This window comes from Aethalodelphis obliquidens, unplaced genomic scaffold (genome assembly GCF_003676395.1).
Source record: "Aethalodelphis obliquidens isolate GAN/ISIS:26980383/991018 unplaced genomic scaffold, ASM367639v1 scaffold4, whole genome shotgun sequence".
NCBI classification, from domain to species: domain Eukaryota; kingdom Metazoa; phylum Chordata; class Mammalia; order Artiodactyla; family Delphinidae; genus Aethalodelphis; species Aethalodelphis obliquidens.
This window is the reverse complement of record NW_020837948.1, coordinates 54,160,337-54,232,425: the sequence shown is the minus strand read 5'-3', so window position 1 is coordinate 54,232,425 and position 72,089 is coordinate 54,160,337. Positions and strand designations below refer to the sequence as shown.

The following is a 72,089-nucleotide window of genomic DNA, read 5'->3' as shown; positions in this document are numbered from 1 at the left end:
CTGGGGGTTGGGGACCCCTGGTCTAGAACATATAAACAGCCCATACAAATTCCTTCTCCCCAAAAGATTTTTCTCCCCATAAAATGAAAAATAAAAAAATATGAACAATTTATATAAGAGAAAGTACAAGTAAACTTAAGAAAATATACTCAATCTCGCTGATAGTTAGGGAAATTTTTGAACAATCATATACTGTACCCATCAGATTGGCAATAATGAAAATATTTGATAGTATTCAGATTTGGCAAGGGTGTGGGAAAGCAGGTATAGTCACACAATCCCAGTGGAACTATAATTAGTACAACACTTTGGAGAGCAATCTAATAGTATCTACTAAAAAAAAAAATTCACATGCCATCTGACTCAGCAATTTCACTTCTCAGTAACTCTCCTCAAGAAACACTTATCCTTATGCACAAGGAGGCATTCCCAAAATGTTCAATGCTTGTAATGAAAGGCTGGAAACAATCTAAATATCCAACCATGAGGAATTACTAAATACACTTTAGAATACTATATAGCACTTAAAGAGCTATGGAATGGGTAGACCTTCAAGACGTATTATTGAGTAAAAAAAGAAAGTTGCAGTGCCTGAAAATATGATACTATTTATGAAAAAAGAAAAGAAAAAAAACAAAAACACATGATTATATAGCATCCATGAGTGCATTTAAGTCAGTACATAACAGAAACACCTGGAAGAAAACACACCAACTGATAATAGTAATTTAACTCTGGGGATGGAGGGAGAAGACCAGGGGTAATTTTATTTTTACAAGGAGAATTAATTCACATATTGCTTGAGTATTTCAGAACCAATTATACAAATATATGAATCAATTATAAAAATTGTGAAGAGATCGATACAAGAATATGAGAAAGTTTCAGCCTCAGGACATTGCTGAGCTTCATGAGAGGGAGGGATATAACTGGGGCCTTGTCAGGAGTGTTCTGTGAAGGGGCGGGTCTTGGGATGGGGGATGGGAGGGGTCACTGAGAATAAGTGCACATGTGAGTGGTCCCAGCAGGGCAAGTAGGAACAAGATGTGGAGCGGGCTGCCTTAAGCAGGATGTGTTTGGGGAACACACAGGAGCCCTGCTTTACTGGATCTTTCTAAAAATGGCTGTATAATTTTTCTGATCATAAAATAATCCATGCTGATTGCCCTCAAGTCCAATTAATACAGAAAAATATAAAGAATAAGTAAATATCACCCATTGTTCCGCCTCTCAGAGATAATCATCATAAATATTTGTGTGTACACACTTCCCTTGACTGCCCCTCAGTACCCAAGCACAGACAGTGCCCATCAGCTGATGACTCTCACCCTGCACAGCCCTAGGAACTCACCACAGGGCTCACCCAGGTTGGGGTGCAGGCAAACATGTCTTCATCCACATCCCTAATTAGGCCCCGCTGATGAAGGAGTTACCTGAAAATTCACAGGGCTGGTGATGAAAGTGAAGTGGGTACAAATATCTTCTAGACAAGGATAAATATTATTTCTTAAAAAAAAAAAAAAAGAGTAAAAGAAATACCTATTCCTCAAAACTATATTCTACCCCCCATTAAATGTCCAGCTCATATTGCCAGTCAGCAAAAGACCACCTGAAAAGTCCCCTGTCGGCACTTTTCCCAGGAGTAGAAGAGCCCAGGGCTCCTTGTTCTCAAAGTCATCCCCAAGGTCCTGGACCAATAGAACAAGGGCAGCTGAGTTTGAAATGCTAGGATGAGGAAGTGCTTTTCTTCGTTCTCATTGATAACTCCTATGCCTCTTTTGGCCTGATGCTTGTCAACAAGAGATAAAAGTGCTCAGTAGCTTAGGAGGAGGATGGGCGGTCGCTGGGATGTTCAGGATTGTAGTAGGCACTGGAGACGCACAACTAGCCTACGCTTAGGGAAGGCGCCTCTCCCTCCTCCTCGGAAGGACAGAGGGCCACCCAGATGGTCACAGATCCAAGGTAGTGTATTCAGATGGAGCCACATTTCTGAGGACCTGTAGGATTGGGGAACTGGGTAAGGAGTTGGCTGTAATTAACACCAGGTTGTCATTATGGATTTTTTACGTTCTAAATCAGCGCAAGTGGATAACACAATGTCTTTTGCAAGCAGACCCGTGTCCATGCTGCTTTCCACTGAAGACAACCACATTGACTGAGGTCTGATGACATGTGAAGGACTGTGCCAGATTCTGGGATGCCAAGATCAATGAGATGCCATCCTTGACCTCAAGGAACTTACAACATAGTGGCCCACATATGTGAAACAGACTGACTCCAATGCAGATGGAATGACATAAGTGAACAATAACTACACACACACACCAGCAGAAAAAAGAAAGAAAGAAAAAAGCCTTCCAGTGAGCCTAGCACTTTGTAAAATGCTCTCCCAGGCACAGACTTCAGGCCTCACCTATTTTATTCTCTCTCTTCATCCTGACTGATCCTAGTCACCCAAAGACCATTCTCAGGTGTTGGGTCAAGTTGTAGTGTCTGTAGACCAAGTTGGATCGCTTGTTGGACAAAGAAGTGGATAAGGATTATCAGTTGAGGGCAGAGAAGATCTACCTCTTCCCTGATGAAAAGAATTTGCAAATGGAACCTTTCTGCTGTGGTGTCATCACATGGCAGCTTCATATTTAGCTCCTCTGGCAAGTAGGGATAGCCCAGGGTGGACGCACTGGAACACTCCAGTCCAATCCTTGCCCCCCTCCTTCCTAGCTACGCTTGGAGTCACCACCCACTATGGGCCTTCTTCCCCACACTTCCCAACTCATGATTTCGCTTGAGTCTGTTTTAAGGTTTGAGTTGTACTGGACCACTTATAGCCTTCAGAGGGCCCCTCAGAAACAGAGTTTGTGGGATTCAGGTTATGAAGCTGCCCTGCCTCCTGACGTTGGATCAAGTGACATATAATGATTAAAATGACCCTCTCCATGTCCCTAGCCACCCCTGGCACCAGACCCTACATTTCAGTCCTGGGCTTGAAGCTTCTTTGGAAACCTACAAAGGCTTTTCCCTTCACTGTGAATAATTCCTGATTTCATGGTTGTCCTCACAAGAACTCAGCTTCCATTTGCTCTTGGCCCTCCACCTCTGCCCAAGGGCATCTGTCGTGGAAGTGCAGCTGCCCTGATATCAGGGGGCATTTCCAGGGAGCAATACCTTCAGGGTGATTGTGACACCTCCACTTGTCTCGCCTCCACAGGGTCCTCGCTCATGCCCTGCCTCTCTATCCCCACAACCACTCTCTGAACACAGGCTTGTGTCATTTCTTGCATTTCTTGCCTGGACATGTGTCAACAGCCTTCTACCAGGCTCCTGCCTCCTGTTCTTACTCATTCCTCCCTCCCTTCTTCCCCCCTTCCCTCCCATTTTGGGAGATAATTATGAGGACAGGTCTTATCGCACTGACCTTTTCAACCTTCCAAGATTTCCAGGCTTCAGTAGCTCCCCATGCCTGTGGAAGGAAGTCCAAGCTAGAAAGGCAGCCAGAGGCTTCCCAACTCCTTACATCTGGCCTCAATTTCTACTCGACGATGCTACACACAAACACACACACACACACACACACACACACACACACACACACACACACATGCTCCAGGTGTGCTTTCCCCCCTCTCCTCAGTACGTTGTACCCTTTCCACTGGGCTGGGCTGCACTCGATCCCCTGAAGATTCCTCCTGTTGAATCCCTTCCTCACTTCTCCTCCTTTAGGGGTGTTTTGTGTCTCGGGAGCTGAGTTTCCACTTCTTGCTTGAAGAATTCTCCCTTCCCTTCCTCCTCTATCCAGACTGATGGTCCCTCCCCTGCTGCTCCCACAGCAATGTGCTCAGGCTGGTATTGTGCTCTTTCCATCCTGCTTTGCAGGAGCATCAGTTTTGGCGTAAACTCTCCCTCACTGATTGTAAGTGCCTTCAAGGCAGGAACTGTCTCATCATAGCTCTGGACCCCATCACCCACAGGGCCCAGCACAATAAGAAGTTGCTGAATTCCTCCGTTCAATGTAGAATATAGAATAGTAAGCATATCAACCTAGATTGGGTGCCAGTTCTGACCATTCTCTTCTCCCTCAAAAATAGATTTTTCTCATTTTCTACCAAGAAGCTCAGTCCTCCATCCACCTCTATCCACCAACTTCCTTTCACCCTATAGATTTATACATGCCCTCTCTCAGCTTAATCAAAGCATAACGTTTTGTCACATTGGTTTCCTATGTTATGAAGAGATAAATCATTATAGACACATTATAGCCACGAGGATGTCTTCTTGACCCCTTCTTTTCTGTTACCCAACCCCATCCCAGGGGTAACTACTTTCCTGAATTTGGTATTTCTATACTTTATATGGATTTAGCCATATATGGTCAGTCCATTGAAATGGAACCTGGGAGAGGTTGATGATTCAGCAAATAAATAAAATGTGGGTGTTTATAACTGTGCTGTAGCAAGAAATTCCCATATGACAATGCATTGACTCCCAGACTAAAAGGGTATGACAGGCAGTGAGCCCACAGTTAAGGTGTCTCTCTCCAGGGGGTTTCTTCACTGCATGAGGGTCATTGAGACCTAGAGCTTCAGGCCTGGGCAACAGTCCCCTCTCCCCTCTACACAGCCTTGATCTCTTCACACAGCCTTGGTGGTAAACCAACGCGGGGTTCATCTCAGCCTAGCTCTCCACCCACCAGCCTAGATCAGCATTTGTAAACTGATCTAGCTCAATATGTATCCTTCACCCACAAGAGCAGATTGCGTTTTCATATTTTCAAATTTTATATAAATAGCATTGCTACTGTTGTGTGTATCATTCTGCAAATTGCTTTTGTTTTGTTTTGTTTTGTTTGCTCAACTTGATGTTTTGAAGGTTTATAATCCTTTTAAAATCTCAAAAAAGTATTCCACTGTATGAATATAGCAAAATTCTTATCTTTATTTTTTTCCTGGTGAAAAATCACCCAGTTTAAGAATTCTGACCAACAAGCCACAGAAAACATACTTGTGCGTGTCTCTTTGTTAATAGGTGTGTTTCTCACTTTTCTCACTTCAGGCTTTATGACAATCTGATGAGTGCATGAACTGGTATCTCCTTGTGGTTACAATTTGTGCTGTTTTATTACTAGAAAGAGGTGAACCATGGAAGCAGGGCCTTTTCTGTAAAGGGCCAGAGAGTAAATATTTTAGACCGGTCATTCTCCGTCGCGTAATTGACCCTGACCTAGAAGTACAGAAAGCAGCCACAGACGTTCATTCATAAGTTAATGGTCATCTTTTTTTTTTTAATTTATTTTATTGAACTATAGCTGATTTACAATGTTGTGTTAATTTCTACTGTACAGCAAAGTGATTCACTTATACATATATATATATATATTCTTTTTCATATTCTTTTTCATCATGGTTTATCAGAGGATATTGAATATAGTTCCCTATGCTATACAGTAGGACCTTGTTGTTTATCTATTCTATATATAATAGTTTGCATCTGCTAATCCCAAACTCCCAATCCATCCCTTCCCCACATCCCCTACCCCTTGGCAACCACAAGTCTGTTTCTGTGTTGTAGATAAGTTCATTTGTGTCATATTTTAGATTCCACATATAAGTGATATCATATGGTATTTGTCTTTCTCTGTCTGGCTTACTTTACTTAGTATGAAAATCTTGAGGCCCATCTATGTCACTGCAAATGGTATTATTTCACTCTTTTTATGGCTGAGTAGTATTCCATTGTATATATGTACCACATCTTCTTTATCCATTCATCTGTCAATGGACATTTAGGTTGTTTCCATGTCTTGGCTATTGTAAATAGTGCTGCTTTGAACATAGGGGTACATGTATCTTTTTGAATTATAGTTTTGTCTGGATTTATGCCCAGGAATGGGATTGCTGGATCATATGGCAACTCTACTTTTAGTTTTTGAAGGAACCTCCATACTGTTTTCCATAGTGGCTGCAGCAATTTACATTCCCACCAACAATGTAGGAGGGTTCTTAACAGGCATCTTTTGATCCAACATTATTTACAAAAATAGGCAGCCAGTCAGCAGGCTGTAGTTTTCTGACCCCTTGTTCAAGATACACTCTCTGAAAAACACAAACCAGTCAAAAAATAGGCAAGATCTGAACAAGCACTATGTAGAAGATAATGTGCCATTAGCCAGTAAGTATACAAACAGTTCAATCTCTCGAGTCACCAGGGAGTTTGTGATCAAATTCCCTCCCTGACAGCCCGGAAGGTCTTCGGGTACTTCTCCTAACCAGGCAGGTGGAAGCCATGCAAATGACATCAGTGTTGAGAGCATCTTGGGGCAGCTCTACCCACCCAGAACGAGGGGGCCATCCCTGTCTACTCTTTATTTACATTGAGAGTGTTCAGGACCCTCCTTGGAGCCTTCAGACGCATGTAAAAACTGTATATCCTGCCGTTTAGCAAGTAAGGGAGGCAAAACTGCATCTGGTGAAATCACTGATACGATGCAGAGAAAATTTCCAGACCATCTTTCCTGAAGGTTAAATTCTTTCTTCATGAGAGGAGAATTGGACAATGGGATCACAGAGCAGAGGCAAAGAAATTTCCAAAGTCCTTTCTGCTTGGTCAGCTGTAATATGCTTCCTCGGAACATTGCTGACCTCAAACATTTTAATGACTCAAGCTTAAAGAGAGGTTACCCTTAGAAAATCATCCCACTACCCTGAAGTGGGATCAGCAGGGAAACTAATAGCTGCAGAGTTTTCAAAACACTCCATCCTCCCTGCGTTCAGTTGGCAACCTGGGAAAACACTGAGAACAGATGGTTTGTGATCAGGGTTTAACAAGCAGACCTGGGAGGAACTGAACTTCTGCCTGTGACCAGCTGAAAGAAGAAGCCCATGTACGCCCCCTGGGCAGCAGGGAGGCCCTGATCATGTTGGTGCTAAAGTCAGGGAAGGACCACAAGTAACGGCAGGGCGAAATGCAGGCCTATCTCTCAGTTAAGACAATGCCAGTCCTGCTCTGACCCGTCCAGAATGCTTTGAAGACATCCTTATCTCAGGTGTCAAACAGCTCTTAGCTGGGTGACGTGGCAGATGCTGTGGGCCATACCCAACTCGGGCACACGAGATTTAAACATAGGTCACCCATAGTCCCCCAAGGAACCCCAAACTATATTCCTTTTCAAAAGTCACCTCTATAGAATGATCCGTTCACCTTCACCCCATCCCCTTGCTGCAAACCAAGTGAGAGAACGAACCGCCTACAAAGCATAAATCTGCTGACACCACAGCAGAGGCCTTGGAGAGGCTTGTGACAGGCCCAGGACTCCAGTTCTCTGTGTCAGGCCATAATTAGCTACTTTAGTCAAAATGTCCCCAGTACAGGACATCTTCTATATGATATGAACTCAGTTCTCTCAGAAAGGGCAATGGAAGGATATGTTTTAGCCCTGATGACTATTTCTCAGGAACTGTTTTCTTAAAGCCTGTATGACCCAGGACAACCTCAGCTTTCATCAAAACATAGGAATAAATTGTGGCAAAGTAATAGTACTAACTGGGATTATACAGGCTCTTGTCCATTCCTGACCTGCTGCAAATGGGTGTCCCACAAATAGTGCTGGCATTCCCCGGAGGCTCCCTCATGCTCCCAAATAAGACCTCTCCCACTACTGGGGCAACTGCTGTGTCTGCTGGGAACTGACCCCACTCTGCTGTGGGCGCACCACTCACACACATCCTCCTGGGACCACTGGGCATCAGTGACCCCCTGCTGAATCTTCCGGGGGTACCCATCCAACCCAGACCCTGCCCAGGACCCCGCAGTGCTGGTTCCTCTCAGGTGTGGATGATTAGCCTGTCCCCTGACTCTGTGTTTCACTTTGCTACTTGTACTGAAGTATCTCCACTTGTACTCCCATGTCTCACGGAGCCTTTAATGAAATCAATTCTTTTAAAAAAATTTTATTGAAGTATAGTTGATTTACAATGTTGTGTTAACTTCTGCTATATAGAAAAGTGATTCCGTTATACATATATGTATTCTTTTTTATATTCCTTTCCATTATGGTTTATCACAGGATATTGAATATAGTTCCCTATGCTATACAGTAGGGCCTTGTTGTTTATCCATCCTACAGATAATAGTTTGCATCTGCTAATCCCAAACCCCCAATCCTTCCCTCCCCCACTCTCCCCTCCCCCATGGCAACCACCAGTCTGTCCTCTATGTCTGTGAGTCTGTTTCTGTTTCATAGATAAATTCACTTGTGTTGTATTTTAGATTCCACATATAAGTGATGTCATATGATATTTGTCTTTCTCTTTCTGACTTATTATGATAATCTCTAGGTCTATCCATATTGCTGCAGATGGCATTATTTTATTCTTTTTATGGCTGAGTAATATTCCACCGTATATATGTACCACATCTTCTTTATCCATTCATCTGTCAATGGACATTTAGGTTGTTTCCATGTCTTGGCTATTGTAAATAGTGCTGCTGTGAACATAGGGGTGCATGTATCTTTTCTAATTATAGTTTTATCTGGATATATGCCCAGGAGTGGGATTGCTGGATCATATGGCAACTCTACTTTTAGTTTTTTAAGGAACCTCCAAACTGTTCTCCATAGTGGCTGCACCAATTTACATTCCCACCAACAGTATAAGAGGGTTCCCTTTTCTGCACACCCTCTCCAGCATTTATTATTTGCAGACGTTTTGATGATGGCCATTCTGATGGGTGAGAGGTGATACCTCATTGTAGTTTTGGTTTGCATTTCCCTAATAATTAGTGATGTTGAGCATCTTTCCTGTGCCTCTTGGCCATCTGTAAGTCTTCTTTGGAGAAATGTCTATCTAGGTCTTCTGCCCATTTTCCAATTGGGTTGTTTGTTTTTTTGTTGTTAAGTTATATGAGCTGTTTGTGTATTTTGGAGATTAAGCCCTGGTCAGTCACATCATTTGCAAATATAAAATCAACTCTTATTGCTTCTATCTGGAGCCTTTTTCTCAGTAAGGGTCAGATACTGCTGACACCATAGGGTCAAGACATCACACACAATAAGGACACAATTGAAAGTTTCTGAAAAGTATAGTGATAAGATCAGATCTGAGTTTTAGAAAAGTAGTTCTACTACCAGGATGGACGGTCCATGGTAGAGTCAAGAGACTACAGCCAGGAGGCCCAATTAGGAAATTAAGTTGGTAGACTAGGCCATGGTTTTCAATTAATATATATTGGATGAATGAATGACGGAGGCAGGGGTAAGAGTGTAGGGAGCCAGCCCTCGCCCTGCTCCAAGCAAAGCAGCTTTCTGTTGTTTTGAAACTAGACTTCTATATAGACTTTGTTTGAGGAAAGTGTCCTGTGATTTTAAAAAGGAAGTGTGAAAACCAGGCTTTGGGCAGGAAGTGATGAGAGGCTGAATTAAGGCAGTGTGCGTGAGAGAAGAGAGAAGAGAAGTAAAGGGCAGTTCAGGAGCGAATTCCAAGGGCACAGAAAGAACAACAGGATGTGAATACGATTTTTGTTGGTTTGTTTGTTTGTTTAATTAATTAATTAATTTATTTATTTTTGGCTGCGTTGGGTCTTCGTTGCTGCATGTGGGCTTTCTCTAGTTGCGGCGAGCAGGGGCTACTCTTCGTTGCAGTGTGCGGGCTTCTCATTGCGGTGGCTTCTCTTGTTGCGGAGCATAGGCTCTAGGCATGCGGGCTTCAGTAGTTGCGGCACACAGGCTCAGTAGTTGTGGCTCGCAGGCTCTAGAGCGCAGACTCAGTAGTTGTGGTGCACGGGCTTAGTAGCTCCATGGCACATTGGATCTTCCCAGACCAGGGATCGAAACTGCACCCCCTTCATTGGCAGGTGGATTCTTAACCACTGCACCACCAGGGAAGCCCATGATCTTTGTTTTTATTTTGTTTTGCTTTGCTTTCAAAATAAAATAACTTTTGTTGGAATTTTTTGTTGGAATAACTCCAACAAAAGAATGCTTAGCAAGGTCTACCAAATCTGTCTCAAAAATATTTGATAGGGACTTCCCTGGTGATCCAGTGGTTAAGACTTTGCCTTCCAATTCAGGGGGTGCGGTTTCGATCCCTGGTCGGGGAGGTAAGATCCCACAGGTCTCGCGGCCAAAACACCAAAAAAAACATGAAACAGAAGCAATATTGTAACAGATTCAATAAAGACTTTAAAAATGGTCCACATCAAAATAAAATCTTTAAAAATAAATAAAAGACAAAATTTTAAAAAATTGATAACAAGTTTTTAATTAATATTTTAATGCAAATTGATACTTTAACATTATTTTAAAGATCACATTCCCAGGTACATTCAATGTTTCCCTGTAAATATGTGGTTTGATTTGCTTAGTCATCAACTCATACACTCCTTATTAGGTAGTATCTCCTAACTGAATGATTAGCCTCTACCTGAAATATACATTTCTAATCAGTCTCAATTAATGAAGTTGAAGAGAGGTACCTTTGGCCCACCCAGAATTTGTCTTCTAAGCCATTAGATAAAGTTAATCCCAATCAGACCCTCCTTTGGGCCATTTAATTCATGAGAGACCCATATTGTCCCATGTACCAGTGGTAAAGGATGAGACCCATATTTTCCCCCAGTTCCAGCAGCTCACTTCACCTTGGTTCACCCCTCCCAGAGCCCTGAAGGATGGACACTACAGCAAAAACCTTCCCCAACTCACCCAAGAAATGGGGAGGTGTTGAGCAGTGGTTCTCAGAATTGGAGTTCTCAAATTTTGGAATGCAGTTCTGGGGACCATCAACATAGGATTGCCCATGTTATTTTTCCAAGAAAGAATATTAAGAAAACAAGTACACTGACTACAATCATTTCCAAAAAGACACCTCAACACCCCGAACTGAGAAGAGTCATCTCAAGAATAAAGGGTGGTTCTTTAAATTGAATACACTTTGCTTTGTGACAAACTTTCTGCACTGGAACTTCAATGGTGTATTTTAGCTTAGACCACTGAGACCTTTGCTGGTGACCAGCACCTCCCAAGGGTCGGCTTTGAGAGCCAGCAGTGTGAGAGCAAGTTCCCAGAGCCTGGAGAAGAGTTCCTGCCTCTTCCTTTGTTCCCAATACCCTAGAGTCCCAGGCAACTGCAAGGGAAACCACTCCCACTGGAGGAAAATGGGAGCTATGTTGCTGCCTTCCAAGCTGGGGCCTGGAATTTGTTTTTCTATTCATGAAACAGATATAAATGGTGGCTTGTTACAGCTGGAATATCAGGAATAGTCAGTAAAGTTACAGGTAAAGTGATATATTAAAAAAGCTTCTCTAGACTGACCTGGGAAGTTACCCATTGTTTCTATCTGGAAGTATGTTGTGGTGTCCAAACAAATGACATGGAAATGAACTTGGAGCACAGTCTTATCAGAAGCTGGAGGCAACCTGTGTTCTTGTTGGCCTCCTGGTCCCTTCAGACCCAACATGCAGTGTTATTCTTGTCCCTGATCCCCTGATGCAAGTAGGAATAGCTGTTTAATTGGCACCTCTTCATTAATGCGCTTGGAGTACTTTCTGAAAATGTGTGCTCTTGCCACCTCTAGGACAGCTGCCTGGGTGGTGGAAAGGGCCCCTGGCTGGGAGTTAGAAGCCCTGGGTTCTAGTTCTGCAGCTGCCTCACATTAGCTGTAAGCCTCTGGGCATGGGTGAGTGACTGCTCTATACCTTTGAAGTCCTTCCATTGTCATCTTTCTCTGCTTTATGATTTTATGGCAAGTAGATCACAGATGGTGATAGAATCTTTCCATGGCTCCCTTTTCTGGGCAAAATGCAGTGAGAATAGTCCAACTGCTCTATTAGGATGTCTTTATTTTTATGAATTTTCCACCAAATGCATTGCTTTCTTTAGTTGGCTTGGGTTTTGGGGACATAGGCTAGGCTATCATGTCCACAAATGCTCTTGACAACAGGCAACAGAGGATGTGGGAGCCAGAAACTTTGGAAGTTCTCTAACTTACAGTTCCTGCTGGGATTTTGATTCGATTAACCTGTTTCCCCTTGATAAATTACTGAGGCTTCTCTTTCCCCTGAATCTCTTCTTGTGCCTTTGTAGCAAAACAGGCCAAAGAATGTGCTCTAGAAATTGGTCACTGCCCTGTTTTGAAGGTGAAAGATTGCTGGGTATCACCCTGAAAAAGGGACTCTCCTATTAGATGTTTCTGTTGTTCTAAGCCCACTGTGAGCTGTGCCTTTGACTTGGCAAAGAAAGTCATCACTTCGGAAACTATTTCTGGCCCAGCACAGCTGTTCTTGACTTAGGTTCAGCAAATGCCATCATTTTTGCAGACTCAGTCCCCATACCCCCAGAGAATTACTATGACCCAAGTGTGTGACTTATTAATGAGTGAACAGAGTGAGTCTAGGGTCTCAACAGATGTTACCCATTGGACATTTGATTATATGCTCTGGTCTCTTAGCTGGCCTAATGCAGTCTCTTAAATGCAAAAGCCCAAAGATAGTCTAAAACCCTGTAGGCTCCAGCTCTGGTTTTTCACTAGTGAAATCAAGGGATCAGATGATAATAGTGATAGTAATAACAATAGTAGCAACTCTCATTTATTTGGTCCTAATTATATGCCAGGTAATATGCTAGGTGTACTTTATAAAACTATTATGCCCATTTACAGATGAGGGAAAAGAGATCCTGCAATTTGCCAAAAAACTCGATAGCTAAGAAATGACAGGCCTGGAATTTAAACCCCGGTCCACCCGGGGGAAAGGTTCACCTTATTCCGCTATGGTGCATGGATTAAAATACTGATGTAGAGACACGGAGGCAGATATCTGTAACTCTGGCTCCGTCCAGCTTACAGATCCTTGTTAAGGTTCTTTAACAGCTTGTCCTTAATCCTACTAAAACAGCAGCCACCTCCCCGGCCCATTCCCACCTGCATAACGACAGAACTTCCTCTGTAGCCTTTCTTGTGTCTCTGGGAATATGCGAGTCGTGGCACAGGAAGTTGCGGCCCCAGAACTCAGGCCACCACTTGCACTTCTCTTGTTCCTCTTTGCTGGCCTTCTGATCAGCCGTATGGTGCGTAGTCTGTAACTTTCCACAACCTGCCAAAGCTCCTGGTGGTGTGAAACCACCTGGGACCTCTAAGAAACCTTGAGCTGTCTACCTTCCTTCTCCAGCTGCTTCCAGGGCCCTTGATGGCTCTGCTCACCCCTGAGCATCTCGCTGGCTGGAGGGGAAAGGACTCTGCCTTCTGTGTCCTGTTCTTTTGTGTTTCATTTGACGTGTGTATGGCAGGGGTGGGAAGATGCAGACCAGGTGCAGTCTTACCTGGACCCACTCTGGGATTACAGTTCTTTCTGTTTCTCCATGTGGTCCTTCCATTCAGGGCATGGAAGCATCCAGGACTGGATCAGAATTGTTCACAGAGCAGGTGCTGTGCTCAGTGGACTGGGCCAGACCTCCTTCCTCTGCTGAAGGAAAGTGTTTCTCCCAGGCCTGTCCTTCCCTGCCATTTGGTGTGCACATCTGTGTACGAATCCATAGGCTCCTGGGCCCGTGGACACCCGGAAATGTGGCTAGAAGGAGTTCGGTGGTATCTTCTAACAAACACTGGGAGTCCAGGTGTCAGGAGAGGAAGTCAGGGGAGGTGTGCGTTTGGGTGGGATAAGATGCTGAGCTATCTATCTACCGTGATTGTATCCCTGTTTTTCCTCTTTCTCTTCCTTCCCGTTCAAGCAGATAGCTGCTGACTCTGTGCTCCTGCCTCACAGGAGGTTTGTGGCAGGGCACAAGGCAGACTTTCCTTCCAAGCTTTGGAAACAAAAGCCTAAGCCCTTAGCAGAAGACGATTCAATTGAAAAAGAAAAGGGGGGGGGGGCAGATTGTACTGAAGAAACAGGGAAAGAAATAAGCGATTCCCCCAGCCTAGAAAGATATTCTATTCGACTAGGAGGAAGTAAAGAGGGAAGTAATAGGGAGAAGGATTTGTAAGCCCTGCTTCCTGGGTGAGTGCCATCAGCAGGGTACAGAGGCAACCTGGCAGAGATGCTTGGGGGCAGAGTGAAAGGCGGGGAGGGAGTTGCACGCAGCCAGCAGCACAGAGAGAGGCTGGGCCTGAGGGCCCATGCAGGCTGGGCAAGGGCGAGGCTGTCTCAGAGATAAATTGTGTAGATGGGGACCAGGTGGGCCCCACCCCAGAGGCTTTCGCACTGCATAAGCTCCAGAAACACTGGCATAAATAGTTGTAGGGAGGGGACCCCTGGAAGGACTGAGGTTGTGCATTTTCTGTTTCTTTTTCTTTTTTTTTTTTCTGCTAGCCAGGAGAAATAAGAGCTTGGCATTAGAAATTAAGTCGTTAATTAAGAAAATGAAGAAAGTTATTCTTAAACCTTGAGTTGGCGGACTGGGATTGGAGCCCTCTTACCCATGTTTGCACCTCTTGTATTGACCCAGGAAAGAAAAGGCTGTGCTCGTGGTCTGGCCTGGTATTTGGCAAGACTCAGACCTTCTGTTCTGGACCTGAGAATAGTAGCCTTGACCACAACTGCCTTCATATTGTGCTTTCTTTTCCATTTCATTAACCATTCAGTGAAACAGTTTTAAATGGAAAGCACTCAGTAAACAGCATTGCGCTTTTCCAGGACCTCAAACTTCAGAGGGATGTCACAAAATCACCTTCAGAGAAGTTGAGTGCCTGTGAGGCCAAGAAAATACTTAAAGAAAAGTATTTAAACATTGCAGAGTGCTGTATTTCCTGCCTTATAATTGTGATAGATGGTATGGCTTTGTTTTTAAACACCTAATCTTTAAAATGGCTCTGCTGAGAAGCCTAGTGGGTTTTTTTTCCCAGAATATGTCCACCGTGTATATTAAATTGACTAAACATTCAGAAGAAAGAGCACAAATCAGACCCAGGAGACACTATTGCTCAGTGTAAGTAGGAGGGAGGGAGATGTTACCGATACTGAAAATACACTAAAATTCTGATTAAAATACCAGATTCAATCCCATGCAAGCCTCTTAGGAACACTCTCACTGTTGAAAATAAACTGGAAAAGAGTGATTACCAACTGACATCAGCATCTAATTGTTTAATGAACATTACATGGCCTGGATCCTGTTACTAATGTTTCTGTCCTTTGAGAAATGTCCACTGATGAAGGAAAGTTCTTTTTTGGTGGCAAAGTGACCTTCAGAAGTTGGACGCTCTGAGAGATGACAAACAGGCAACATCTTTTTCTTCTTTATCCCAAGTCAAGTTCTGGCAGTTTCTGACAGGTCATAAACACACATGAAATGCTAAACTTAGCGGGTTGTTAGATGCTTTGCTTCAAGTTGAAAAACATTTTTAAAATAAATTTTCCTTATGTCTCCTTTTTTCCACATTCTCAACTCTGACATTCAAGCATACTTCACAAACCAACATGTAATAACATTTGAAAACCAAATTCAGAAAAACGCTCATGAATCCAGACTCCACTTTTTTTTTTAAACATCTTTATTTGAGTATATTTGCTTTACAATGGTGTGTTACTTTCTGCTTTATTAACAAAGTGAATCAGCTATACATATACATATATCCCCATATCTCCTCCCCCTTGCGTCTCCCTCCCACCCTCCCTATCTCACCCCTCTAGGTGGTCACAAAGCAGCAAGCTGATCTCCCTGTGCTATGCGGCTGCTTCCCACTAGCTATCGATTTTACGTTTGGTAGTGTATATATGTCCATGCCACTCTCTCACTTCGTCCCAGCTTTCCCTTCCCCCTCCCCATGTCTTCAAGTCCATTCTCTACGTCTGTGTCTTTATTCCTGTCCTGTTCCTAGGTTCATCAGAACCTTTTTTATTTTTTAGATTCCATATACATGTCTTAGCACACGGTATTTCTTTTTCTTTTTCTGACTTACTTTGTATGACACTCTAGGTCCATCCAGCTCACTACAAATAATTCAATTTCGTTTCTTTTTATGGCTGAGTAATATTCCATTGTATATATGTGCCACATCTTCTTTATGCATTCATCTGTCGATGGACACTTAGGTTGCTTCCATGTCCTGGCTATTGTAAATAGAGCTGCAATGAACACTGTGGTACACGATTCTTTTTGAATTATGGTTTTCTCAGGGTATATGCCCAGTAGTGGGATCCCTGGGTCGTATGGTAGTTCTATTTTTAGTTTTTTAAGGAACCTCCATACTGTTCTCCATAGTGGCTGTATCAATTCACATTCCCACCAGCAGTGCAGGAGTGTTCCCTTTTCTCCACACCCTCTCCAGCATTTATTGTTTCTAGATTTTTTGATGATGGCCATTCTGACTGGTGTGAGATGATATCTCATTGTAGTTTTGATTTTCATTTCTCTAATGATTGGGGATGTTGAGCATCCTCTCATGTGTTTGATGGCAATCTGTATATCTTCTTTGGAGAAATGTCTGTTTAGGTCTTCTGCCCATTTTTGGATTGGGTTTGTTTTTTTGTTATTGAGCTGCATGAGCTGCTTGTAAATTTTGGAGATTAATCCTTTGTCAGTTGCTTCATTTGCAAGTATTTTCTCCCATTCTGAGGGTTGTCTTTTGGTCTTGTTTATGGTTTCCTTTGCTGTGCAAAAGCTTTGAAGTTTCATTAGGTCCCATTTGTTTATTTTTGTTTTTATTTCCATTTCTCTAGGAGGTGGGTCAAAAAGGATCTTGCTGTGATTGATGTCATAGAGTGTTTTGCCTACGTTTTCCTCTAAGAGTTTGATGGTGTCTGGCCTTACATTTAGGTCTTTAATCCATTTTGAGTTTATTTTTGTGTGTGGTGTTAGGGAGTGTTCTAATTTCATTCTTTTACATGTAGCTATCCAGTTTTCCCAACACCACTTATTGAAGAGGCTGTCTTTTCTCCATTATATATTCTTGCCTTCTTTATCAAACATAAGGTGACCATATGTGTGTGGGTTTATCTCTGGGCTTTCTATCCTGTTCCATTGATCTATATTTCTGTATTTGCGCCAGTAACATATGGTCTTTTTTTTTTCCTATTTATTTATTTATTTATTTATTTATTTTGGCTGTGTTGGGTCTTCGTTTTCTGTGCGAGGGCTTTCTCTAATTGCAGCGAGCGGGGGCCACTCTTCATCGCGGTGCACGGGCCTCTCACTGTTGTGGCCTCTCTTGTTCTGGAGCACAGGCTCCATACGCACAGGCTCAGTATTTGTGGCTCACGGGCCTAGTTTGCTCCGTGGCATGTGGGATCTTCCCAGACCAGAGCTCAAACCCGTGTACCCTGCATTGGCAGGCAGATTCTCAACCACTGCTCCACCAGGGAAGCCCCACCATACTGTCTTGATTACTGTAGCTACGTAGGATAGTCTGAAGTCCGGGAGCCAGATTCCTCCAGATCTGTTTTTCTTTCTAAAGATTGCTTTGGGTATTCGAGGTCTTTTGTGTTTCCATACAAACTGTGAAATTTTTTGTTCTAGTTCTGTGAAAAATGCCAGTGGTAGTTTGATAGGGATTGCATTAAATCTGTAGATTCCTTTGGATAGTACAGTCATTTTCACAATGTTGATTCTTCCAATCCAAGAACATGGTATATCTCTCTAACTGTATCATCTTTAATTTCTTTCATCAATGTCTTATAGTTTTCTGCATACAGGTCTTTTGTCTCCTTAGGTAGGTTTATTCCTAGATATTTTATTCTTTTTGTTGCAGTGGTAAATGGGAGTGTTTTCGTAATTTCTCTTTCAGATTTTTCATCATTAGTGTATAGGAATGCCAGAGATTTCTGTGCATTAATTTTGTATCCTGCAACTTTACCAAATTCATTGATTAGCTCTAGTAGTTTTCTGGCAGCGTCTTTAGGATTCTCTATGTATAGTATCATGTCATCTGCAAACAATGACAGCTTTACTTCTTCTTTTCCGATTTGGATTCTTTTATTTCTTTTTCGTCCCTGATTGCTGTGGCTATAACTTCCAAAACTATGTTAAATAATAGTGGTGAGAGTGGGCAACCTTGTCTTGTTCCTGATCTTAGACGAATGGTTTCAGTTTTTCACCATTGAGAATGATGTTGGCTGTGGGTTTGTCATATACAGTCTTTATTATGTTGAGGTAAGTTCCCTCTGTGCTTACGTTCTGCAGGGTGTTTATCATAAATGGGTTTCGAATTTTGTCAAAAGCTTTTTCTGCAACAATTGAGATGATCATATGGTTTTTTCTCCTTCATTTGTTAATATGGTTTATCACATTGATTGATTTGCATATATTGAACAATCCTTGCATTCCTGGGATAAACCCCACTTGATTATGGTGTATGATCCTTTTAATGTGCTGTTGGATTCTGTTGGCTAGTATTTTGTTGAGGATTTTTGCATCTATGTTCATCAGTGATATTGGCCTGTAGTTTTCTTTCTTTGTGACATCTTTGTCTGGTTTTGGTATCAGGATGATGGTGACCTCGTAGAATGAGTTTGAGAATGTTCCTCCCTCTGCTATATTTTGTAAGAGTTTAAATGGATAAGTGTTAGCTCTTCTCTGAATGTTTGATAGAATTTTCCTCTGAAACCATCCTGTGAGGACATCCTGTGAAGTCCTGGGCTTTTTTTTGTTGGAAGATTTTTAATCACAGTTTCAATCTCAGTGCTTGTGATTGGTCTGTTTATATTTTCTATTTCTTCCTGGTTCAGTCTCAGAAGACTGTGCTTTTCTAAGGATTTGTCCACTTCTTCCAGGTTGTCCATTTTATTGGCATAGATTTGCTTGTGGTAATCTCTCATGATTCTTTGTATTTCTACAGTGTCAGTTGTTACTTCTCCTTTTTCATTTCTAAGTCTATTGATTTGACTCTTCTCCCTTTTTTTCTTAATGCGTCTGGCTGATGGTTTATCATTTTATTTATCTTCTCAAAGAACAAGCTTTTAGTTTTATTGATCTTTGTTATCGTTTCCTTCATTTCTTTTTCATTTATTTCTGATCTGATCTTTATGATTTGTTTCCTTCTGCTAACTTGGGTTTTTTTTTTTTCCTCCTTTTTCTAATTGCTTTAGGTGTACAGTTAGGATGTTTATTTGAAATGTTTCATATTTCTTGAGGTAGGCTTGTATAGCTATAAACTTTCCTCTTAGAACAGCTTTTGCTGCATTCCATAGGTTTTGGGTCGTCATATTTTCATTGTCATTTGTTTCTAGGTATTTTTTGATTTCCTCTTTGATTTCTTCAGTGATCACTTGGTTATTTAGTAGTGTATTGTTTAGCCTCCATGTGTTTGTATTTTTTATAGATTTTTTCTATAATTGATATCTACTCTCATAGCGTTGTGGTCGGAAAAGATACTTGATACGATTTCAATTTTCTTAAATTTACTAAGACTTGATTTGTGACCCAAGATATGATATATTGTGGAAAATGTTCCATGAGCACTTGAGAAGAAAGTGTATTCTGTTGTTTTTGGATGGAATGTCCTATAAATATCAGTTAAGTCCATCTTGTTTAATGTGTCACTTAAAGCTTGTGTTTCCTTATTTATTTTCATTTGGGATGTTCTTTCCATTGGTAAAAGTGGGGTGTTAAAGTCTCCTACTATGATCGTGTTACTGTTGAATTCCCCTTTTATGGATGTTAGCATTTGCCTTATGTATTGAGGTGATCATATATTGGGTGCATAAATATTTACAGTTGTTATATCTTCTTCTTGGAATTATCCCTTGATCATTATGTAGTGTCCTTCTTTGTCTCTTGTAATAGTCTTTATTTTAAAATCTATTTTGTCTGATATGAGAATTGCTACTCCAGCTCTCTTTTGATTTCCATTTGCAGGGATATCTTTTTCCATCCCCTCACTTTCAGTCTGTATGTGTCCCTAGGTCTGAAGTGGTCTCTTGTAGACAGCATATATACAGGTCTGGTTTTTGTATCCATTCAGCCAGTCTGTGTCTTTTGTTTGGAATATTTAATCCATTTACATTTAATGTAGTTATCTATATGTATGTTCCTATTACCATTTTCTTAATTCTTTTGGGTTTGTTATTGTAGGTTTTTTCCTTCTCTTGTGTTTCCTGCCTAGAGAAGTTTCCTTAGCATTTGTTGTAAAGTTGGTTTGGTGGTGCTGAATTCTCTTAGCTTTTGCTTGTCTGTGAAGGTTTTAATTTCTCCATTGAATCTGAATGAGATCCTTGCTGGGTAGAGTAATCTTGGTTGTAGGGTCTTCCCTTTCATCACTTTAAATATGTCCTGCCACTCCCTTCTGGCTTGCAGAGTTTCTGCTGAAAGATCAGCTGTTAACCTTATGGGGATTCCCTTGTATGTTATTTGTTGTTTTTCCCTTGCTGATTTTAATATTTTTTCTTTGTATTTAATTTTTGATAGTTTGATTAATATGTGTCTTGGCATGTTTTTCCTTGGGTTTATCCTGCATGGGACTCTCTGCGCTCCCTGGACTTGATTGACTCTTTCCTTTCCTATATTAGGGAAGTTTTCAAGTATAATCTCTTCAAATATTTTCTCAGTCCCTTTCTTTTTCTCTTCCTCTTCTGAGACCCCTATAATTTGAACGCTGGTGCATTTAATGTTGTCCCAGAGTTCTCTGAGACTGTCCTCAGTTCTTTTCATTCTTTTTTCTTTATTCTGCTCTGCGGTAGTTATTTCCAGTATTTTATCTTCCAGGTCACATATCCGTTCTTCTGCCTCAGTTATTCTGCTATTGATTCCTTCTAGAGAATTTTAAATTTCCATTATTGTGTTGTTCTTCATCGTTTGTTTGCTCTTTAGTTCTTCTAGGTCCTTGTTAAACATTTCTTGTATTTTCTCCATTCTATTTCCAAGATTTTGGATCATCTTTACTATCATTATTCTGAATTCTTTTTCAGGTAGACTGTCTATTTCTTCTTCATTTGTTTGATCTGGTAGGTTTTTACCTTGCTCCTTCATCTGCTGTGTGTTTCTCTGTCTTCTCATTTTGCTTAACTTACTGTGTTTGGGGTCTCCTTTTCACAGGTTGCAGGTTCATAGTTCCTGTTGTTTTTGCTGTCTGCCCCCAGTGGCTAAGGTAGGTTCAGTGGGTTGTGTAGGCTTCCTGGTGGAGGGGACTGGTGCCTGTGTTCTGGTGGATGAGGTTGGGTCTTGTCTTTCTGGTGAGCAGGACCACATCTGGTGGTGTGTCTGTGACCTTATTATGATTTTAGGCAGCCTCTCTACTAATGGGTGTCGTTGTCTTCCTGTCTTGCTAGTTGTTTGGCCTAGGGTGTCCAGCACTGTAGCTTGCTGGTCGTTGAGTGGAGCTGAGTCTTAGCGTTGAGATGGAGACCTCTGGGAGAGCTTTCGCCATTTGATATTACATGGAGCTGGGAGGTCTCTGGTGGACCAATGTCCTGATCTCAGCTTTCCCACCTCAGAGACACAGGTCTGACACCAGGCTAGACCACCAAGACTCTGTCAGCCACATGGCTGAATCACTGCAGGAACAGTCTGGACATGAAGCATGCTAATCTCCTAAGCCCATTTAGAAATACTTTGGAGAAGGATCATGGAGTCCGTCCAGTCTGGTTTTCCTTTCCCCTTCTGTCTTATGGTGCTCCAGTGAGTTTTCCAGACTCTACTCTTAGAGAATTTGCAAGGAATTAGGGCGAGGCGACTATCGGGAAGCTTCTTAGCATTCTTAGGGACACACAGATGGATACCGCCATAGATAACAATCTAAGAATGACATTTACATAATTAAGAGAAATATATGTTAGCTATCATGTATGTTAGATATCCCCAAGCAATTAGTTACTGTGAAGTTATCCTTGATTTGGTCATTGTGTTAGGACACTGACATTCGTTAGACTCTTCCAGAGGGGGTGTCAGCCACTGGTTTCTGCAACATCACTCTTCCTTGGGTTTCCAACTGGCTCTCAGGACACATCTTCTCAAACTCTTTTATAGACTCTTCTTCCTCATTCACCTTCTTAATTGTGGAGTCACGCAGGATTCCACCCATGGACCTCTTCTTTTCTTCTTCTCCACATACTCACTGGGTAAAGTCAACCCCAAAGCTTTCACTTAATTCTTCCGAGATAACACTCCCATTTATGTCTCCAGCCCTGACCTCTTCCTTGAGGTCCCTGACATGTCTCCTGTCTCAGAGCGTGACCTCACAGTCTACTGCGAGCCCAAGCTGCAAGCCTGGACGTCGTCCTTAATTCCTCTCTCCCTCACCCTTCATCAACCTAAACACACTTTAACCATCCACTCCATTTCTTCCCACTGTCACCAACTCATTCCTGCCAACATCATTCCATGCCTGGATTTCTATAACAATCTCCTAACTGGTACATCTCCTTCCACTATGTTCCCCCCAACTGAAACCACAGGGATCTTTCTAGAGCACTCTAGAATGTGTCACTCTTCTGATACAATCCCTTGTTCAGGAACCTCACAGCTCTCAGGATAAAGTCCAAACTTTGTACAGGCTGACAAGGGCCTTCATGGTGGAGACCACATTTCCCTCTCAGTAAAATCTCCCCTATCATTGCACAACAGACTGAATGCACTGTTGGCCTTATCTGTTCCCTCTGCTTAGAATACCCTTTCACCTCATGCCTACTCTCTCCTGGGTCAATTTAGCTTTTTTTGGCTAAGACATCACCTCTGCTGGGAAACTTTCTCTGCCTTCACAAGACTGCTTAAGGCACCTCTCCTAGGCCCTCCTGTGTACTCCTTGGTAATTCACATGTCACAGCACTTAACACGCTGAATTGCAATAGCAGGTCTTCTTCTCTGAACTGTAAATGTCTTCAAGGAGAGATGTGTCTTGTTCATTACATCCCCAACGACCACTTCATTCTAGATGCTCAATAAATATTTGAAGTCTGAATGAATGCAGTTGCCTTAAAGATCTGTTTCTCAGGTTCCTGACTCTAAAGTCTGAGCAGGGAGAATCTAATTAGCTTAGCTCGGATCAGTTTCTATCTCTGGTCCAATGAGCTGAGTTAGCGGTGTGAGGGTGGGAACAGAATCTCTTAGAAAGGAGTGTTGGGGTGAAAGCAATGGGTGGCATGCGTACTGGAATTATACAAAGTCCTTCACTGAAACAATAAAACTGCGTTTTATTTTAAAGATCATACATTGTATATTTTTCAGTAATTCATACAGCCTCCTCCCATTAGTTCATTATAAAGAAGTGAAACCATACTTTCATTATAACACATAAAAGTTAGTCACTTCTTACTCAATATTAGTCACTCATCCATCCATCCATTCACAGATATTACTAAATGCCTACTATGGGCTAAGGTCTGTGCTAGGCACTGGGTAGATAGTGGAAAATAAAACAAAATCCTTGTTCTCATGGAGCTTTAAAAAATAAAGACACAAACGTCTAATTATCAATTATGAAATTTACCATGAAAGAAATGAATAGGGTGATATGAGAAAGGATAATTGAGAGGATGTGATTCATTTATGGGAATCAAGGGAGGCTTCTCAGGAAAAAAAAAATTACATTCAAGCTAAGACCTGGCTTCTTTGGGAAGAATGACTAGGGATGCTGAGTTGAGGGAGGTGGGAAGGACAAGAGTGGAATTGGAGATCTCCAGGGAAATATGACAGCCTCGGAAAAAGGCTAGGGTGATGGCAACTATGATGGAAAGAAGTAGATGGATTTAGGGCATTTTTGGAGGTAGGACTCCTTACACATCTGATAAGTTGGATGAGAGTTTATCAGGGGTGAATCAGAAAGAGATACCAAGAGTAACAGTTGGTGTAGAGGTTAATTTAAGCACATGGACTCTGAAGCCACATCATCTGAGTTTAAATCCCTGATTACTTACTTACCATTAGTAAGCTGCGTGACCTTGGGCAAATGACGTAACCTCTCTGTGCCTTAGTTTCCTCATCTATGAAGTGGGTGATAATAATAGCAGCTACTTTACAGATTTGTTAAAAGACGAAGTTATTATATATAAAACATTTTAGGCATTGCCTGGCATGTTAGTAGGTTTTCTTAGGGACTAAGAAAAAGGTAAATGTTCAGGTCTCTGACTTTGGCAACGGAGTAGCACAGGTGATGTTTATTGAGATGGGAAGCACTAGCAGAGGAAGAGGTTTTGGCAGAGTGAAGATAAGAGTTCAGCTTTAGATTCAAGTTTGAGATTGCTGCAGACCTTTTAGATCTCCTTTGGATAGGAGTCTGATCTCACAAGAGATGCCTGAAACATCCGTCTGTGAGATGTCAAATTATAGGCAGTATTTGAAGACTGAGGATGGAAAAGACAAACAAGGGAAAGTGTGTAAAGTGGGTGTGTGAAGTGAGTGAGTAAAATGTAAAAACAGGGAAAGGATTAAGCCATGAGAATTCTCAAAGTCGAGTAGAGAAGAAGCCAAACATGATTTAGGTGCAGTGCTGTTACACACATGCATGAGCCAAGCAGAAATAGAAACATCTAGTATAATGTGAATACATGGAACATGGAAACAAAGGACCTCTGTTGGGCTGCACCCCGCAGGCCTGCAAACCTTGTAGTTGCCCAGCCTTGAGACTGAAGAAAGAGCCCAGAGACAGCAACAGAGACATCAATGGTTTGATGGACAGGGGATCTTACACGTCTGAAACAAAAGGGTCATGGAGCAACATCCCACCCCAGCAGGGAGTTCGTGGCAGCGATCTTTGCTACTCCAGGGAGAAGGAGGCTACCTTTATAGGGGGAATTGACGTCAGGTTGGCTCAGTCACCAGGGAAACTGGCAGCTGGGGCACATCCCTCTCCGCCCTTCGGGTTAATCACCATCACAAGGGCAGATGTTTCCCTTTGATAAATTAGCAGGTGGAACCATTCTGGCCTAAGGATTAGAACAATCCCTAGCTGGGGCAGAGGGCAAGCATGTTCATGTGAGTAGGTATAGGTGAAGCAGGGACTGGTCAAGCAGGGGAGTTACAAAGGGCAAGAACAACCTCCCTTCCATTTCTATTTTAAAGACGCCTAAAAATCTAATTCTCTGTTTAGTCTTGTTAAGTTGATTTTGTGGCTTCTCTATTACTCATTTGAGCCTCTTCGTCCAAAGACTTAAAAGAAAGTATGGAGTGATTTGGAGATTTAGGAGGTTTGGTGGCTGGATCTTCAGTGGTGAGGACAGAAGGTGGGGCAAGGTTGAACTTGAACCAGATGATGAAATGTCTTATAGGCTCTCTTAAGAAGCTTAGACTTGATAACAACAAGACACCATTAAAAGGTATTAAGCAAGGGTGAAGCATGATCTTTATGCATTTTATAAAGATCACTCTTGAACAATGTGGAGAATGGTTTGGAAAGGAGCAAAACCAGAGATAGGAGGCTGATGGTGTATCTGCAGCAGTGACCCAGGATAGAAGAGGCCATGGCAGGAGCACCGTTCAGATCCAAGTGATGACCATAGTGAGGAACAGATGGGACTTGGTGACTGACTAGAAAGACAGGGAAAGAGATAAGATGACACCAAGGTTTCTGGTTTGTTTTCAGACTAGTCGGTGGCTTTAAAACATTATATTTTTCCTAAAACATACTTATGCTTCACACAGCATTCTCAATGCTTTCTATAGCGATAACCCTTTAATTTTCGAATATGTTCTCATCCTGTCCCCTAATGAATGCACACAGTCATTAAGTAGCTCAAATGGAAAATAAAGATGCAGATTTACTTCATTTGGGCTCAGTTCTCTGGGCCCCAGGCCTAGATAAAGGAAACAAATTCTATTACCTAAACCACAGAAGCTGAAATCCTCTAGACAAAGAAGAAAATACTCCAGTGATTGACTTCGTCCCTGCATCCTCTGGCTTAACTAAGTATAAATGTATTAATATGCTTATTCACAAACAAATTTAGCTCATCATTTTGAGAAGAATCCCATGTTTTAAATAGCGACATTTTTGTAATAAATAAGAAGTCCCTTGACAAACTCTATTAAACCCCATTTGAATCTCTGTTAAAGGGAAGGTTTCCTAATGACCTAGCTCAGCTGCTGGTTGCATGCTGACTTGATTTGCAGCTATACATAAACATACATAAATAAATAGGTAGCTACGTTCTTGGTGGGAGCTCAAGGACCCACAGGAAGGCATTTTTACCTCTAGATGTCTTTCCCAGCTCTGTCATGCTTTTTACAATTATCCCCGTCATCATTTGTTTCTTCTCACTCTTCCCAATTCCTCTCCTCCTAGTCTCTCTTGAACCTATTCCTATCCACCCTTCCATGGAAACTGCTCATCAAGGTCATTTTGCTAAATCCAATGGTCAAGTCACAGTCCCCATCTTACATAACCCATCAGCTCTAGTCACTGCACTTAATCACTCCCTCTTCCTTCTTCATTTGGCTTCAAGGACATCACCTCCTTTTGATTTTCCTCCAGCCTCATTGGTCTCAGGCCTCCTTTCATGTTCAGAGTGTCCCTGGTCTCAGTTCTTAGTCCTCTTCTCTTCTCTATAACTTAAATTCTTGATGATCTCATTCAGTCGCATGGTTTTAAATAACATCTTTATACTCATGACTCTTCAGTTGTATCTCCTGAACTCCAAACTTATATCTCCTCAAGTGCTTACTCAACATCTCCACTTGGATGTGTAAAAGATATCACAAACTCAACATGTCAGAAATGAAACTCCCAATCACCCCTCAAAAGCTATTCTCCTCAGAGCCTTTCCCATCTCAGGTGATGGCAACTTGATCCATCCAGTGCTCATGCCAAAAATCTTTAAGTCACTTCTCTTTTTCTCACAACCCACATCTAATCAGTCAAAAAATCTTGTTGATGGTACACGAAAATACATCCAGAATCCAACCTCTTCTTACCACTTCCACTGCTACCATCCTAATCCATCTGAACCACCACCATCTCTTGGGTAGATTACTACAATATGCTCTCAGTTGGTCTTCCTGCTCACACTCTTGTCAATCCTCAGCATCACAGCTCAAATAGTCCTTTTAAAAAGTAATCAGTGACATCACTTCTGTACTCGAAACCTTGAAATGGCTCAGAGTAAAAGCCAAAGGCTTACAAATGCCCACAGGCTCTTACCTGGTCTGCTCCCACTCCTTAGTCACCGATCTCATCTCTTTCACTCTCCACCTTGCTCACTCTGCTCCAGAGACACTGGCCTCCTTGCTGATTCTCAGACATGCCAGACAAACCTTCCCTTAGGACCAATGCTCCACCTAGGATGTTCTTCATCAGATATGTGGAAGGCCGCCCAACACTTCTTTCAAGTCTTTGTTCATCTTCACAATGAAGCCTATCTTGCCCTATTTAATACCGTCACTTGCCCCCAATCCCAGCACTCCCAGCCCCTTTATCCTGCTTTACTTTCTTTTTCCATAGCACCTCCACTTTCTACTACATTATATACTCTGCTTATTAAGTTCATTATTAATTGTTCCCCCTCCTGCTAAAATGTAGTACCCCAAGAGCCGAGATCTGTGTTTTGTCCACTGATGTATCCTCAGTACTAAGAACAGTGCCTGGAACATAGGGGACACCCAGTATATACTTGTTGAATACATGAATGAATTTTTTTTAGCCATAAGGACCTTCTGTTACAAGACAAATATGTCTGGGTATAGGTGACACATTCAGCTTCAAGCTTCCAATTTGAGCCATTAACATACATTACAAGCTACAACTGGAACTACAAGCGATATGTCTTTGACACCTCTCCTTTCCAGCTCACTCCTTCAACATACTCTTTGCACCAATGTTCTGGTCTTCTCCTCGGGATGGGGAATGGATACAGTAAGCATCACCTGCTTAGGGGTTTGTCCTCCCTAGAATAATTTGGTCCTCTTCCTCTTCATCTGTGACCCAATTCCTAAAGCCCTTGTAACTGACAATATGAGAAGTGGTGGCTCTATTAAAAAAAAAAAAAAAAAAGAGTTGGAGATTCCTAAAGTGGGCCAATATTGCCAATAAATCTGACTTTAGTTTATTGACATCTAGAGAAAATACAAATGATCACTAGACTTTTATAGCAAGAGAGAAGGATAAGGGATACTAAGAAATGCTGGAAGGAACAGACTGCCTCATGGAGCAGCCACTGTGAAACTCACATCTTATTTTTGCTTAAGCTGGACCCTGTACTAACCCACCAAAGGTTTTGTAGGGCCCCCTCATGCTGCTGGCAACTAGGAGAGCCTGGAGGGAGCTGCTCCAAGAGTTCCTGGCAACACCCACTGAATGAGAGATGCCAGGTAGGAGTATGGCAAGTGATCTATCCTACTAGAGCTTTTCTGAAGATTCCAGCCACTTCCACAATGCTCTCTATACTGATAACACTCTAACAATCATTAGGATCAACTAAAAGACAGGCTGAGCTTTTGTTTCACTAGGTACTGAGTTAATCCTCAAAAACTCTATTTCTTACATAGCACTAAATTGCTTTAACCTCAGTCAAAAAGAAATCAACACGGAAAGTACCAAATCATAGTACTGGGCACATATCATTAGTTCCTGCTTCTTACTTCTCTTGTTTTCCTCTACTCCCTCCCCACACCCACAATCTCCTTTGAGATGTGACTGTTTTTCATGTTTGTCTCTTTCAGGGAATATCTCTATTTCTTATTTGGCCCCAGATGTCAGACTGGCTTGCATTACTCCAGGCTGAATCATTTGATTTCCTGTCCATGTTCCTAACCTTTCCGGCTCCTTTTGTATCATTTCTCAGTCATTCCTGCTGTTTACAATACTTCTCAATTTAGAGCCATCTGCAACTCTCATTAACGAATCACTGACTCTCTCCCCCATGATCCCAGGGCATGTTGGATAAAACAAGACCTGACACCAATTCTCCTCCTTCCTTTCGAGGCACCACAACTCTGGGTTACTTTAACTTATTACCATTTTAAAATATGATTATATTATTATTGCATGTTTACTCCTAGTCTAGGCAAATCTAATATATGGAAATTAGAATCATTTTTTTAATTATTCACTTTTCAGAAATTTTAATTATTAATTCCTTTAATTAGTCACCTTTCTTAGTGTACTTAAAATATGTACTCATTAGCTTACAAAATAATAACTCAACTTCTCAAGGCTACTTACGGCCTTGAATACAAATATTTAACGTCCTTTAGCCACTTTGTAAGAAATTGTTTCTTGTGGAGCTTTGAGAATAAAACCTAAATTCTTCCATTTGAATAATAAGCTTCTGAGGAACCCACCAGTTTTCTCACTACTTATTCATTGGATCTTGGCTTCAACTTTTCTCACTCATTTTCCTGATATACTCAAAATATTTTCGAATCCCAGCTATTCCTCCTTCCTCAAAAACTTTTTGAGCTTCTTCTCTGTTCCAAGCACTGTACTAGGTGCTGGGATAAATAATGAGTCTCCATCCTCTGGGAGCTCTTAATCCAGGAAATAACACGAAGGAAAACAATACTGTTGCATGCCTGCCATATTCTGGATCTGCAATGAGTTATTCCGTTTAGACCACATGGAAACCCCGTCTTACAGCAGAGAAGACAGGGTTTCAGAGAAGTTAAGTAATTTTCCTTTTATGCAGAATATGAATAGACAACTTACAGAAGAAACACAAATGGACTGTAGACATATGGGGAAAATATTCACCCTTACTAGTTATCAAAGAAATACATATTAAATAAATAAATAAACTATTTTTTACCTTTTAGATTAGTGACGAGATAAAGAACTCAAAGTTCATGGGGTTGCAGTAAAACAGGCTCTCCTACACAGGGCATTGGAGAATATAAAGTGGTGCATCTTCCTGAGAAACAACTTAATAACATATAATAAAGACCGTTACAAGAGGAATTTACCCTAATGTCCATTGCAAAGGAATGAAATAAACAATGTAACATCATGCACTGAAATTGCACACAGCCTTTAAAAATCATGGAGAATATGTAGTGACCTACAAGATTTTCTGAACACTAAGTGAAAAAGCATATTACAGAATAGTACATACTATATAGGATTACAATATATACAGAATTGTGTGTGTGTGTGTGTGTGTGTGTAGAAAACAGAAGACTGAAAGACTAGATACCAATAGGTTAACAGAGGTTATTCATAAGGGGTGGGATGGGGCTCTTCCTATTGGTAGCGTCTAAATTTTAATAATCTTTTTTAAAAAAACACACACATAAAAATGTTCATACATCCAGAGTCAATTATTCCATTGCATTGCAACGAATAGTAATGCAGACTAAGAATCAAGTGACTTGCTTAAAATCACCAGTTTGGTGTGCTGTGTTAAGCCTGGCTTTCTAACTCTAAAATCCACTGTCTTTCTACATTCCATTCCTCTTCCTCGCCACAGCCCCAATTACATCATATTTAGAGTTCCTTTCTCTTTGGTTCTTTTTCCTTTTAATTTCTACATCTACTATATCCCTTCCCACCTTTTTCTAAACCATTTTAGCAGTAGTCACTCTGTGAACTGCATATTATATGTAATACAAAACGTAAACCATGCTCATTAGATGAAAATGACAATTCCCCCCTCATAGACAGAACTGGGACAACACATATCAGAATAGGCACAATCTGACAGTCTTCAAATAAGTCAGTTTGCTTCTTGCATTTAAAATAAAACTGAAATCTGTTTGGTCTTAACTGTGATATTTGGAAAGCGTCATGCTTCCTTCTACACCAAAAGATTTCTTAACTTTTTCAAAATGTGAATTCTTGAGACGACCACCTGCCCGAAACTCGGATCTGAAAAACCAATCCCTGGGCTTCCCTGGTGGTGCAGTGGTTGAGAGTCCACCTGCCGATGCAGGGGACACGGGTTCGTGCCCCGGTCCGGGAGGATCCCACATGCCGCGGAGCGGCTGTGCCCGTGAGCCATGGCCGCTGAGCCTGCGCGTCCGGAGCCTGTTGCTCCGCAACGGGAGAGGCCGCAGCAGTGAGAGGCCCGCGTACCGCAAAAACAAACAAACAAAACAAACAAAAAATCCCTAATTTTATTTATAAATGTCAAGATTTCCCTATTTTCACTCGCTTACTCAAAAAGCAGGATAAATATAATTGCCCCTCTCTTACTTGGAAAAGTACAACTTTTGGAGCGAGTTGGCTGTGTTAGAAATTAGCAACGTCTTTGACGATGCACAGCTGTCTTCATTTCATAATCATAGACGTCTAAAGCATTCCAGGAGGCTGACTAATGTACCTGGAGAAATGTGCCATGTTTTCTCATCGTTTCTCCTGAACTTCTTGTCAGATCAAGAAGGGATGTGTATCTCCTTTGCTTTACAACTAGGAACTTAATTACAAGATGGAGTAAGACAAATCCTTACATTCTCCACCACCATTTCCTTCTTATTCTCATATATACCTGTCTCAAACATATGCACAGTCCTCAGTGATCTTAGTGGTTTCCCCTTTACTTCAATCTTTCTCCTACGGAGATTCACTTAGGACAAGATCCCCATATGGAAAACTTAAAAGTTTTCCTACCAATGGCTGCTATTAATGGCAAAAGAAAAACAGAGCACCACTTACGTTGCAGCCTACTGTTCACCAAATGACATCATACTAAATATTCAGGAGCTTTTGAGCACCCCAAATAGTCCCAGACCAAAGTCAAGCCTCTAAGCTGAGCAATTAAGAACGAAAAATTCTGAAGGTGTTTGTTGAAAGGTTCTCAGCTTTGTGACTCCAAATACCATCTTACGGAAAAACCCGAATGAACTTTTTGGCCAATCCAACAGTCGTCTTTCCCCAAAAGAATTCTATTATCCCACCACCACCAACTCTTCTTTCCTGCTCTCTTGCAAGAAGTAAGTGATCATTACCACCTCAATCCACCCAAGGGCATTTCATCTGAAACCCAAAGTTCATACGCAATTAAGATTTGTATTCTTTGGGGATAGAAGTATCAACAAAGATGTAGCTGGCTTCTCATGTGAGAGAAATACATACCTGAACAGCTCTACTTGGAAGGTTGATGCATTTTACTATACATAAATTATACCTCAATTAAAAAAAATAAACTCTACTAACAAATACTCATCCCCTCAGGGAACCTGCCCTTACTAGACTAACAGCCCTAACAGGGTTCTCCTTACCCATATATGCTACCCAATTAAAAAAAAAAAAAAAAAAAAGCAAAAAATATGAATATCTTCCCCACTAACTAAAGTTGCATTATTTTTCTCAGTGTATGCCTTCCATCCAATTACATGGAACATCACTGGACTTTCTAGGTGAGCAAAAAAGAAAATTTTAAAGAAACTTATAAAACCAAAGAAATAGGCTAACTAGAGTCCTGAAAAGTTGTGTGAGCAAAAAAAAATCTTAAGAAACTTATAAAGCCAAAGGGATAAGCTAACTGGAGTCCTGAAAAGTTGTGTGAGCTGTCTGAGGTTACACACACACAATGGCCTAGGGAGCAGGCCTCTAACCTCCTTTAGCACAGGCTGGAAAGAGCACAAGTGATCTCAAGGCATCACAGAAAGAATGGACATTTTAAAAAGAACAACCCTCTATCTAGCTCAGTCCCAGCACAAAACTATTTTGAACGACCCCAAAATTCTTCCCAATGAAATATTCACCTTAAGGAATAAGTAACATTAAACCAGGAATTAATAAACATTCGAGCAACTTGAGATTTTATTGTGAAAATAGCTATTTTGACATTATATCCAGTTTCTCATTTATCAGAATAAATTCTTTACAACATTGATCATCATCACCACTTCTGGGTATTTATACACAATCTCTGAGTAAAATATATTCACACAAGGCAAGGCTAGAATGTTGAAATTATGACCAACAATGCTTATTTTAAGATTGTTTACTTCATAACAAAACTACAGTGTTTATACACTAGAACAGATGTTTCAAATGTATACCATTTGAAGATAAGCTTGGTGGAACAAAACCAATATGAGTATACATAAATTTCTTACTTGTCTTCTTTGCTATCAGTCTTCCAGAAAACTAAAGTTATATTACAAACACCTCAAATTTCCACTTTGGGATGAACAGAAAAATGGAAAGACATTATTTCCTATTTTACAAAATAAAACATCAAGTCAGAAGAAGAATAAAGCTCATCTTTATGCAGTTAACATAAAAGCTTGAGTACACCCGTCCTTCTCCAAGAAATAAGACGCCAGCACTGCAAGAGAGGCAGCCAACAGGTCAAAGAACAAATAGCGAACACAGCCTCCTCTATAGTGCGTGACTCCCTCAGGACTGACGCAAACTCTGGCAAGCCACTGTTTCTAGACATCCAGGGATCTGGGACATGTAAACTCAATGATTAGAAGGCATTTCTCTGAATTTGCATGAGAAGACCTAAAGAATCAGAACAAAGATCCAACTGCTTTGCACATGGCCAGATGTTCACCACACCACAACTCAAACCCAAAGGCAAGCTTTCCAACCAATACACATCCAAAGCACGCAGTTCCAAATATGCAACCATATACACTGCAGAAAACAAAGAGCATCCTTACACCTGATGAGTGAACTGGTTTTATACTTTGAAATGAAATCAGATATACTTAGTCCTCTGAAATTAGAAGGTCTAGTGAGGCTTAAACTTGGGGGGATACAGAAACTTGCTGAGAATTTAATAAAAACTGTAAACCCTCATCCTAGAAAATGCATACACAAACATACAATCCTTTTTTAGACCATGTCTTCAGTAATAGAAGTTGAAAATATTAAACTTTCCTTGCTTTTGTCACGGAAGGAACTGTACACTTTCTAAGACACTATGTGTGTATGCATGTGCATGCATATATATATATATATATATATATATATATATATATATATATATATATAAAATAACTAGCTTGTATGTGACTTTAATGCTATAAATACTCACTGCCTTTCTGGTACTTTTAAAGCACAGCCAAAAACAGTTTGGAATGGAATTCCAAGTTGGTTCCCTCTGTCTCATAGATGCCTAACAAGTGGTTAGTTCTCTGAAACCACCAGTTCACACTCTTGTACAGCTGTTCCAAGCCAAATGGGATTCTAGGGAAGCAGCTGGACTGACCAAGGGCCTCACATGTGCCTAAATAACCAAACTATGTAAACCCACAGCCAATCCTCAGTCAACTCCATGGTCCCAGGGAGCCCTAACCTGTCGCTTCCATTTTATCACCACTCACTAGAAGGGCAGCCAACAACTGGAAACCTCTGCAATGAGTACAAACAAGCAGAAGCACTCTTAGGGCAGCATTTCCCTAACTGTATTTCTCAGAACACATCCCACATGACACCTACTTAAAAAAAAAAATCCACATAAAAATAAATTAGGAAAATAGTGTATAAAATACAGGCCCTTCTTGGAGTCTGAAACCACCAACAGCATATGTAAGGTGCTGAGAAGCCTACAGTAACTTAACTTTGTCTAACCCAGCATTTCCCTATTTAGCCAAAGAACCCACTATTCGTATAATAACAATATATTCTGCCAAAATATATCTTGAAATGCTTCTCCAAAGAACTGAATTATAGTTTAAAACTATCTTACAATATAATTTCAAATTAATAATAATGAGGATATAAAGACTTATTTTCCTGCATTTTTTTAAAGGAACTACTTTGTTTTGCTCTGAATAGTCTTTTATCATAACATTCCACTCTCTGTTTACAAACATCCAACTCAAAGCTACCCTTTCTTCTATCATTGTTCAAGAACGTTCATTCTCATCAGTAATCACTGGCCTCCTCATCTGGAACAAATGATTTTTGCATGCTTTTTGATTCCGAGGATACCTCTGCACCTCAATCACAATAATTTTAAGTCTAGGGGAGGTAACCTGGGCTTCTAGCAAACATTATATCCCAACAAGAGTTTGGAGCTAAATAATTTTAAAAACCCTTAAAAAAAAAAAAAAAAAAAGCAAAGCACTCCATCTTTACATCTCTATGAAAATCAACATTTTGAAGATCTAATGAAACTTCAGTTAAACCTTTGAGACTAGGATTACTGACCTTTGGTTCATGTAATTAACAACGAATTTCTTAAAAATCTAGTAATTTCTTAGGAAATATGAAAACATTGAAAAGTAAATGTAAGTTCCACAGAGCTGAACAAGAAAAAAGGCAAAAGATAATTCTAAATGCCAACAACATATACAAAAGACCGTCATTACAACCCAAATATATGTGGCTCTGCTCAGGATTTCAATTATATAAATAATTAAACCAAGACAAAGTCAATCACTAAATCCCTGTGAACTTAAAAAACAAAAAGCACACAGACACACTGCATTTTGTTCATCCCTAGTGTAGTTAGAGAACACTTGCAAAACAAAGAAGGATCACCACACAGAGACATGGAGGAGTTTTTTCCAAAATATTTTATCCTCATAAAAGGATACCATACGATAGGGAAAAAAGATACAATTACAAACATAAAACCGTAGAATTTTTAATCTCCTAGGGAAAAGGGGTTCTTAGTTTTAGGGGTTCTTGTTTTATCTTTGCTGATAAGGCAAAACAGATCTGTAGATTATCATTTGTTATAAACCTGAGTTTTTTTTTCTTTAAACTCAAGAATGAAATAAATTAATTATATTATGCATTTATTAATCTGGAACTGAATACTATGTTTAAAGCATTAAATTTTAAATCATAGTTTAGATAATGATAAACTTATTGAATTTATTTTTAAAACCCTTTTATTTTGAAATAATTATAGACTCACAAAAAGAAGTTGCAAAAATAGTACACAGAGATCCTATGTAACCATCCCTCAGCTTCCTGTCTTTACATTTTAAGCATTTATATTTTGGTTTCAGAGGGATACAATTTTTGACAGTTTATGAAAAAGTAAACAGTTTAAGAAAAATCTAATAACATGGTAAATGTCTATTCCTGGAAGAGGCTCTAAGAAAACATATTACTGACTTCAAATACCACTTTTATCACATGATACTACCTTTAAAAATTGGTTTTCTGAGATACTGTTACCAATTTCTGCCTCTTTTGATGTCTAGTTTTCTTCCATTTTTGCAGACTTCTGAAAATTGTAACTTAGCTCTGATTGAAATAAGCTTACCCATTCCTTTAAGTTAATATATCTAGCCACATTAAATGAACAGAAATTACAAATGGAAATCAAAATGCTTCAGATTTAACATAAAATCTCTAATCCTCTAGCCCTCAAAAAATAAAACAAACATGTCTAGGTTGAAATTTAATTCGTTTGTCAGTGCCAACCTTTTAGGGGGAAAAACACTGTGTAGGAATGACTGTCCTTAAAGGTCTTTTTCAGTTTCTTTGGTCTTAGGGGAATGGCCAGTCTTATGGATAACTGATGACAGTTTGTTGACGAACGATCTTTATCTTATGGGAATTATCTGACCAATTTTCTCATCCTATACTACCAAGAAACATAAACACAAACATAGTCCCTTTTATCATATTATCCTCCACCATCACTTCCAAAAGAAAGTGGCTCACAGTATTTTAAGACTGTGGACCATTTATCTCAGCGAACTCAAACTTTATCCAAAGCATATCCTGACAGGTTGCTCAAAAGCTCTCTGCCCAGTTATTCCTTTCCAAAAGCTTCCTATATGTGTGGCTGATCCCTGGAGTGGTTTGTGTTCAGTGATAGCTTCCTAGCATCTCATTAGCTTATACCAAAAACCTCAACTAAGTAACCCAGCATATAAATTCTCACTTATCTAAATCATATTTTGCATCTTAGGAAAGATAGTCTGGAAGCATCATGGCCTATATAGCATACAGCTAAAGGCAGTTCAAAGCAGGAATGACCAAAAGGAAATAAATCATATTTACAGTCGTCTTTCTACTAAAAAAGGATACTTGTTATTCTAGAATGATATTTTTTTATTAAACTTTCAACAAACAGTATGCTTACTGGCTGCATCTTTGTGTCGTAAGAATACGATATTACACATTCTTATAAAAATGTAAATACATTTTGCTTACTCATGGACAGTAGTAACCTTACTGACAGAAAACTTTACATAACCCAGTATTATCCTTTGACTTTGCTCATGGAGAAATCTGGAGTTAAATTTACCATTCAATTTTAGAATCTGTTAGGGTTAATATAGTTCTTTCTCCTACAAATTTTTTATTTTGCCAAAAACTAATTTTAATTGTCCTGTTTTACATATTTGACAATTGTAAGTCACTTCAAATACTTTTTGAAAGTTTTAGTAGAAATCATAATCGAAAATGACTAACCCTGACTAAAGCATAAGCAGATGATTAATGTGCTAACCACCCATCTCCAATAAACATCAATCCTAGAGGACAATAAAGTCCTATGGTCATGATTTCCAACACAGAATATTCAAACAGATTTCCGACTGCTGGACTCTAACAGAAGACTAACGCATAACACACACACACACACACACACACACTCTCTCCCACCTGTTGCAGAAGTAATGTGAAACTCATTAGTTTCTTTCTCTCAATGCGTCCAAACAGATGAACAAGACTTTGAAGACTACCCTGTTTCTCATTAAAACTTTCAAGAAAAAATATTTACAATGACATAAAGACTTCTGTATAAATAGCTACCTAAATACAGAACAAATGGAGAGGATACAGGTCAAACACAGCTGAGTTCCACTCAGCTCAAATTAGACAAGTCTCTTGAGTCCAAAACTGTTTTCCTAACCTGGGGGTTTCTGCAGGATGTGACAAGATTTTCTCAGCACCATAGTAATCTTTTAAGACACTAATCAAAAACATGGTCCTACATTTTAAAAACCCCAGAAGTAGTTTTAGGACAGCAGAAGCACCTCAGCCACTAAAATAAGCAAGATTCTATTGTAAGTAAAATTACCCGCACAGGAAATCTTTGAACAGTTCAGCAACCAATAAATAGAAAATGTTCTTTAAAATCTGCTATTTCCGATTACTCCATTGAATCCTTCAACTGTAGTTAACTCTATGGAAAATAATTAGTTGTCATAAAGGTTTTGACTACATGATATGTTTCTTAGGAAGAACACTGGTCTGAGCCAAGCATGGTGAACCTGGACCAGGTGCACAGTAGGTACTTCTAGTTCTCTGGCAGTAAGCTCCTCCTGAGTAGTGTCTAACAACCGGGCAAGTGTCAGTTAGACTTTACAGCCTGGCATAATAACGATGCTAACACGTTCAGCTCTCCCGAAATCAACCCAAGAAAGAGATGACTAGAGTTAAAGATGTACTACGAATACACAGGTCTAAAGCTCCAATAAATTAAAACAGCCCTTGCTAACCTGTATTGAACACATGAGCAAATACTGTTATATTGAAGTGCATATAGTCAGACAAATATTATATGTAACCATCTTTAATATTTATATGTATGGTAGTAACTCCCCCAAAGATTAGACTTATGAGAGCATAATTTAAAAACACATTCCTCATTGCTTTTTAAAGTTAAATACAGGCTTTTCTATTGAAGTAAACAGAATATTAGAATAATATATTTTTCCTAACATCTAAAATAGGCATCAGATTTCTAAACAGAAGAAAAAAAGGCTTCAGCCAAAGAGCCACATATTAGATATTTAGACTGGTATAAGGATACTAAATTAATAAATTAACTTGGATAAACTAACAGTGCACATTCAGAACAGAAGTGTCGCTTTGGGCCAGCAACATGTGAACCAAAGGCAAAAATCTGCCAAGGTTAAGGCAGGTTTTTTATTTACAGTACAACGTGTTTTCTTTTTTCCCCAAGTTCATTTAGCATTTACCTTGATGTTACTTAAAGTGCATTGCCAAGCTAAAACACGAGCTTCCTAACTAAAAAAAAAATTGCTGTCATAGAAAGTTTCGTTTTAGAGTCTTCCTTATACCTATTCATGAATTTTCTTTTTGCCTTCACACACTTAGTGTAAGAGATTACTGCAACAATTACATGACTTTGGACACAAAGCATGAAGACTGTCAGGGTGACAGCCGTTGTGAGGAATTACTTTCTTCTTCTGCTGGAGTCAATTTAAGTGTTGGCAGTTTCCGAGGAGGAAGCTGAGGGCTTTGGCGAAGATTGTCATCCATCTGTGGAAAGTACAAAAGGTACATCTGACTTATGGCTATGGCATCACTTATATGGACTGTGGCCTCCCCATCCAAACTGTAGTCTAGAAGAGTACCGAACCTTATGTTTCTAGGACTGCTAGAGAAACCTTTTTCTTGCAAATAATCTCTCAAGAATTCTAAACATCATACCTAAATACTGGCTGACTCAGTATATGTATGAAAGCAATATGGCTCATCCTTGATGACCTCACAAAATTACAGTAATTCCACATAATGAACAGTCTACTGAACTCAACCACAGCACAACTTGGTTTAAGAGATCTTCTAAATATTAAGTGTAAAAGCAGTATTTCTGTTACTCTCCACAGTTTACAAAGTATGTTCTCATTTGATCTTCCCAACACAACTGTAAAGGAAAAACAAAAAGACGGACACAATCATTCCCTACTTTACAGATTAGCAAAATGAAGCTCAGAAAGGTTACCAGATTTGCATTAGGTTGCAAAGCTAGCATCAGAGCTGAAATGTGAACACAGGTCTTTTTATTCTAACACTATTGTTCTTTCAACATTGCCTCAATAAAAATGACCTGAACTCCACTCAAAAAGATCACCTCTTTAAGGCTATGACTATTTAGACCAAGAGAAGCTAAGAAAAGATACAGAAAGAAGGATAAATTCTTTAGACCTAATCCAGAGGCACTGCAAACACTGGATCAGTTCTAAGTCTGCTCCAGAGAAACAAATCAAGAACATATTTAGAAAATGTCCAAGAGTTTCAGACTTACCCTAAGGATTACGTTAGCATCCCGGGAAACACTAGGACAGGGGTTACTTAGAACTGAGTCAGACCTTAGAAAACTACCTTTAACCAGGGTACCCCAAAACCAGAGTGCAAGGTCCTGGTGTTAAGCTGCTTCATAGAAGACTTGAAATCAGCTGCCATCAATGACCCAAAACCAACAGAATATAGCATCTTATCACCTACTTGATAGGTAGGCTTTTTTAGAGTTTTGAATATAAGCAGCCCCAAACTCTCTCTTATCTTCTCAAGATGCTTTTATAAAGTACAGGGGAAATGTTTCAGCAGAGGTACATAGGGTTCATAATAAAGGGAAAAGAATAAAAGATTAACTCTTAATTTTCCGAGGGAAAAAGTATTCCCAGTGAACTATCTGAATCAATTGTGATGTCTTTTTTTTCCTTGCAAGAACTAAGTTCCTCAAACATAACTCTTTCTTTTTTTTTAAGCTCTAGATTTCCTGTCTAAATGGTGAACGGTGGTAGCCAATAGAATTTGTTGTTCTAATGTCTTGTAGCAAACAGTGAACTGTACTGAAGAGCAGATGGGAAGTGGGGTGGAGAGAGGTGCTGATATAGGGTCAGGAAACTCTCATATATTGATGATGCCAAAATGGAACTGTACCAAGTGGTGACAGGGCCTCCTGGCTTCACTTTCTGCATATGTAGGTATTTCATGGTTCCCTTCACATGTCTAATGAATTTGCCACAGATAGAAATGGAAGCTATACTGGATAGCCTTCATCTAGCAGAAAAGTATCTAAAACAGTCTGAGTAATCTTTCCATTATCCACACTTAACTCTCAGTGTATTTCCTCTCATGAGATTTGCTGGGTTAGGCTATGAATTAAGACAAACTTGGCTTTCATTCAGCTTACCCAAACTTTACTAAGAGGTACATGCAATACCATAAAGAGAAGTAAAATGGTCATTCCAGAGAGTGGCTGTTATAAATCTGGCTATTACCACCAGTAGTAATGGATACATACTTTCATTCATGAGTTAGATGACTGACTAACTGCAAAGTCCATGCTGGAATCCAATTTCTAGGGTTCACATTCCCTCTCTACCTCTTGCCAGCTGAAAGGCCTCGGGCAGGTGATGTTATAAGCTACTCTTGAAGCTTCAGTATCTCATCTGTAAAATGGGAATGACAAAGTACCTGCACACACAGAGCTGCTGTGAAGATTAAATGAGATAACTCATATAAAGCTCATATAACACAGTGCCTGTTACTCAATCCCCCAAATCCTCTAGCCAGTGTTATTAAGCCACAATGACCTATTAGTTTGTGAAAGAATAAAGCATTATGTATTTGCATAAGAAAGAAAAAGCAAGTTTATCAAACATTTGAGGAAAAAATGCATAACTCCCTTGTATTTTTCCAATTAGAATCACCCTTGAAATTTCCATTGTTGGCTCCCTCCCCCACCCAATTCCTCAATCTCTCTCTCAACAAATGCATACTCCCTAAGTGGCAAAATATCCACACTGGCAAAAATTGCAGACAACGTTTAGAACAGAGGATAGGAAGGAGGCAAAATAAAACCATTTACGTGGAAGAAAGAAAAAAACACCATAGTGCTTTTAGCAAGAAAGGATAAGCACAGGTGCTTACAATCTCAAGAAACGTCAACCCTCAGAGACAGAAAGAAGCAGACAAGCAAGCAAGGAGTGTTTTCTTGTTTGTCTCTCTCTTTTTTTGAAGCCAGGCTTTGGGGTCTCCTAACTTGAAAAGTACTACTAATTGGGTGGTAAAAGTAAATCCAATACCATTATCAGATCTTTCCCCATAGCAATCAGGCCATTACTGGCTTCAAAACACTGTATTTTGTACAGCTTTAGTAAATGTATGTTTAAACAGTTTTCTGAAAAAATAAACTTAAAGAAAAACTGAAAAGGTAAAGTTAATGCATAACCCAAAACAATATTAATTGCAGAAAGAAAAATACTAAACTACTATAAAATAACAATTAAAGTAAACTTGACCTTTTCAATCAAGTTGGATTCCTTATTTACAAGTTGTGTGAGTTTCTGCAGATTTGCATCTACCGTTTCTTGTCCAGCAGGAGAGATGCCTAAGAAGCCAGGACAGAAATCAGAAAGAGGAAATTCTGAAAGCCTTACAAGCTGTTTAGATTCAAAGAATATTGAGTCTATCCAACCCTCCTAAGTGCCCCATTGCCCACCACACCCTCCAAAAAAGGCAAAGTGAAAAACCATTCTGGGTTCAAAGGCAAACTTAAGAGGGAGAGTAATGCTCCAAAACCAAACCCTAAGCTAAAGGACTAAATTCGTCCTTAAGGAGACCCTGTTAGCCAAGCATTATGCAGATAGCCAAGGTCATTAGAGCACAACAGTCCTCATTTCCTTCTCAAATTTGACTTGTACCTTCCCCCCCATTTCACATAGGTCTTTAGTTACAACTATTTGAACAGCTTTCTAAGGCCCAAACAGTTACCCACAAAGCATCCGAAGTACTTGGAGGAACTTTAAAAAATACAGATTCCTGGGATCCATCCCTAAGGGATTCTAATTCAGTGAATCTGGTATAGGACCCAAGATTTTGTATTTGTTCTGTAGTCAGGTTTGCTAACCACTGCTCCCAAGTAACAAGGTTGAAAGTTACTCAGTTTCATGACCCTCAAACTAACTAACCCCTCCCTTGTTATATACAAGTGTATTATATACAAAACACATAACCCACTATAAAAAGTAAACTGTCCCTTAACCAACGATCCTTATGACTTCTATTTCTTAAAAGGACAATTCTGGCCAACTCTCCCCATACAAATTTTGTGTCCCAATCGCTTAAGCACAAGGCCCAACACTCGAAGAATCAGAGCCTAAGTGACAGGTGCCCTCTGTTTACTATACCTCCAGTCTGATGTAATCAGTTTTGAAGTAGTGGAATCATGGGAGTGTACCTCACCAAAATCAATCTGCTGCTCATTTCTGTTCACACAGCAAAATGCTAGAAGCAACCTTTAAAGTAACTGCCCATTTGCACTAGGATAAATGCTATCTTTTGGCAGGGACACAATAAATACCTGTGGTTAACTTTTAGAAGAAAATGACCCACTTCAAAGGAGCAATATTTAAAGAACAAGAAGCAAGAACTGTATAAAATCCAGAACAGACAAACGGCAAATATATATTTCTCTATTTAAAGAAGAACCAACACATGGGAGTAAAAATAAATTGGAAAAATGCAACTTTCTGAAGTTCTATAAACCAGCATTTAAAGACAATATACAAACTTCTTTAATAAGTAATGAATTTGGCTTATACATCCTTAGGAGAATATGCAAGTATTCTATGCAAACAAAGATTAGCTGAAGAGGAACCAGCTTACCTCCAAGACTAAGCCTAAAATAACTGTTTAGGATGTCATCACAAAAGCGACACAGGTTGGAGAGCTGTTTCAAATGTTCTTGTAACTGAACTTTAGGAAAGCGTACTTTATAAAGAGGTGCGAGAAAACCAAACACATAGGCATCCAAAGTAGAAGGCCTAAAAATAAATTAAGGATTTTTTAAAAGCACATAGAAAATATTAATTTGGGATTATGTTAAAAAAACACTTTTTCTCAAATACATTTGTCAATTCTGAAGTATACAATACGGTCTTTTAAAAGGTTTACTACCCATTCTGGCTTATAAAAATGATGCAGCTAGGGTTTTACTCAGTTGTAGCTTTTAAAAAATACTCTACCCATTTTATTTAGAAGAAAATTAAGTTGTAAATTAAAGATTCATTTTTACTCATAAGTGTTATATAGAGACTGGAGACGTGGTGGGAATAGTCTTAGAAGTTTCAAATTCACGTATGTAGCATATTAAGTCAATGTAAGATTACCGCAACAGAAAAAGTTTCCTACAGTAAAAATCCATTAAATATTTTTTTTAAGTGAAAAACTCATTGGGGATGGGGTGGGAGGACCAGGCAAGGGAACTTGCTTTAAATAACTGCTCACTGAATACATGCAAACAGAACATCAAAATGGTTTTTAAGGGAATGCACTCACGTATCTCCAAAGAAAAACTGAGATGTTCCCAGTCTGTTTGACAGAAGATTTAGGCACTCCTTGGCATCTCTGTATATCTAATAAGGATGAAAGTACATCTCAAAGGTAGGAAAGATACTTGAGAACTCCTTTTCAGACTGGCATCTATAGATAAGTTCATCCCTGCTCCTTCTCTTGTCCCTCCTCTGGAGGGCCCTTGCTCTGAAGGTAATTCCAATCATACCTGAGCTTCTACATCTCGGAGGTGGTAGAGGGGAGGCTCTCCCCTGGTCAGGAGAATCCTATTCAGTGCTCCCTTAGACATTCTTCCAGGCAGGATCAAACTCAAGGGAAAAGGCATTCGTGAAGCAAACCACGGCTTTGTCACAGTAAAGTAATTGTCACTCTCAACCCAGAATGTGTGAAGCTGCAAAAGGAGGGAAAACACACTACAAAGATATTCTTTTACTAAAAGGAAGATCCTCAATCAATGTGAAAGTTTTTCATAAATATCTCTGAATGAAGTTGACTCCATACAAATTTTCCAGTTAGGATGACTCAAGGATAAATCAATGTTTTTAAATGTGTGAGTTTTGTTGATTGCTCTATCCCAAGCACCCAGAATAAGGCCTGGAACATAGTAGGTGCTCAATGAATATTTGTTGAATGAATGAATTACAGTTGGCCCAACTCTATATGTGGACAAACTCCAATCTTTCACAGAGAATCTTTATTTCCAAAATGACATTAACTTTCACTTTGTTGTTTCATACACTAGTTGAACGTCTAATAGAATCAACCCAGTTCTGCAGTTACATGAAAGAATCAAGACTGATACATAAATGAAATTTCTTCTCTTAAGCCTTTTCCATTATTTTTCTTCTAAATCGACTAAGTACATTTTCAGTACGTCACTAAAATACTGTAATATTCACCAATGCTCACCACTGCAGGAAGAAGCTTCTCTTCGAGGAGAGCAATGTAAGCTAGTGTATCTGCCCCTTGTTTTGCTGACAGTTCATAATCGGCATTATATTTCTATTAAAAAATAAAAAACCAAAAACCTCATAAGAACATCCCAAAACAGTGAAGCTAAATAAATTAGGACTCCTATTCTTCCTCAAAAATGGCAAACATATTAAAAGGGGAAAAGAGAAATACAAATTCAGTGACAAATGCTGCTTAATGCAAATGAAGTTCTTAGCACAGCATCATGCACACGTTAAGGTCAATAAATGTTAGTTTTAGGTGTTTATTTATTATTAACTATTATTTCAATGATTGTTAATGACCTAGTTTAGTTTAGTGCATGACATGTAGTACAAACTTAATAGAGGCTATTATTATTCTTGTTAACAATAAGGAAAAAGTTCTAATTAGTAGCATTTTCCCCTTGAAAAGAGAAAACCTTCCAATTGAGAAAAGTTCTAAATTTTGTTGATATAGGACTTCTTTTTTTAAACTATTGGCAAAATCAATGATAACTTTTACATTTATGTAAACTGTTACAGTTTAAACATTTTAGATATATAAATCTTGGCATGTTGAGATATTTTGGATACATTATTTCATGAAACATTTAACTGTAACTATTAGTTTAAGTGCTTTTAAAAAATAAATTGTTGCTAGTTGATGGGAACTCAGACCTCACACCAAGCACAAAATGTGTAGCAATTATGGAACTAAATTTACAATCATATCAATAAGTATAATAGTGAAAATGGTTAAATTGAATCTACTTACACCTAAGCTTCAATAAAAACCAAGCAAAGTGCATGAAGATATAAACTGACTATAACTCACTATATGCCTTTTGAATCACAGTACAACTCATGATTTAGAGCAGTGACTCTCAAATCTATTCTTATATCAAGCCCTATGTATCTTCAAAAAAGAATTCTAAAAAAAAATTTTTTAATGCACTTTCTTTGGAAGCAACATGCAGGGATCAAGAATCTATTTCTCCAGAAGAAACCCACCTGTTTTCTTAAAAAGTTTAGTATTTTTGCCGGCTGAGAAACAATACTGTCTTCAGTTGTCAAAACTGGTACATCTCCTGTAATCACAACACAGTTTACATATAAGGAAGCATTTCGATTTCCTCTGAAGAGACTCCAATACCCTAAAAACTATGCCAGTCACATTTGGAGAAAAAAAAAAATGAGTAACTCATTTTAGGTTTTTGCAATTTCACACACACACAAAAAGTTTTGGAGAGCATTTTCATTTCTCATAATTTCCACTGATTTGGCTTCTCCTTTTAAGTATTACTCAAAATGATCAAAACATAAGCAACACACAGCTAAGGTCGTGGTAAGAACTAAAACGCCAAGATACTCCATGGCTACAAGCCCCCTAGCTTTAAATAAGAGGGGGGAGGGTGCTTACAGAGGGCAGAAATGGGTGTTTAAAAGTTTACACTGTACCTCTTGAACCTCTCCAGGTGTTATCTATGACATTGACTTTCAGGGGTGCACCAGAAAACTTGGCGTAAGCCTGAAAGAGAGTTTGCAATAAAACATTTTAGACTGAATACGTAATGCAAATCTGCAGAGCAGCTTTACTTCAAAGCTGGGTCCCCAGAAGGCAGAAACGCCTGACTCGGGGGCTGCGTCCCTCCCGCTACTTCTAGCCGGGGTTGCGCGCTACCAAGATTTCGAGGACTTTTTTCCCCCCAAACGTTTGAGGGATGCAGAGCGGGAGCGCGCGCCTACTGCTTTGGGCTTTCATTCCACTGCACAGACGGCTTTGCAAGGCTGAGAAAACTCGGAGCCAAGCGGAGAATCCATGACTTCTCCTCCAGGATTCGGCGGAGCCACAGGCTAGGCTGTAACTCGTTGGACGGGAGGGAGCCCCAGGCGGTGCAGCGAGCAGCGACCCGGCCGGCCGGGCCCGAGCGCGGCGGGAACCAACCCCAGCCGCCGGGACCCGGACCAGCCAGCCTCGCGTCTCTGGCCCCGCCCCTTTTTTCCCGCGCCCTGGCCCGCGAGGCGGCCTCACCATCACCACCAAGGACTCGCTGTGCACCGACGGGAGCCCCCAGCCGCCTCCCCAGCACCTGAGCTCCAAGGGCGCCGCCATCTTGCCGGGGCCGACCTTTGCTATCCCGGAAGTACTTTTGCTGCTTACTTTCCGGCACGTGGAAACGCGGGGGCGGGGCGCGAGGGAAGGAAGGGTACTTTGGGGACTGGGAGAGGTGCAAGGCGGGAAGGGCCACTGAAGGAGTTAACAACACGCTTAGCCATCAGTTTGGCCTGGGGTTTAAGAGTCCTGGGCAATGTCAGACAACCCGCCAGTAATTCCTCAAGTACTTATTGGATGCCATGTGTACCAAGCACTTTGACTATTACTACCCTGGGCCTAAATAACCCATTTGCAAACCAGGCATGACAAGTTTATTCACAAGATTGTTGTGTTTAAAATTATGACATAGAGGTAAAGAACTTGGCATATAGTAGGCACTCTGTAATTGTTTGACCCCTTTTCCCCATATATTTGGCTTCTGCTTCTTGCCACTCTCAATCTCAATTAGTCACCTTCATATTTGCTTGTTACACTCTTCCTAAAAGTAACAAGTTTCCTGAAGTTTGTTAAGTGAATTCTGCCGTTCTTCAGTCTGGAATATTGTTCTTCCCTGGCACTGCTCCCTCAGAAATGAGCTTAACTGTCACGTCCCTGGGACAATTTTCCAAAGTTAGGAACTTCTGGGTTCCTGTAGCATCTTGTACATACTTGAATTGTAGCTTCATTCTGATACAAACCTTTTGCCTTTCATTGTGCCAGAAGTTCTTTGAAGACAGAACAGGGCTGGCTTCATAGATGTGAGACCTCTGCAGTCACACAGGGCCCTATACTTAGAAGAGCTCACACTTGTTCTGGTGTCATTGTCTTGAAATTCTTAATAATTTTTGAACAAAGGGCCCTGCATTTTTTATTTCAACTGGGCCCTGCAAATCATGTCACCAGTCGTGTCTGTGGGCCTAGTGGGCATGAACTACATGTTTCTTGAACATCAAGCTGACAATTTCTCAGAAAAAATGGAGGAAAAAGAGGAAAGATAGGCCTTGGGAATGCCATGATCGTAACATGCTCTCTGGGTCTTGAAATCAGCACCTGGATGTCAGGCTTCTTTCTAGAAGGCAAAGTAAACTTTCTGGGATACCCTCCCAGTCACTCCTCTGAGATCTTTCCTTCCTGTGCCTCTGAGATGGCTGGGTCCCTGTAAACTACTGACAACTCAAAAGAAATCTCTGCAAATTTTCATAAAATTACAATTGAACAAGTAATTGCTAAGCACTCCCTTACTGTTTACATAGCCATCTAAATTACAGTATGAATCTGCTAAAGTCCATTTTCACATTTCAAAGGCAAGAGTTCTCAGAAATGGGTAGGGAAGTTATGTCAAAGGTGACATTCCTTTAACAATACTTTAAACTGGGAAATGCATAACATATGTACCATTAAAATTAAATGTCAGAATATTTATTGAGCAGCTACTATGTCCAAAACACTGTAAGGCTCTGAGAGAATACAGAGATAAATAAGATATGACTTCTCTCCTCAGGAGTTTATACTCTACAAAGGAGACAAAGGATTAGGTGTAACAAGTTAGATTATCATGAGTAAAGTTAGAGATAAAAATAAAATACTATGGAAGCAGAGAGTAGGAATGATACATCCTCTGTGGGATCAATGGAGTCTGTCTGTTCAGTCTTCAGAATAAAGCAGGTAATTCAACATCCAGATTCAAGTAATTGGACCTCCCTGTTTAGAGAATTAAAATCCCAAGCCATAAAGCTCAGAGTCCATATACTACAATTAGACATTTTAAATAATCGTACACAGAGAATGTAGATTACTTGAGTCTTGTTTATAGGAGGGAGGGAGGTGAAAGTGGATGCACATTCTTTGTGGACACGCAGCATAATTACTCAGTTTAGCCTTCTCCATTATTGCTGCTGTTACATACAACAGTTTCATTTGAATTAAAGAGAAATTAAATCTCCTAGCTTTGAGTTGAGACAGAGAATAGCATGCTAATGCTTCTGATGAGAGAATCCTTACACACAGGTTTATTAGTGCCTGTTTAATAGCAATCTTTTATTGTTGCAATTCCTCTTGAGAGTCTGTATTTTCTAGATTGAATTTTAAAACCCTAGGCCAGTTGATTGCACAACCAGGCTGAATATTGTTCCAGAGAACCACAGAGAAAATGGAAACCTTCAGGAATTATGCCTGGTATGGGTAGTTGGTATGCCCCTGCGCCTTTTTTCTGGCTGCTAGAGAGTATTATTCAAAGTTCATCAAAATAATTTCAGATTCCTACCAGGAAGCATGCTGTCTGCAAAACATTCATGTATGTGTGGGATGACCTAAATTACAGCTTTATAATGAGTATTCCAGACAGTGTTTTCCCTGAGAAAGAAACCTCATTTTTCAAAATATAGACATTGAAAATGGCTTCATCTAGTGATGGTCATCTGGACTCCGGGGACCTGATCTTGGCATCCATTCCTATCCCTCATGTGTTTCTTAACTTAGGAGCCATGGTATTAAGATCTTTTGTCTGGATGATTAAGAATCTGTAATATGGTGCTGTCAGCAAAGATGAAAGGTTTGTGACAAGTGATTATGCATTATGAACTAGAGAGCCTTGAATGTCGCTTTCAACTCTAAACTTCTGTAATTCAGTTCCATGTTTAGATAAGGAACCCTTGGGGAGGAAACTAGCAAACACTGAATAGAAGTTTCTAAATAGCCATATGACCTTGAGCCAATCATTTTACCTTTATTCCTCAACTCATTCACTTATAAAGTGAAGGTTGTTTTAGCTCTGAGATACTATCATTTTATGTGTGATAAGCATTTAATAATAGCTGACATTCATGGAACAATTTCTACATGCCAGAAATTGTTTTAAGTATCCAACATAACTCATTTGATCTTCATAATGACTCCATGAGGTAAATACTGTTATGTTCCCCTATTTTCAGGGAGGAAAATTTAGGCACAAAGATGTTAATTAACCTTCCCAAGGTCACCTAGCCAATAGGTGATACAGGCAGGATTTGAACCCACGCAGTCTGGGCTTATACTCTTGACCACTATGTCATTCTGCCTATAGCCTTCTTTTTCTTTTTAAAAAATTTTTATTGAAATATAATTGATTTACAATGTTGTGTTAGTTTCAGGTATACAGCAAAGTGATTCGGTTTTTTATATATATATATATATATATATATATATATATATATATATATAAAACTTTTATACATTCTCTTCCATTATAGGTTATTACAAGATATTGAGTATAGTTCTCTTTGCTGTACAGTAGGTCCTTGTTGGTTATCTATTTTATATTTAGTAGTGTGTATATTTTAACCTCAAACTCCTAATTTGTGCCTCTCCCCTTTCTCCTTTGGTAACCATAAGTTTCTTTTCTGTGTCTGTGAGTCTTTCTTTTTTTTTTAAAGAAGTTCATTTGTATCAGTTTTTTTAGATGCCACATATAAGCAATATCATATGATATTTGTCTTTCTCTATCTGGCTTACTTCACTTAGTATGATAATCTCTAGGTCCATCCATGCTGCTGCAAATGGCATTATTTCATTCTTTTTTATGGCTAATATTCCATTGTGTATATGTACCACATCTTCTTTATCCATTCATCTGTTGCTGGACACTTAGGTTCCTTCCATGTCTTGGCTATTGTAAATAGTGCTGCTATGAAGATTGGGGTGCATATATCTTTCTGAATTATGTTTTTCTCTGGATATATGCCCAGGATTGGGACTGCAGGATCATATGGTAGCTCTATTTTTAGTTATTTAAGGAACCTCCATACTGTTCTCCCTATATAGTGGCTGTACCAATTGACATTCCCACCAACAGTGTAGGAGGGTTCCTTCCTCTCTACACCCTCTCCAGCATTTATTATTTGTAAACTTTTTGGTGGCCGTTCTGCCTGTAGCCTTCTAAGTAGTCCTATAAAAATCATAGTTTCACTCAGAGTAGAATTATCAGTGACATGATATTACTATCATTATTTATTTAATAGTATTTGTTTAGAATTAAGCCATTAAACAAGTTCATGAAGCAACTTCTATATGCCCAGCACCTTGCTGGGCAGTCAGGGAATAAAAACTTGTGTTCATGCTTTCAAAGGGATAGTTGATAAAACAAAGCCTACATATCTGAGGTAACTAGAGATGTTTAGGAGGTACCATTTTGTCAAGCAGACCACAAGTCTAATGTGGCTTTAGACAAAGTCTTTAATGTACTGCAATGCTTGGCAAAGGCCTGGTAGAAGAAGTAGGACTTTAGCTGACCTTGAAGGATGAGTGCATTGGATTTAAATTGGCACAGAGGAAGGCACTCCATGGGCTATACTACATATATAAGTCAAGGCGTAGAGATGGGAATGACAATGGCAAAGAATCTGAAGACAAGTAAATGGATGCTGGATTTGACAATAAGCTGGAGACTGATCAGGAAGAATGTTGATTGACTAAGTTGAGAACCATAATTGGTGATATTGGAAGGCATGGGGATTTGTAGTTTTGAGGAAGTAAAAAAAGAGTAAAAGTCTTAATACAATATTAATGGATTCACATAGTCATGGACGGGAGGTGGAATGCTATTGTTTCATGGACATGATAGGAGGAAGCGTTTTATGAATTCATGCATTGCATTATATGAATTTAAATGTGAAAAAAATGAAGGAAGGAAATGATGCAGAATATTATTAGAAGAGAGTCACCTGGCACCCTTGCACTGAGCATTTCTCATTGAATAGGTTGTTAGAAATCAAATTGCAAGAGATTACTAAAGAGAATGGTATTAGGAATAGGGGCAGGTATAATATCACAAGGAATATGCCAGATAAAGGAAGGAAAGGAATAGGACAGGAGCAGAATACTCAAGATAAAGTTCTTGAAGGAGTTTACAGGGTGGATCTACATACAGACATGGTGAGCAAAAGCCTGAAGATGGCAGAGAGAAGAGTGATGGGGTCCTAGGAATTACCCTAAGAGCTGAGAGGCTGAGATCAGGAGTTTGCGCAGTGGCGGTGGCAATGAAAATGAGAGACATGCTTTCTTTCTGACACTAGAGTACATTTCAAGGAGAGCACGGAATGCTGAGTTAGCTCAAATCAGTTACCTTCAAATTTCCCTGTTACATTAGAAAACAAATCAAAAGAGCCTGAGGGAAAAAGATTAGGGGCTCTAAAGAGAGAGACAAAGCAATTTAGAGGATGTATCAGGGAGTTAGTAAAAAGTGAATGGGAGGGCTTCATTGGTGGTACAGTGGTTAAGAATCCACCTGCCAATGCAGGGGACATGGGTTTGAGCCCTGGCCTGGGAAGATCCCACATGCCACAGAGCAACTAAGCCCATGCACCACAATTACTGAGCCCGCGTGCCACAACTGCTGAAGCCCGTGTGCCTAGAGCCCCTGCTCTGCAACAAGAGAAGCCACAACAATGAGAAGTCCACATACTGCAATGAAGAGTAGCCCCCGCTTGCTGCAACTGGAGAAAGCCTGCGCACAGCAACAAAGACCCATTACAGCCAAAAATAAAAACAAATAAATAAATAAATGTATTTTAAAAAAGTGAATGGAAGCATTGCTGACAATGGCAAAGGTCAAATTTAAATTAGTATGAAGGAGACAAATCAAGTGAGAGCCATGGGCAGGCTAATAATTAGATGCCCTTTCAAAGAGATATTCTTTAAATATTTATTCAACTATTTTTATGAAAGTGAAGTTAGCTAGAGAATGTAACAGGATCAATTTACATTTTACCAATTCCAACTATTAGAAGTCCTATGTGGAGACCTGGGTTTTAATACCCTTTAAAGCTTGGCCCTGAGGATGATAGAAAAGGGAAGGGATCCTAGGAATTGCTCTATGAATTGAAAGAAGATGGAATCTAAAGCTTCAACAGTGGGGCTCAGCCATCTTGAAGCCTAGCTAAGTTAGCACAATTGTGTGACTTCCTCTAATGGTACCTCATTGCCTAGAAATGTAAATGGGGAGCCAGGCTCATTTATTTATTTGGTATCAAGGCTATTAGGCAGTGATATATATTGAAAGAGATTCATTTTGCTCCTCCAGCATAGTGAACCTGTTGTCTGTATTTTGTACAGGCATACCTTGGAGATATTGGTCAGTTCCAGACTACCACAATAAAGCAAATATCTCAATAAAGCAAGTCATACAAATATTTTGGTTTCCTAGTGCATATAATAATTATGTTTACACTATACTGTAGTCTGTTTAGTGTACAATAGCATTATGTCTTTTAAAAAAACCAATGTAAATCCCTTAATTAAAAATACTTTATAGCTAAAAAATGCTAACCATCATCTGAGCCTTCAGCAAGTCATAATCTTTTTAAAATAATAACATTAAAGATCACTGATTACAGATCACTATAACAAATATAATAATGAAAAAGTCTGAATTATTTTGAGAATTACCAAAATGTGACACAGAGACACAAAATAAGCAAATGCTGTTGGAGAAATAGTGCCAGTAGACTTGCTCAATACAGGGTTGCCACAAACCTTCAATTTACAAAAAACAAAACAAAAAGCAATATCTGTGAAGTGCAATAAACAAGTTATGCCTGTATTAAAAAGAATTAAGTGAAAAAAATTGTCATTTGACATACTGATCAATTATGCAGAAACAGAAGAATTATATTTTAAAAGTGGGGGTAGTAAAGGGTCCTAAAAGGAAATAAGGTTTCTATACTTCACTCAAAGTGATAGAACATCATATGCCTGTAGACTGTGATAAGTTATATATGTATATTGTAATACCTAGAGCAACCAATAAGAAAATAATGCAAAGTGATATACTCAAAAACATTAAATAAATCAAAATAGGATTCTAAGAAATGTTCAAGTAACCCACAAGAAGAAAAAAGAGAGAGAGAATGAGAGAGAAACAGAGGAATGATTAGCAGGGAACAAATAGAAAACGACTAATAAAATGACAGATTTGAACTCTACAAAATCAGTTATTACTCTAAATATAAATGGTCTAAATACACCAACTAAAAGACAGAGATTGGCAGAGTGAATGAAAAACCACAACCCATAATAAGGACCCACTGTAAAACACAGAGAACTCTTCTCAATACTCTGTAATGACCTATATGGAAAAAAAATCTAAAAAAGAGTGGATATATGTATATGTATAACTGATTCACTTTACTGTACAGCAGAAACTAACACAACATTGTAAATCAACTATACTCCAATAAAAATTTAGAAAACAAACACAAGCCAGATAAATACTGTCTACAAAGAACTTCAAATATAATGACAGAGGTAGGTTGGACACAAAAGAATGGAGAAAACTATACCAGGCAAATATTGATCAGATAAAAAAGTAAGAGTGGATATATTAATATCAGATAAAGTAGACTTCAGAACAAAGAAAACTACTAGGGACAAGAGGGATATTATATAACAATAAATAGGCCAATCCACCAAGAAGCCATACCAATCCTAAATGTGTACTCCAAACAGCTGTGCTTCAAAACACATAAAGCAAAAACTGATAGGTATGAAAGAATAAATAGATAAATCCATAATTATACTTATGGTTACCCCCTCCCTTCTCAGCAAATTGATAGAACTACTGGACAGAAAATAAGCAAACATCTAGATGAATTAAACAGAGGATCTAATTGACATTTATACAATGCTCCAATCAACAATAGAACACACATTCTTTCCAGGAGCTCATGGAACATTCACCAAGATAGACCATATCCTGAGTCATAAAGCAAACCTCAACAAAAAATTTTGATGAGATCATACAGAATATATTTTTTGACCATACTAGAATCAAGCTGGAAATAAGAAACAGAAAGACAACAGTAAAATCTCCACACTCTTGGAAATTAAACAAGACACTCCTAGATAATCAATGAGTCAAAGAGGAAGTCTCAAAGGAAAAAAATATATACAACTGAATAATAAAAATATGAAACAGACTATTAGGAGAATGAAAAGATAAGCCACAGACAGGGAAAAAATATTTGCAAAACACCTATCTGTTAAAGGAATTGTATCCAAAATATACAAAGAACTCTTGAAACTCAACAAGAAAACAAAGAACCCAATTTAAAAATGAGGAAAAGATCACTAGGCTTCCGGGAAGATGGTGGAAGAGTAAGATGCGGAGATCACCTTCCTCCCCACAGATACACCAGAGATACATCTACACGTGGAACAACTCCTACAGAAGACCTACTGAGCACTGGCAGAAGACCTCAGACATCCCAAACGGCAAGAAACACCCCACGTACCTGGCCGTGTGGATGAAAGGCTGTTGGTGCTGCAGCCAGGAGTCAGTGCTGTGCCTCTGAGGTGGGAGAGCAAACTTCAGGACACTGGTCCACAAGAGACCTCCCAGCTCCATGTAATATCAAATGGTGAAAATATCCCAGAGATCTCCATCTCAACACCAGCACCCAGCTTCACTCAAAGACCAGCAAGCTACAGTGCTGAACATCCTATGCCAAACAACTAGCAAGACAGAAACACAACCCCATCCATTAGCAGAGAGGCTGCCTAAATTTATAATAAGTCCACAGACACCCCAAAACACACCACAAGATGTGGACCTGCCCACCAGAAAGACAAGTTCCAGCCTCATCCACCAGAACACAGACAACAGTCCCCTCCACCAGGAAGCCTACACAACCCACTGAACCAGCCTTAGCCACTGGGGACAGACTCCAAAAACAACGGGAACTACGAACCTGCAGCCTGAAAAAAGGAGACCCCAAACACAGTAAGATAAGAAAAATGAGAACAGAAAAACACACAGCAGATGAAGGAGCAAGATAAAAACCCACGAGACCTAACAAATGAAGAGGAAATAGGCAGTCTACCTGAAAAAGAATTCAGAATAATGATAGTAAAGATGATCCAAAATCTTGGAAATAGAATAGACAAAATGCAAGAAGCATTTAACAAGGACCTAGAAGAACTAAAGATGAAACAAACAATGATGAACAACACAATAAATGAAATGAAAAATACTCTAGATGGAATCAATAGCAGAATAACTGAGGCAGAAGAACGGTTAAGTGACCTGGAAGATAAAATAGTGGAAATAGCTACTGCAGAGCACAATAAAGAAAAAAGGATGAAAAGAACAGAGGACAGTCTCAGAGACCTCTGGGACAACATTAAATGCATCAACATTCGAATTATAGGGGTTCCAGAAGAAGAAGAGAAAAAGAAAGTGACTGAGAAAATATTTGAAGAGATTATAGTTGAAAATTTCCCTAATATGGGAAAGGAAATAGTTAATCGAGTCCAGGAAGCACAGAGAGTCCCATACAGGATAAATCCAAGGAGAAATACGCCAAGACACATATTAATCAAACTGTCAATAATTAAATACAAAGAAAACATATTAAAAGCAGCAAGGGAAAAACAACAAATAACACACAAGGGAATCCCCATAAGGTTAACAGCTGATCTTTCAGCAGAAACTCTGCAAGCCAGAAGGGACTGGCAGGATATATTCAAAGTGATGAAGGAGAAAAACCTGCAACCAAGATTACTCTACCCAGCAAGGATCTCAATCAGATTTGATGGATAAATTAAAACTTTTACAGGCAAGCAAAAGCTGAGAGAGTTCAGCACCACCAAACCAGCTCTACAACAACTGCTAAAGGAACTTCTCTAGGCAAGAAACACAAGATAAGGAAAAGACCTACAGTAACGAACCCAAAACAATTAAGTAAATGGTAATAGGAACATACATATCGATAATTACATTAAATGTAAATGGACTAAATGCTCCCAGCAAAAGACACAGATTGGCTGAATGGATGCAAAAACAAGACCCATATATTTGCTGTCTACAAGAGACCCACTTCAGACCTAGAGACACATACAGACTGAAAGTAAGGGGATGGAAAAAGATATTCCATGCAAATGGAAACCAAAAGAAAGCTGGAGTAGCAATTCTCATATCAGACAAAATAGACTTTAAAATAAAGACTATTAGAAGAGACAAAGAAGGACACTATATAAGAATCAAGGGATCGATCCAAGAAGAAGATATAACAACTGTAAATATTTATGCACCCAACATAGGAGCACCTCAATACATAAGGCAAATACTAACAGCCATAAAAGGGGAAATCGGCAGTAACACATTCATAGTAGGGAACTTTAAGACCACACTTTCACCCAAGGACAGATTATCCAAAATGAAAATAAATAAGGATACACAATCTTTAAATGATACATTAAACAAGATGGACTTAATTGATATTTATAGGACATTCCATCCAAAAACAACAGAGTACACATTTTTCTCTAGTACTCATGGAACATTCTCAAGGATACATCATATCTTGGGTCAAAAATCAAGCCTTGGTAAATTTAAGAAAATTGAAATTGTATCAAGTATCTTTTCTGATCACACGCTATGAGACTAGATATCAATTACAGGAAAAGATCTGTAAAAAATACAAACACATGGAGGTTAAACAATACACTACTTAATAACGGAGTGATCACTGAAGAGATCAATGAGGAAATTAAACAATACCTAGAAACAAATGACAATGGAGACACAGTGACCCAAAATCTATGGGATGCAGCAAAAGCAGTTCTAAAAGGGAAGTTTATAGCAATACAATCGTACCTTAAGAGACAGGAAACATCTCGAATAAACAACCTAACCTTGCACCTAAAGCAATTAGAGAAAGAAGAACAAAAATCCCCAAAGTTAGCAGAAGGAAAGAAATCATAAAAATCAGATCAGAAATAAATGAAAAAGAAATGAAGGAAACGATAGCAAAGATCAATAAAACTAAAAGCTCGTTCTTTGAGAAGATAAACAAAATAGATAAACCATTAGCCAGACTTATCAAGAAAAAAAGGGAGAAGATTCAAATCAATAGAATTAGAAATGAGAAAGGAGAAGTAACAATTGACACTGCAGAAATACAAAAGATCATGAGAGATTACTACAAGCAACTCTATGCCAATAAAATGGACAACCTGGAAGAAATGGACAAATTCTTAGAAATGCACAACTTGCCAAGAGTGAATCAGGAAGAAATAGAAAATATGAACAGACCAATCACAAGCACTGAAATTGAAACTGTATTAAAAATCTTCAAACAAACAAAAGCCCAGGACCAGATGGCTTCACAGGCGAATTCTACCAAACATTTAGAGAAGAGCTAACACCTATCCTTCTCAAACTCTTCCAAAATATAGCAGGGAGGAACACTCCGAAACTCATTCTACAAGGCCACCATCACCCTGATACCAAAACCAGAGAAGGATGTCACAAAGAAAGAAAACTACAGGCCAATATCACTGATGAACATAGATGCAAAAATCCTCAACAAAATACTAGCAAACAGAATCCAACAGCACATTAAACGGATCATACATCATGATCAAGTGGGGTTTATTCCAGGAATGCAAGGATTCTTCAATATACGCAAATCAATCAACGTGATACACCATATTAACAAATTGAAGGAGAAAAACCATATGATCATCTCCATAGATGCACAGAAAGCTTTCGACAAATTTCAACACCCATTTATGATAAAAACCCTGCAGAAAATAGGCATAGAGGGAACTTTTCTCAACCTAATAAAGGCCATATATGTCAAACCCACAGCCAACATCGTCCTCAATGGTGAAAAACTGAAAGCATTTCCACTAAGATCAGGACCAAGACAAGTTTGCCCACTCTCACCACTCTTATTCAACATAGTTTTGGAAGTTTTAGCCACAGCAATCAGAGAAGAAAAGGAAATAAAAGGAATCCAAATTGGAAAAGAAGAAGTAAAGCTGTCACTGTTTGCAGATGACATGATACTATACATAGCGAATCCTAAAGATGCTACCAGAAAACTACTAGAGCTAATCAATGAATTTGGTAAAGTTGCAGGATACAAAATTAATGCACAGAAATCTCTGGCATTCCTATACAATAATGATGAAAAATCTGAAGGTGAAATCAAGAAAACACTCCCATTTACCATTGCAACAAAAAGAATAAAATATCTAGGAATAAATCTACCTAAGGAGACAAAAGACCTGTATGCAGAAAAGTATAAGACACTGATGAAAGAAATTAAAGATGATACAAATAGATGGAGAGATATACCATGTTCTTGGATTGGAAGAATCAACATTGTGAAAATGGCTCTACTACCCAAAGTAATCTACAGATTCAATGCAATCCCTATCAAACTACCCCTGGCATTTTTCACAGAACTAGAACAAAAAAATTCACAAATTGTATGGAAACACAAAAGACCCCGAATAGCCAAAGTAATCTTGAGAAGGAAAAACGGAGCTGGAGGAATCAGGCTCCCTGACTTCAGACTATCCTACAAAGCTACAGTAATCAAGACAGTATGGTACTGGCACAAAAACAGAAAGATAGATCAATAGAACAGGATAGACAGCCCAGAGATAAACCCACGCACATATGGTCACCTTATCTTTGATAAAGGAGGCAGGAATGTACAGTGGAGAATGGACAGCCTCTTCAATAAGTGATGCTGGGAAAACTGGACTGGTACATGTAAAAGTATGAAATTAGATCACTCCCTAACACCATACACAAAAATAAGCTCAAAATGGATTAAAGACCTAAATATAAGGCCAGAAACTATCAAACTCTTAGAGGAAAACATAGGCAGGACACTCTATGACATAGATCACAGCAAGATCCTTTTTGACCCACCTCCTAGAGAAATAGAAATAAAAGCAAAAATAAACAAATGGGACCTAATGAAACTTCAAAACTTTTGCCCAGCAAAGGAAACCATAAACAAGACCAAAAGACAACCCTGAGAATGGGAGAAAATATTTGCAAATGAAGCAACTGAGAAAGGATTAATCTCCAAAATTTATAAGCAGCTCATGCAGCTTAATAACAAAAAACAAACAACCCAATCCAAAAATGGGCAGAAGACCTAAATAGACATTTCTCCAAAGAAGATATACAGACTGCCAGCAAACACATGAAAGAATGCTCAACATCACGAATCATTAGAGATATGCAAATCAAAACTACAATGAGATATCATCTCACACCAGTCAGAATGGCCATCATCAAAAAATCTAGAAACAATAAATGCTGGAGAGGGTGTGGAGAAAAGGGAACCCTCTTGCACTGTTGGTGGGAATGTAAATTGATACAGCCACTGTGGAGAACAGTACGAAGGTTCCTTAAAAAACTACAAATAGAACTACCATATGACCCAGCAATCCCACTACTGGGCATATACCCTGAGGAAACCATAATTCAAAAAGAGTCATGTACCAAAATGTTCATTGCAGCTCTATTTACAATAGCCCGGAGATGGAAACAATCTAAGTGTCCATCATCGGATGAATGGATAAAGAAGATGTGGCACATATATACAATAGAATATTACTCAGCCATAAAAAGAAACTAAATTGTGCTATTTGTAATGAGGTGGATAGACCTAGAGTCTGTTATACAGAGTGAAGTAAGTCAGAAAGAGAGAGACAAATACCGTATGCTAACACATATATATGGAATTTAAGAAAAAAAAAATGTCAAGAAGAATCTAGGGGTAAGACAGGAATAAAGACACAGACCTACTAGAGAATGGACTTGGGGATATGGGGAGAGGGAAGGGTAAGCTCTGACAAAGCAAGAGAGAGGCATGGATATATATACACTACCAAATGTAAGGTAGATAGCTAGTGGGAAGCAGCCGCATAGCACAGGGAGATCAGCTTGGTGCTTTGTGATCGCCTGGAGGGGTGGGATAGGGATGCTGGGGGGAGGGAGGGAGATGCCAGAGGGAAGAGATATGGGAACATATGTATATATATATATAACTGATTCATTTTGTTGTAAAGGAGAAAGTAACACACCATTGTAAAGCAATTATACTCCAAAAGATAAAATAAAATAAAAATACGGGAAAGATGTGAACAGACACCTCATCAAAGAGGATATACAGATGGAAATAAGCATATAGAAAGATGATCAACATCATTTGTCATTAGGGAATTGCAAATTAAAACAACAATGAGATATCACTACACACCTGTTAAAATGGCTAAAATCCAAAAAACTGACAATCCCAACTGCTTTGCAAGGCTGTGGAGCAACAGGAACGCTTATTCTTTGCTGGTGGGAATGCAAAACTTTGCAAGACAGTTTGGCAATTTCTCCCAAAGCTAAACACTATCTTACTATATTTTGTGGGTTGAATTGTTTCCCCCTCCCCCAAAATTATGTTGAAATCTTAACTCCTAGTACCTGTGATGTGACCTTATTTGGAAATAGGGGCTTTGCAGATGTAAACAAGTTAAGATGAGATCATACTGGATTAAGATGGACCCCAAATCCAGTAACTGATGTCCTTATAAGAAGGAGACATAGAGACACAGAGAAAGAGAGACACAGACACACAGAAGGGCAGACGGCCATGTGAAGACAAGCAGAAATTGGAGTGATGTGTCTACAGGCCAAGGAATACCAAGGATTTCTGGCAGCCACCAGAAGCTAGGAAGAGGCAAGAAAGGGTTCTTTCCTAGAGTCTTCAGAGGGAACATGGCCCTGCTGACACTCAATTTTCACTTCATTTCTAAACTCCAAAACTGAGAGAATAAATTTATGTTGTTTTAAGCCACCCAGCTTTTCATAATTTGTTACAGGAGCCCTAGGAAATTAATATATCATACAATCTAGCAACTGTACCTCTAAGTATTTACTCAGCTGATTTGAAAACCTACATCCACACAAAAATCTGCACAGGAGTGTTCATAGCAGCTTTATTTATAACACCCAAAACCAGAAGCAACCAAGATGTCCTTTAATAGGTGAGTAGATAAATAAACTGTGGCATACACATACAATGGGATATCATTCAGCTATAAAAATAAATGACCAATCAAGCCCCCCCAAAGACATGGATGAACCTAAAGTGCATATTCCTAAATGAAAAAGGTGAAACTGAAAAATTATATGATTCTAATTATATGACATTCTGGAATAGGCAAAACTATAGATATAGTAAAACGACTGATGGTTGCCAGGGGTTTGAAAGGAGGGAGAGAAGGTTGAATGTAAAGCACTGGGGGTTATTTAAGGAGATGAAACAACTTTGTAAGATATTGTAATGGTGGACACATGACATGATCCATTAGTCTAAAACCATAGAATTTTACAGCACAAAAAATGATCCTTAATATATGTAAATTTAAAAATTATTTAGGAGGTCAGGGGATCCCAGCATGGGATAGAGACTGTGACAAAAGAATCTTTCTTACAAATGCATGAAACAACCACACTGAAGGGGATGGATGGTGGTCCTAATCTAAGCAACTTTTGAGATGAGTGTAGTCTGTATGACTAAAGGCAAAAAGAACTGTACATATGCTGTACTGTAGTTGATAAAGTCCACAGGTACGGGTATGGGTTAGTAATTCTGATACTGTTATATGTACTATGGAGTTGAACAATTAAGTACATGGATGGCAGACGATAGGCGTCTTCACTGTTGGAGGTGGGAAGTTACAGATTAGATAAAAATCGAAAGAAATCTGAATAAAGTATGGACTTTAATTATAATTTAATATATAACATATAATTTATATATGTATATAAATTCATTTATGTTTATTCCATTGCATTAACTCAAGTTACTAGGTAAGAAACAAATTCACGTGCCTCATTTTTTTATGGTGGTAAAAGTGAAAAATTCTTTTCTCTCTGATCTTTTTAGGTGTAGATGTATTAATTATGTATATGGACCTGTTTAAAAACCAATCTATTTTTACATTTATTCTTCTTCAAGATAATTTCTACTTGTAGATATGGCCAACAGTTTATAAAAATTAAGAGAGACCAGTTGACTCTCAGTGAAACTGTTCATCTGGTCCATAAGTGTCTTTCTGCTATTTGGATTTCATAAGCCAAATGGTATCTTAAAATTAGTAAATATGCTTACAATTCAGTTGAACACTTTTTTCTATGGAAAATGTTATGAGTTCAAAAACGACATCTAGAGATGACTGTCAATATATATTTGCTTTGCATGTATGATATATTTGTTTCTGTGTTTTAGAAATACGTTAGAAGGAGGTTGGGTAACAGAATTAGCAGCAGCATTTTAAACTTCCTCCTCACGGTAATCCTAGGAATGGTATTATACTCATTTCACAGATATATCCCTCCCAATCCAGCAAACATTTATTGAGTTTACTAAATGCTGACACCAGTGTTACCAAGATAAATAAGATGTGGTTCTTGTTTTTGAGTGGCTTATATTGAAGGAGATAAACATATAACATCCATTCTGTGTGCTTCGTGCTGATGGGGATAAGTTCAGGGTATTATGAATTTATATGGGAGGGATAATTCACCCATCTGCAGAGCGCTTGGAGATGAAGCAGTGTCAGGCAAGCACCCCTCATGACCAGGGAGGAGTTCCTAGCAGAGATAACAACTCAAGTAAAGACAGGGAGTAAAGAAATAGTATGCTGTGGTCTGAGAATGTGTAATTCAACATTTTAGGACGATAAAGTGAGCAGTAGATAATAATGAGAAATAAGACTACAGTCATAGTCAGAGGCCTGTGTAGTCATGCTAAGGAATTTGGACTTGGAGACACCAGGGGTAGATATCTTGTCCTGAAAAGTGATTACATGAGGATTTTTACCCAGTTCTGTTTGTCTCCAAAGCCTGAGCTTTTTACACTAAATAATATTTACTTCATAGGCATTCTTGACATTAACTATTTACCAAAGATGTAAATAAATCATATTGTAAGAATGAGAAAAAGAACAATTTGGAAAATAGTTAAATAGCATTATTTGGAAAAAGCCACTGTTATACAACCCTACTTCCAACATGCTTTGTACTTCAAGTTTATTGATTAGACATCTTTTACTCTCATATTTTATACCATACCATGCATTCTATTTTTGTTAACTGTCATCAATATTAAAACAGCAAACTGACCAGCACCTAATTCTGGGCTTACTTAGTAGTGCACCACTTGGTGGTGCTCCACAGCAAGCACTCTGCTCCTTGGACATCCAGTTACTGCCTTTAGTAGCTCCCTGACATAGATGTGGATCTGACACCAGACCTTTACATCAAGGGCACCTCTACCAAGGCACATCTGCTGGGCCTGATGGGAGCAGAGGTCTCTTTCAGTCCTGGCTTCGGGGTCTGACATCCCCTCATTGGATGTCAGGAAGGCCCTGTTACTAAGGATGATTCTACTGCCCCTAAACCATTAACATTTTCCAAAGAGGAACAGCGGCCCAAGGACCATGCTCTCTGCCATGTTTAATAGTCATCCTGCCTCCGAAGGGCTGGAAGCACCTCTCTCAGTGACCTCATGCTCCATCCTGATGTGAATGGTTTTCATCCTTTTTCACCAAATCATTTAGAAAAGGTGCCGAGAAAGTCAACTATATTCATTTGGTACAGAGCAGAGAGAGAACATTTTATGTTCAAGAATAAATTGTCCAAGCAGTAAATGTCATTGGGGTGAATCCTGTAATGAGACAGGAGAGAACAATTAGACAGTTGGGGAAACTCCAGGAGAAAGAAAAGACGAAAGACTGAGAACTAAACAAAAGAGTATTAAAATTACAGGGATTCAGAAAAAGACTTCTGAACACAATTGTATTGATGGTGTTGGGAAACTTTAGTGCATGCCCCTTCAGCAGGAGGTAGCTGGAGGAACAATTATTTCAATGAACGTTCACTTGAAAAACTTTGTTTCATCTTTCTCTTTTAAAATTTAATTAAGTGCCCTGATTCTTTTTTTAAATTTATTTTATTGAAGTATAGTTGATTTACAATGTTGTATTAGTTTCTGCTGTACAGCAAAGTGATTCAGATATATATATACACACACACACACACACACACACACATATTCTTTTTCCTATTCTTTTCCATTGTGGTTTATCACAGGATATTGATATTGAATATAGTTCCCTGTGCTATACAGTAGGACCTTGTTGTTTATCCATTGTATATATAATCATTTTAAATGCCCTGATTATTATCATAAGAAGAAAGAATGTAATTTTTTTTCAGAGAGAACAAGTTTTTTTTTAAGTTCCATTTTATAATCTGTTATAGGTGAATGAGTAGCAAGTTAAGCATTGTGTTTAACTCCTGGCGTGGAGAATGGAGGGTAGCTATATCAGGAGGGTGATATAGAATGGGCTTCAATAATTTGCAATAACAAACTTAGCTGAGTAGTAGGAACGAATATTATATATATTATATATAATATTATATAATAATATTTATATTATTCCTTATACTTTTATATATGCCTGAAGCATTTCATAGACTTTTAAAAACCAAATTAGAGATTCAGGAAATACCTAGGGAAAGGAGAGAGGGATCAAGAAAGAGAGCAGAGGGGAAGGGGATTAGACAAAGAGGAGGATTAAGCAGGGAGAGATAGAAAAATAGGTGAAGGCATGGTTTTGAACCTAGAGAGCTTTCTTTCTTTTTTAAAATATTTATTTATTTATTTACTTACTTACTTACTTACTTACCTACTTATTTATTTAGCTGCACCGGGTCTTAGTTGCGGCACTCGGGATCTTTGTTGCAGCGTGCGGGATCCTTTTGTTGCAGCATGCGAGCTCCTTCTGAAGGGTTAGGTTAGTGGTCACACCATGCTGTTTGCTAACGATTTGTCCTGATTGAGTAAGCTCTCTAACCCCTTCCCACCACACATGAGACTCAAGAACTGCCCATGGCATTCTGATCTCTACAAACCAGACATAACAGCAGTTCTTCCAACGGAAAAAGGGCGAAAGAAAGAAAGAAAAGAAAAAAACTGAGAGCAAATGCAAGAAAAAAAGAAAAGAAAAAACAATGAACATATATGTATGAATGAATGTACAGCAACTCAAAACTGCTCCCCTTTGGGGACAGAAGCCGATGCCGTAGCCAAGTTCAAAATGAAATCCCATATCCCTCCAGACCCCTTTCTTGCCATTACTGTATAATTTATATGCAAGTTGCCTGCATAGTTAATCTTCCTCTCTAGCATCTGGTATTTATCATCAGAAACAAACTGGTGCGAGATTCTGGAGAAGCTCTTCATATATTTTGGGTTTTAAACATTCCTCTACAAGTCTGTTTCTTTAAAAGTTAAAAGTTCAGCTGAGCACAGGGAAATAGGTGATAGCAAGTGGGGGGATGGGTCATTCATACTTGGGGCTCTCCCAATGCGGCATAAATGAATCAGAGCCAGAGGGGTGAAGATAAAGGCAACTAAAATTTAGAGCTAAAAGGACTTTGAAAACCTTCCAGTTCAGCTTCCTGATATTCTACCCGTGGCTGGTCACTTTCACAAGGAATCCTAGCTGCGACAGCTGAGCTGAAACTGGAGGCTACCTTTTCTGAAGTATCATTCAGGGTTGCCTCAAGGGTTTATTTTTTTCCCCAAATGGAGAAAATAGAAAAGTTTTACATTATCCATTTTAGAGTGATAACTAAAATGTGTAAATGATATTGTTCATTCTGTTAGTGGGATCGGTGCTGCATCCGACTGGCCTGGAGAAGTCAGGACTCTGTCTGTGCCTTCTAGGCAGGTGCTTTCAAATGCTGGTGACGCAGCATCTCTTGGTGTTTGCTCCTGAGATGCAGATCTGAGGTCCTGCCAGACACATCCTGCAGGCTGGACCTTTGATGACATTGGGTTGGATCCTTCTTGCTTCTTACCTGCTAGAGTCTTCCCTTTTCTGAGGCTTGTGGATTTGATTTAGAAATTCAGAAAAGTTTTAGAAATGGACAAACAGATGAAAGATTAGAGAATTGTTTACCCATTGGGGCAAAGGGGCAACTTTTAGCATTCTGCAACTGAGGTAAATGAAAAAAGTAAAATGAAAGTCAATTTCAAACATTAAAATAATAACGAGAGCTCAGAAATGACAGTAATTAGACTAAGATCATGTGGAAAAGTTGCATTCAATACATTTTGGAACAAGGTGGTTTTTCCTTGTTCTTTTTCTTAGCTCCTTTTGGGACTATTTTAGTGCTTCAGTGCTACTACACAGAAAATAGTGTAAATGTATTCATTTTTACTGTAATATTCCCCAGCTCTTCCTATATTGGCAAAAGATAATAGATTATGGATTTCTTAAAGTTTAGCAGCTTGTAATTCCATGTATAATATAAATAAGTATAGTTAAAGTTTAAATTAATTAGTAAATTTGCAGTTATCTGAATTAACTATTCTTTAAAATTTAATTTAGCAGATGTGACGATTTTGTGATAACATTAAGTCATTTCTCATATATTTTAATATACCTAAGTCACAGAGCATGTTAAACTTGGTAAAGAGAGAGCCGAGTGTAGAGGGTTGAGCACTAGATAAGAGATCCAGAGTGAGCCAGTGACAGAACCTCAACCAGAATGCAGGTCTTCTGACCCCAGCCCTGGGTTCATACACATGTCACATATTTTTATGAAAGACAAATATTATTGTTTTGGATCTTACAGTCACTTTTCTTCTAGTGATGTGGATGGTGTATTGGATTTTGTCTGAGATTATCAATATTAATTATTCACATTCTTCTCAAATTGTAACCATTTAGTTTTATTTTGAGAGTGAAGAAAGCAATAGATGGTCCTGCAAAAAAAGAAAATGAAAGACCCTGATTTGTGTATTTGGGGTAAGGTCTTAGAACAACCTGGGCCCAGGTCCAGAATAAACGAGGACCATTCCTAGCAGAGCAGAAGAACATTAGAAAGTCTATTATCACATCACAGCTATTTAACAAAAATCAGATTGATATGATTTTCAGAGAAGAAACAAAAGATACTCTCAAGCTGTGTTCATAATAATACGGTCTTTCTGAAAGTTAATCAGTTTGTTTACGTGCCACATTAACATAAAAATTTTTTTAAACAGTGAGCATCTTCTAACTAAAATCAGTGGTTTAAATTAAAATATAAAAGTGGTTCTACCAGTGAAAACTATGGCAAATATCTCCATCTAAGATAAGGTTGCCAGATAAAATACAAGATGCCCAGTTAAATTTGAATTTCTATGAATAATGGATAATTTTTTCATATAAGTAAAAACTTCAAATTTCACTCAGCTTCCTGTATTTTTATTTGCTGAATCTGGTAACTATAATCTAAGGGGCAAATTTTGTTTCCAAATACTGCTTCTGAATAAAATCCAAAGTATATGATAGCCAGTTAATTTGGAAAATAAGTACAATTTCAAATCTTATTTAGGTAGGGCTTCTCAGAACCGGCACTACTGACACTCTGGGCTGGACAGTTCTTTGTTGTGAGGGGCCGTCCTGTGCATGGCAGGGTGTTTAGCAGCATCCCTGGCCTCTATCACTAGATTCAAGTAGCATCCCCCCAGCTGCGACAGCCAGAAATGTTTCTAGACATTGCCAAATGTCCCTGGGGTGGGGTGAGGGGGCAAAATCGTCCCTGGTTGAGGACCATTGTTCTGAGGAAAGAAGCTTATTTATACGTAAGTGTGGTACATGTATCTTGGAAGAAAACTAGCCTGTCCTGGTCTTGAAGAAAGAAGGGAAAAAACATATTTTACGTAGTTTTCATTTTAAAGCGTCTTGGGAGAGATACCAATGGAGGACTGATGGGAAATGGTTGAGGAGTTGAGTGGGTAGACGTGGGATTGTTTTACAACCTGAGACTTTATTAAAGAAGCTTCTGTTTCCTCTCTGAGAGGAAAAGATGGTAGAAAGTACTCAAGAGAAGCCTCAGGTTCCCAACATGGCCTTCATCCAGGCTCTGAGAGAACAGTTAATACAGAGTCTGCTGATTCCTGGAAAAGGAGTGTTTTATTTGGGTAGCAATAACTGAAATTCCAACCTAGACCACCTAGGTGAATAATCACGTATGTGTGTCCGAAAAAAACCAAATTGCCAAGAGATGTGTTGTGAACCAGAGTGGGGAAAACTATTTACTATTTGATGTTCAGAAAGCAATTCGACAGGGAGTTTTGCTACGAGGCTGTTGCTTCTATTTTCCCCAAGAAAACATATGAATTTAGTTTGCTGTCTAAACCAAGAAAGTAATGTGGTTACACATACTATGGAGAAGTTTTTAAAGAATTGACCTTTCAAGTCTTTGTGCCTCTAATTACTATTCTTTAGTCATACAGAGTCACTAATCATTCCTCCTGCAAGAAATTTTCAGCATAATCCTATTTTCCACTCAAGTTCTACAGGATTGCCAGATTGCAGTGAAAAGAATCAAATCTACTTCCAGTAAAGAGAGACTCAAAAGAACAGTGGTTCAAATAAAATGCCAAAGAGAATAATCAGCTTCTTATTCTACTTTTATTAATGTGGAATCTACAATTTTGTGAGGATAATACAAAATTTTTTTTTCTAGTAATTGAGTCATTCTAACTAAATTTAGGCAAATAGTCCTACTAATGTTACTTTTAAAAAAACGTATGTCGGGCTTCCCTGGTGGCGCAGTGGTTGAGAGTCCGCCTGCCGATGCAGGGGACACGGGTTCGTGCCCGGGTTTGGGAAGATCCCACATGCCGTGGAGTGGCTGGGCCCGTGAGCCGTGGCCGCTGGGCCTGCGCATCTGGGGCCTGTGCTCTGCAGCGGGAGAGACCACAGCAGTGAGAGGCCCGCGTACCGCAAAAAAAAAAAAAAAGTATGTCAAGGCAATTCTACTCTAAGAGTGAAGCAACTCAGTTCCAGAGTTTTTTCTTAGACAGACAATATACACAATGCTTAAAGATGCAGCAAAGGCGCACTGTCCTTAAGATAAAGTCTGGAATCCTTACTGTGGTTAACAAGGTCTTAAATTATCTGACTAGAGTTGATCACACTTTCTCCAACTCCTATTGTATAGGCTAAGCTGCGCTAACATAGAAACCCAACAATAGAGTGGCTCAGATAAGACCAGCGTTGATTATTCTCTCACATAACAGACTAGAAGGATGCAGGTGGTCAGTGGTCCAGTGTTCATGGGGAGCTTGACCCATGACATCATCCAGTGGCCCACCTACCTTTTATCTTGTTGCTCCTCTACCCTGTAAGGCATTTCCTCATTCATATGGTCAAAGCTCATTCACCACCGCCCTCTCTGTGTTCCAACCAGTAGAAAAGTAGGCAGAAAGAAAGGCAAATAACTTTCTTTTAAAGATGTGCTGCAGGGTGGGTTTCCTAGGAAATCTGAGGTGGGGATTAGCATGTAAGAGGTTCGTTAGGCAGTGCTCTTGGGATCAACCTCTGCAGGGGGAAAGGAAGGAGGCAGAATTGTGCAGAGAGAGAAGTTAGGCTGTAGGACAATCACAGCCAGGCCTCAGCTGACCCTATAGTTAACTGTGAAGGAGAGATGGCCCTTCAGAGTTGGGATGGGGAGTTGGGCCTTTATATCCCTTGACCAGTTATTGGCTGTGAGCTGCTCCAGGAAGAGGGCATGACCTTGGATGAGATGGCTCTTTTGAGCTCTTTTTACAAAGAGGGCTGTCAGCCAACAACCACACCCTACCCCGCATGCCCCAATGGCTAGAGGGCAGCACAGCACAGCACCCATGACGGGATATGACCCGGAAGTTGTACAAACCCCTTGTACTTACATCTCCTTATCTAGAATGTCTAGAATGGCCACCACCGCTGCAAAAGAGGCTGGGAAATACAATCTTTAGCTAAGAGAACATATGCCTATCCTTGACTAAAAGGAAGAAGGGGTGAATGGATATTGGGGAATGATCACAGGAGGAAAGGAAAATCATTGTTTGAGTTTGTTCAGCTTGTTGACTCTTTTAGATCAAAAACTATTACATCAAGGAAGCTGCCCACAAAGCACAGAGGCAGAAAGAGAGGTAAAAGTGGGGCGAGAACAACTGAGAGGTGATCATATCCAGTGATGTCCCTCGAGGAATAATGACAACACCAAACTTGGCTAAATTTTGGAATGATCCAGTGCTGGCTCCCCGGAGCTCTGCAGGAAGAGGTTCCCAGGGCACACTTCCAATCTGCTCCCCCAAACCCAAGCCACAAGGAGAACTGAATGAAAAGCCTCTCCTTAAAGTGTCCTACTTTGAGCTCTATGCCCACCTCTGGGATTGGCTGCTTTTCTCAGACCTGTTACATATCAGAACCAGTTGCTTTGTGTAGAGGATAAAAATACTGAAACATGGTTGTTTCTGCCAAAGAACCCCCCCAGTAATTATGTTGACCTAAATCAGACCCAAATCAGACAGCACTAATGTATCACTTTCTTTTAGTGGTAATGGGACTTTCTGCAAAATAACGGTGTGTGAAAAGGAAGGAGGCTAAGAAAAGCTTATGTGCCTGCCCCCCTCTGTCTGAACAAAGCAGCTAGACCAGTTCCTGCCACTGACTGGACCAGGGATTGGAACCTGACATAAAAGCCATCTATAGGCTGAACATAAGGAGATCAGCTTCTGAAGAAGCACGGCAATAAAACTCTTACCAAGAGTGGCACTGTATTGGATAGTGTGGGACTAAGCAACCAACAGATCCTCTTAGGCATTTGGCACAAGGCAGAGAGAAGAGCCAGTATGCACTAACAGTGAAACTAGAGAGAACAAAGCAGAGGGAGGATGAGGAACCATAAACTGTCTGCTTTCTAGAATGGCTGATGGGCTCTCAGAAGTATTCCTCTCTCCTCTCTCCCTGCCCTCATCCCCATCCTTTCCCATACACCCAGTGCTGGAATACAGGGAACTTCTTAGCTGCAAAAAGGCAGGGCCATGGGGATCCTCAAAATGGAGCAAGTTTCTACCCTCCCACACACACACACACACACAAAGTGTTTAATTTCTTAACCCCAGGGGTGTCTTACCAGGATCCTGCATACTGATATTTTAAGAATAAAGTGGTAACATGAAGGGCCCTACTTTGAGCCTTGTGTCCACCTCTGGGTTTTAGCCATAGCCAGGCACGTGTGACAGGTGGTAATGGTGGGCTGCCCAGAGTGTATTTGTACCAGTCAGTATAGGATAAAGCTTAAGAAAACAGGTTCCAGAATTCCACAGATCTGGGTTTTAATCTTAGGTCTGCCACGTATTAGCTATGTGGCCTTGGAAAAGTCTTATATCCTCTGTAAGGATCCATCTCCTCTTCTGTAAAATAGGGACATAATAATAGTATCTGCTTCACAGGGCTTTTGTAAAAGTTAAGTGAGGTAAAACTGGCTCTTGGCACAGGGCATAGAATGTAGTAAGCGCCCAATAAATCAGCTGTAATAGTAGTTACCCCATAAATAAGCCTCCTTGGAGGAAAATTACCCTAAGATATGAAGAAAGTCAATTTGACCCAGAAACAAAGTCTCAGAAGAGA

General features: G+C 39.4%; 1 protein-coding gene across 3 annotated transcripts; it reads right to left on the bottom strand.

Moving 5' to 3' along the window:
* Positions 1-32,512: 32,512 nt before the first annotated feature.
* On the bottom strand, positions 32,513-46,815 carry MTX3 (metaxin 3). 3 transcript variants are annotated; one of them, XM_027100738.1, is made up of 9 exons: positions 46,722-46,810; positions 46,148-46,217; positions 45,701-45,777; positions 44,667-44,759; positions 43,966-44,148; positions 43,743-43,819; positions 43,071-43,228; positions 41,705-41,793; positions 32,513-38,933 (listed from the first exon to the last, which is right to left on the bottom strand). In XM_027100738.1, exons 1-9 carry the CDS (start codon positions 46,800-46,802, stop codon positions 38,823-38,825), a joined length of 939 nt encoding a protein of 312 aa, XP_026956539.1. In that variant the 5' UTR covers positions 46,803-46,810; the 3' UTR covers positions 32,513-38,822. The 3 variants fall into 3 exon arrangements, with proteins under 3 accessions (XP_026956539.1, XP_026956541.1, XP_026956540.1); XM_027100740.1 differs by lacking the exon at positions 41,705-41,793 and having other exon boundaries at positions 46,722-46,815; XM_027100739.1 differs by lacking the exon at positions 44,667-44,759.
* Positions 46,816-72,089: the final 25,274 nt, after the last annotated feature.

What these genes read in the sequence shown, in the direction of transcription:
- MTX3 (XM_027100738.1), bottom strand. Translation starts at nt 46,802, where the DNA reads ATGGCGGCGCCCTTGGAGCTCAGGTGCTGGGGAGGCGGCTGGGGGCTC. An exon ending in CACCTGGAGAGGTTCAAGAG is followed by an intron (nt 45,778 to 46,147) that starts GTACAGTGTAAA and finishes TTGTGATTACAG; the next exon opens with GAGATGTACCAGTTTTGACA. An exon ending in AGAAGCTTCTTCCTGCAGTG is followed by an intron (nt 44,149 to 44,666) that starts GTGAGCATTGGT and finishes CTCCTTTTGCAG; the next exon opens with CTTCACACATTCTGGGTTGA.